This window comes from Triticum urartu, chromosome 4A (assembly GCF_056163025.1).
Source record: "Triticum urartu cultivar PI428250 chromosome 4A, HENAU_Tu73, whole genome shotgun sequence".
In the NCBI taxonomy this organism is placed as follows: domain Eukaryota; kingdom Viridiplantae; phylum Streptophyta; class Magnoliopsida; order Poales; family Poaceae; genus Triticum; species Triticum urartu.
In genome coordinates this window covers 172,698,732-172,770,143 of record NC_141876.1, presented here as the reverse complement: position 1 = coordinate 172,770,143, position 71,412 = coordinate 172,698,732, and the positions used below count along the sequence as shown (strand labels likewise).

At 46.7% G+C, this 71,412-nt stretch overlaps 3 protein-coding genes across 5 annotated transcripts; 2 read left to right on the top strand and 1 right to left on the bottom strand.

Annotated features, from left to right (window-relative positions):
* Window positions 1–6,538: 6,538 nt before the first annotated feature.
* RECQI1 (RECQ helicase l1) lies at window positions 6,539–13,017 on the bottom strand. The gene is made up of 10 exons (XM_048714982.2): window positions 12,774–13,017; window positions 9,150–9,535; window positions 8,653–8,913; window positions 8,398–8,561; window positions 8,178–8,274; window positions 8,041–8,084; window positions 7,839–7,953; window positions 7,403–7,756; window positions 7,093–7,317; window positions 6,539–7,000 (listed from the first exon to the last, which is right to left on the bottom strand). Exons 1-10 carry the CDS (start codon window positions 12,880–12,882, stop codon window positions 6,890–6,892), a joined length of 1,866 nt encoding a protein of 621 aa, XP_048570939.2. The 5' UTR covers window positions 12,883–13,017; the 3' UTR covers window positions 6,539–6,889.
* A 26,626-nt stretch (window positions 13,018–39,643) lies between these two features.
* Window positions 39,644–54,469, top strand: LOC147975284 (uncharacterized). Its single transcript, XM_087520344.1, has 5 exons — window positions 39,644–40,118; window positions 50,191–52,279; window positions 52,377–52,467; window positions 52,556–52,925; window positions 54,219–54,469. The coding sequence occupies exons 1-5, from the start codon at window positions 39,644–39,646 to the stop codon at window positions 54,467–54,469; spliced, it is 3,276 nt and encodes a 1,091-aa protein (XP_087376470.1).
* LOC125553855 (uncharacterized) lies at window positions 54,260–56,784 on the top strand. Of its 3 annotated transcripts, XM_087519635.1 has the most exons (5): window positions 54,260–54,398; window positions 54,487–54,565; window positions 55,663–55,734; window positions 55,824–56,106; window positions 56,199–56,784. In XM_087519635.1, the coding sequence occupies exons 3-5, from the start codon at window positions 55,672–55,674 to the stop codon at window positions 56,603–56,605; spliced, it is 753 nt and encodes a 250-aa protein (XP_087375761.1). In that variant the 5' UTR covers window positions 54,260–54,398; window positions 54,487–54,565; window positions 55,663–55,671; the 3' UTR covers window positions 56,606–56,784. The 3 variants fall into 3 exon arrangements, with proteins under 3 accessions (XP_087375761.1, XP_048573481.2, XP_087375760.1); XM_048717524.2 differs by having other exon boundaries at window positions 54,260–54,565; XM_087519634.1 differs by lacking the exons at window positions 54,260–54,398; window positions 54,487–54,565 and having other exon boundaries at window positions 55,597–55,734.
* The last annotated feature ends 14,628 nt before the right edge of the window (window positions 56,785–71,412 follow it).

Sequence of the window (71,412 nt, the reverse complement as noted above, 5' to 3'; positions counted from 1 at the left end):
CCTTTACATTGGTTTGTTTAACCTTTCCGGTGATCTATATGATCTAAGCAGCAATATTCTTCTGCTTATGTAAACACCTAGGTGCACAATCGTGTCGGTAAGACCCTATTACTATTGTTGATGGCATTCAGGTAACCACCGATGGATGAGAACTTTGCCTATTGGTCTGCCTCGAATTAACAAGCAGGAAAATGGTTCTCTTCGTCCCTCGCCCTTGGTACCAACATTGTTGCCAACATAACCGACAGTCTCTTCTCTGACATGCCTGGCTATCATGATGCCTTGCTATCATGACCATGCAAGATGTCAGTGCCCTCCTACTTTAACCACATGGTGGGCCCATAACCCACAGTTCCACAGGATCGAAACCTGACTCTCCTGTACATCCTTGTTTCGAAGTTATCCCTTGCGCTTCGTTTCGTATGTAATTTGCGAGCCTCCTTCCTGGTGATCAATTCTGGTATCAGACACAATACTTATTCCCGTTGCTCTGAACCCCTTTCACACTCTGTTTCAGGCAATGAACGATTGCCTATCCGCTTGAAACTTCTTATTGCACCGTCTTACTTTGCTCTCGATGTGTTTCATTTGTTCAACTCGAGAGATACTCAGATGTTCATTCTTGGGATACCCCTAGATGATTCTCCCTTATAACATCCTATCGTTGTAGGGCTGCCCCTTACCTATTCGTAAGTATGATGGAGTTCCCCGAAAAAAGGACGACAACTTCATCATGATGCATTGGAATAAAGAAATGAAGACATCAACGAAGGGAATTAACTTCTTCGAGAAGATCCGTTAGCATATCGTAACCAGAACTTTCCCCCTTACTCCCCTCTTAAATCTCGGGACGAGATTTCTTGTAGTGGAGGAGAATTGTGACGCCCGGATAATTAGGCTACAGTAAACCTCTGCTAATGATGCCACGTCACCTCAATTACTGTTGCTAATCTCGTGTTAGTTCGAAAAAGGTTTGAATTCAAATTCAAAATCAAGCAAACAATAAAAAATTTCAAATATTAAAACTAAAATGTTCGGGGTGAGCCAAATAATCCATATTAAATATTGGTGAAGAAACCACACTTTGTAAAGTATTTAAATGCACTGTAGTAAGTAAAACGGCAGCAAAACAATTATTTAAATGCTTGTAAATACTAAACAAACGTTAATCTAGTTTATATAATCATCAAAGCTTTTGGTGTAGGTGGCCTATGTTATTATGCTAATTTAGGAGTAGGGATTATATTTTTGGTAAAGCTGTTTTGCTAGCTAAAATAAATAAAACAGAAAAGAAAATAAAAGAAAAGAAAATACAAAAGTAGAAGACAAATAAAAAGGGACTCCATCGGCCCAATCGGCCAGCCCACCCCCACTCACCTTATCTCCACCACCTACCGAAACCCTAACCGCACACATCCCCCACTCCCCACGTCGATCTCCCCCTCCTCTCGATCCGATCTGGATTGAGGGAGTGTTCCCGCGCCCCGTCACCCTACGTAGTCGCCACCTCGACCCCGTCGCCTCGCCTCCTCCTCGTCCCGAGCCGAGGCCGCCGTTCCGGCGCCGCGCCCTCGACCCCGTCGCTCCGCCGCACTCGTCACTGGCGACCCGGACGCCGCCCCTTCCTCGCCCTCCTCTCCGAGCCCGCTGCCCCGTTCCCTGCGATCACGGTGAGGCTCCGGCCTCCCTTCTCCTCTGCTCCCATCGCCATGCACCACTCCGGCCGCCACCCTGCCTTTCCCCTACCGTGGCCGCGACCTGCGGCCCTCGCCGCACGCGCTCCGGCGCCCAATCGCGGCCGCCGTCGCCTGCACCGTCCCGTCGACGCGCACCGCTCCCCTGCTCCAGCGCGCGCCCCGCGCTCCTCCACCGCGCACGCGCTCGCGCTCACCGCCGCGCCTCGGCGCCCCTGTGGTTGCTCCCCTGCCGCCCTCTCGTCGGCTCCACGAGCTCCCGCGCCCGCGGCCCCCTCCTCGCGCTCTCTTGCGCCCATGGCCGCGCGCGCCCGCAACCGCCCGCACATGGACGTCCCTGCCCGATCGCGCTCCTTGCTGCACCGGCCTCGTCCGGCGCTCCCCTGCCCGCGGCCGTTTGCACCTCGCCGTGTCGAACCCGCTTCCCTCCCCCCACAGTGGCCTGGCCGCGCTCGCGCCATGGCGCTGCTTGGCCGCCCCACTGCCTGCCGCAGTGCTGCTGCCTCCGTCCGTTTCCGGTGGCCGCTACCTCCCTGTCCGCCCCTGCCTTGCTTCTCCCAGCGGGCGCGGCTCGCGCGCCCACCCATGGCCTCGTCGGGGTCTCGTGCCCCTGCCCCGCGCGTCCAGTCGTGGCGCTGGCGGACCTGTGCCACTGACCCAAGGGGCCCACGCCCCAGAACATTATAAAAAAAGGGTTTAAAAATGAATAATAAATAAAATATTAATTAAATAATTAAATAATTAATTAACTTAATTAATTTTGATTAATTAAAGTAAACAATTAATTAAACTAATTAATCATAGTTAAGATTAAACAGATAACTAACTAAACTAACTAAACGGTTAGAGTAGACTAAAATAGTCAAAGACAGGGGTTCCCACCCCTGTTGACCAGTCAAATGTTGACTGGTCAACTGGGTCCCTCTGGTCCATCTGTCAGCCACTGGGTACACTTTTGTGTACACTGTGCTGGGTGCGCCTAGCAATTTAGCATTTATTTTCAAATTAAAATAATTTCAGAATAATATTAAAACTTTGAAAAATCATAGAAAATTAACCGTAGCTCGGATCGAAAAACTTTGTACATGAAAGTTGCTCAGAACGACGTGACGAATCCGGTTACGCAGCCCGTTCGTCCGCCATGCATCCCTAGCATAGCAAACATGCAACTTTCCCCCTCCGGTTCATCTGTCCGAAAACGTGAAACACCGGGAATACTTTCCCGGATGTTTTCCCCCTTCACCGGTACCACCTCGTACCGCGTTAGGGCACACCTAGCATCACGCTTTGTCATGTCATGCAATGTCATGTATTTGTTTGCATTATATTTATTGTTTCTCCCCCCTCTTCTCTCGCTAGACACCGAGACCGACGACACTGCTACCCAGTACGACTACGGAGTTGACGACCCCTCTCTCTTGCCAGAGCAATCAGGCAAGCCCTCCCCCTTGATCACCATATATCGCCTACTCTTCTCTATACTGCTTGCATTAGAGTAGTGTAGCATGTTACTGCTTTCCGTTAATCCTATCCTGATGCATAGCCTGTCCTTGCTACTACTGTTGTTAGTTTTACCTGCAATCCTAATGCTTAGTACAGGATGCTAGTTTATCATCAGTGGCCCTACATTCTTGTCCGTCTGCCATGCTATATTATCGGGCCGTGATCACTCGGGAGGTGATCACGGGTATATACTATATACTTTATACATAATACATGTGGTGACTAAAGACGGGTCGGCTTGTGGAGCACCCGCGAGTGATTCACGGATTGGGGGCTGAAAGGACCTTTGTCCCTATGGCCCTCTGTGTGGATCTTTGTGGCGAAGCGACAAGGGCAGGTCGAGACCACCTAGGAGAGAGGTGGGCCTGGCCCTGGTCGGCGTTCGCGGTTATTTCAAGATAACACGTTTAACGAGATCTTGGTATTTGATCTGAGTCTGGCCACTGGCCTATACGCACTAACCATCTACGCGGGGACAATTATGGGCACTCGACGTCGTGGTATCAGCCGAAGCCTTTGTGACGTCAGCGACTGAGCGGCGCGCGCCGGGTTGGACCGCATAACGCAACTTCCTTTGTAATGGAGGTTGCTAGGTCTGCTCTCCGGCCGCCCACGCAACATGCAGGTGTGCAATGGGCGATGGGCCCAGACCCCTGCGCCATAGGATTTAGACCGGCGTGCTGACCTCTCTGTTGTGCCTAGGTAGGGCTGCGACGTGTTGATCTTCCGAGGCCGGGCATGACCCAGGAAAGTGTGTCCGGCCAAATGGGATCGAGCGTGTTGGGAAATGTGGTGCACCCCTGCAAGGAAGTTGATCTATTCGAATAGTCGTGTCCCTCGGTAAAAGGACGACCCGGAGTTGTACCTTGACCTTATGACAACTAGAACCGGATACTTAATAAAACACACCCTTCCAAGTGCCAGATACAACCGGTGATCGCTCTCTCATAGGGCGACGAGGGGGGGGGATCATCGGTTAGGATTATGCTATGCGATGATACTTGGTGAACTTACCATCTACTCTTTTCTCCCGCTGCAAGATGGAGGTTAGCAGAAGCGTAGCCTTCGATAGGACTAGCTATCCCCCTCTTATTCCGGCATTCTGCAGTTCAGTCCACATATGATATCCTTATTCCATTTGATACTAGTGCATACATATGTAGTGTAGCTCCTTGCTTGCGAGTACTTTGGATGAGTACTCACGGTTGCTTTGCTCCCCCTTTTCCCTTTCTATACTCGATTGCTGCGACCAGACGTTGGAGCCCAGGAGCCAGACGCCACCGTCGACGACGACTACTACTACTCGGGAGGTGCCTACTACTACGTGCAGCCCGCTGACGACGACCAGGAGTAGTTTAGGAGGATCTCAGGCAGGAGGCTTGCGCCTCTTTCGATCTGTATCCCAATTTGTGCTAGCCTTCTTAAGGCAAACTTGTTTAACTTATGTCTGTACTCAGATATTGTTGCTTCCGCTGACTCATCTATGATCGAGCTCTTGTATTCGAGCCCTCGAGGCCCCTGGCTTGTAATATGATGCTTGTATGACTTGTTTTATTTTTAGAGTTGTGTTGTGATATCTTTCCGTGAGTCCCTGATCTTGATCGTACACATTTGCGTGCATGATTAGTGTACGATTGAATCGGGAGCGTCACATCCACCATCAAGTGGGACATCACACGCTTGTAGCTGTTGCCCATCTTCCATGGAGCCTTTAGGAATAAAGATGAGGAAGATGAGATCAATGTGCCGAGGAAAATGACGCGCATCAGCTTTTTAGGACTCGTCAATTAGGAAGAGGAAACGATTGCTTACTAAAGATTAATTAACTCTTGGTGGTTGGAACATCACCGTAAAACCAAATGACTGAGACAAGAATGCCGAGCTCTAAAAAAGCGTTGATGTGGCATGTAACGCCTAAAACAATTCTGATGACCTAATGATTTGTTGATATTTTTTCTACTGAGGTGGAGGCTGCATGTTGAGAGAACGTTGACATGGCATCATGCTGATGTGGATAGTGTGCATGTAAAGAGAATAGGTAGAAGTGAGGAGCAACTTCTTAATAATGGCAGATTATTCACCAAGACCTTTTAAAGTAATACATCAATAAGTCTAAAGTCACCATTTTGACAACATCTGTCGCTACTCCTATCAACTTGATGAAGGGATGCGTATTATCGAGGTCGTCTGCCCACACCTTACATCAAAGCCCAACATCTAAAATCAGAGACCTCAACCAAGCCGCAATCGCCTGGTCTGGGGCACACACCTATCCAGCTCACTCCCAGTGGGCATCGCATGTGCACACTAAGAGGCTGCCGCCATCGTCTTCCATCGACCTTGCCAGGCCTAGATGCCACTACGACACTAGAAAATGCCACCTTCCTATGCGCGTCCATCATCACGCATCCGTCACCGAGATCATGCAGCGCCACGTCGCCGAGACTCCATGTCGTCGATGCGTCACATGAAACGCCGCTCTACCGCTGAAATAGTCCACTGGTCCCTTTAGCCAATGCACACCTCCAAGAATGACGCCCCCGGAGAGGGGGGGGGGGGTCACAAGAGCGTCGCCGTCATCCGATCAACTGGTCTAGAATTTCCCCTGGAGGTAGTAGATAGAGGTCTGGAGCTTCTCCACGGCGATGCCTTCAAGAAGGGGCACAAAAGAGTGCCGCCATCGCCGGCCTTTGCAACTAGCCAAGAGCAAGTTTTTTCGTCCAAATCTGCTTGACGAACCTCCATCTAACATCGTGTGCACGGGACCACCACTGATCTCTGTTGCTGCACAGCGAGTAGGCCGCACCGGCCAGATCAAATCTAAACGGAGGCCAGGCCACACATGCAGTCAACCCGTCCACCAGGCCTTCCACGCCGCCACCGCCGATCCGAGGTCACATGGCCGCCGCCGCCGCCCGAAGCAGGGCCGGCCGCCGCGCCGCCAAGACCCAAACGGTCGCGCCTCCTCACCATGTCGTGGGAGAGAGGAAGACCCCCGCCACCGCTGTCAGCCCCCAGGCTTAGCCCAGCAACGTCCCCTGGCGGTGACAAAGGGAGGGAAGGAGATAACGTCCCCGGCGACTAGGGTTGCGGCACCACCCGAGTTGCCTGAGCGGGGGTGACATGGGGGTCAGGATGGGATGGAGAGAGGATTACGGATCTGCTCTTCGTTGTGGAGGAGGTGGCCGAAGGAAGGAGATCGAGCGGTGGCAGCGGAGCTCCCTCCCGCTGCGGCGAACGATCGCCAGATATTGACCATCCAAAAAATCAGTCGTTTGTTTGCATGTTAGTGGAGATCACAGGATTCCTTTGTGTGGGCTTAAGAAAATACCCGATGTTGATACTTTGAAGCCACTAGAATAAGAGTAAAGAAAAGACACCTCTATTGTATGGTAAGAATGTAGGCTTAATCAGCTCTTAACGTCTTGTTTTATTATAACAAGACTTCGAGGAACCGAGAGGAGAAACATAAAAGGGTTACGTGCTTATATATGCAGTGAAGAGCTATAAGGTAAAATCCCACAATATGTGCAACATAGCCCCCTCCTGTCCTCTGCATCCATCGTAAAGCCTGAACATCAAGTACAGTGACGGTGTGCATCACCATCAGAAAGCTTGTACTGGTTCTGTAGGAACACAGCTTCTAAGTAGCAAGCCATCATGGAGTTAAGACCAACACTTTCTTAGTGCCCTCATGAAGCTTCCTTCAGACAGATGTCACAGGGGCAAGGGCCATCTTTACACCTTTGACTGTTGAACTGTTCGCCAAAGTGGCCCAGAAGAGTCTGCCTGCGACACTCAGTCTGGAAAAGAAAGGAGCATTGTTCATAAGTTGATTGCTGATGATTTTTCAACCACCTTGCTCTGCACTTTTAGTTAGCAAGATATTATTTACCTTCAGCTCGCAATACGCCTGCATTTTCTTTGCTTGGTCCATTGCAACCTTGAAGGTTTCACTCTTGAAGTTATCAGCACTCCTCAGCATGCACACGATGCGGCTGAAGTCTTTCTTCTGATATAACACCACACAATGCGCTGGAAGGCCGTCTCTTCCAGCCCGCCCAGACTCCTGATAGTAGCTTTCTATCGATTTCGACAGCGTGTTGTGGACAACAAAGCGCTGAGTGGTGTCAGATTGAAAGGTTGCAGTTAGCAAACAATGTGCACAAGTATTCAAAAAAAAAACATTGACTGAGAATACGTACCACATCAGGCTTGTCGATCCCCATGCCGAAGGCTATTGTAGCACAAATAACTTTGACCTCTCCTCTGTGCCACTTCTCTTGGATGCTGCTTCGCTGACGGGCCACCAAGCCGGCATGGTAATGCGCACATTTTATCTTGTACTTCTCCCTCAAGAACTTGGCAGTGTCCGCACATTCGTTCTTCGAGAGGCAGTACACAATGCCAGACATGTTCATGAAACGCTCTTTCAGGAGCTCACCCAGCTGCATCTGGGGAGTTCTCGTCTTGCCAATCACCATGTAGTCGAGGTTGTGTCTGTCAAAGCTCCTCTTAAGTACCAAAGCGTTTGGGATCCTCAAGGTACTGAGGACGTCCTGCAAATTCCATATAAAAATTATAGCTAATAATTAGTGTTCCAAGCTGTAGTGTGGGAACAGGAGGGGAATGCTTTAGTACCTTACGGACAACTTCAGTTGCTGTTGCAGTTAGAGCCATGATTGGGACTCTAGGGAAGTGCTGTTTGAGGCATCCTAGGCCTCGGTAATCTGGACGGAAGTCATGTCCCCATTGACTTGGATAGAAATAGAAATCAGCAATATGTCAGGAAAAAAAAAACTGCTTATGGAAGAATATGACAAAGGTTTGATTTAAGCATTACCTTACACAGTGTGCTTCATCAATCACAAACCTTGCTAGCAATCCCTATCAAAAAGTCCAGGTTAGCATATCCTCTCGGGCCAAATAATAGAAGTACTGATCTCGGAAGAACTAGCATTTCAACAACATAATATATACCCTCTGGTGTAAGCCTTTGAGGATCTCCATGAAGGAATAGTTTCCAGCCATTCTTTCAGGTGTGACATACAGAAGTTTGAAAGAAGGTGTGCCATTTCTGCAACGAGATGAGAACTTAAGTTACAAAACAAATGGCAGATCATTTCTTACACTGGAGGGGATATAGGAAAGAAAATCATGTGATAATGTAAAGTAGAGATCAAATGAACTACGGAATAACCTAAGCTCTTGGATAACTGCAGATGCCTGTGCAGCAGTTTGCTGAGAATTCAAGAATGCTGCTTGTATCCCAAACTTGAAGGTTAAAGCAACCACCTGATCCTGAATAAGTGACAGCAATGGACACACAACAACAGTAACACCTGGATGCAATGTTGCAGGGAGCTGCAAAGGTGATAATACAAATGAAGTTTTCAAATCTCGCAAAACAAACAAGATTAAAAGAAGAATGCTGAACAAGGCAGAATTTAATGACCTGATAACACAAGCTTTTGCCACCGCCTGTTGGCATAAGTATAAAACAGTCTTTATTGTCCAGTGCAGCACTACAAGCTTCATACTGCAGGGGCCTAAAACTTTTGTTGCCAAAGATGACAGCATTGGCCAAATTGATGTCATCTAGAGAAGAAAGCTGCTCATAACTCAAAATTTCTCTCTTCCGAAGACATGCATTTTGCTGTCCCTCTCTATTTGAAGTTGGAGTTGATGATTCATATCTCTTGGTTCCTTTGGTCACCTTTAAAACATAATTTCGAAACACAAAGAGCAATGCCTATAAGATTAGCAGCAGGATTGGAAAAGCAAAACTCTCTCTACTTTTGTGGAGATAGTAATAGCATGTTTACTGTGTCCATATGGGCGCAGCTCAGTCAACTTATGTCACAGTATTTTCACAAGTACATATCCATCATGTGCACAATAGAAATGGAGATGGAAGAGACCAGTAATGGGAGAAATCAGGAGTTGGCTTACAGTAGATTTTGTTGAGCTTCTTGTCTGAGCTTTAGAGTTTCTTGTTTGTGGCTTCTTCTGGGTACCCACGTTATTATCACGGTGGGTGTTTGTTTCATCAAATATGTCAAAATCTGAATCATCAGAGGAAAAGCTCGATGTTTTTAAACCTTTCGGATTATGTTGACTGGAGGAGTCTGCCCTTTTGAACAAAGGGGTATCCAGAACAACTCCTCCTTTTTCATCATTTACACCCTTCCTCATCATTTCATTCAAATTGCCACAAGCTTCAGTCTCTATTGCATTCAGGTCATCCCAGTCATCAGTAAGTTGTGTTGCATCAGCCAATGCAGCAATAAAATCATCGCCGCAGTTCTCCACAGTGATGAAATCTTGGCCACCCTCTCCTGTGCCAGAACAATAAATTATCGCCCATACATAGTATCAACCAGCAAGAAGTGAACCCAAAACTACACTGAAGCAAAAGCAAAGCATAATGTGTTAACTATGGGTGGTACAGTTTATCCAAAAGCATCAGAAACCTCAGCACTAGTCACTTGATAATTCAATATAAAATGCTGCCGAAAACTAAACGTCTAAGTCAGCATACTGAGCAGGTTTCACTGATTTATGTTGTGAAGATGGGCAGGAGTACCAAACATATGTTTATTCTGTCGAATGCACGGCAGGACCTTTGCTCATTCTATCTCTACTATTATAGTACATCAGTTTTTGAACTCGCGGCTTACCACCACGTATACAGTGTTCCCGCCAAACTTCATCTGAAAACAGTATGGGCCGTCCATTTCGCAGATCCAACAGACTAAGCAGGAGCGAATCCAAAGAAAGTTGGCCGTCAGATTTGGATACATCTAACGGTTCAGGCTGCTTGTTTCTCTGTCAGGTCCTTCTCGATTCTTCCGGACTGAACTCTTCCCGTACCGCTGTACGCCATACATTTCTCTGATCAGGCCGGCGTCCCCCTCCGCTCCCAGCATGCAGCAACTGACTCACCCCCGCCTCCCGTCTCTCTCCACACAGCAATCTTCTGTATTCTTGCTCCCAAAATCCACTTCTAAACTGGCCGCCTCGCACCCAGATGTCGGCCGCCGTCTCGCCGGCCACCGCAAAACCTGCGCGCGCCCTTCTGCATCCCAAGCTTCAACACACCTCCACCCTGCATTCCTATGCCAAGTCCCTCCTTTTGTATGTCCGGCATACGCGGCGTCGCGATGACTTCGGAGCTTCCTCTGTCATAGAGTAGCTTAGCTTGTCCAAGTGAGTCATTCCCTGTACTGGTTTTGCTTTTCTTTTTCTGCATCCGGATACTCCATGGGTGATTCTTTACTAATATCTATCACGTATCATCACATTAACCCTCAGTTTTGAAAATTTAGCGCTGGTTATGGTCATTGGTAATGTTTGGTATTCCTGCACGGCAGCTGTTTGTGTTTTTGTCAAACCAACATATGTTGCGGTTCTTTGAGGCAGACCAGAAAAATTATTGAATTTTCTGTGATTAATCTGGACCACCAGATGATAGTGCAAGTACCAACAATGATGCAAGGCACGAGTACAGACGCCAATGACAAAACATGCATGCCAGTAGAATTATCCTCAATGACAAGTTATTTATGATGTGCCATTAATAAAAGAAGAATCCAACTCTATATCTTGGTTGCACTTTGTATGATGGTAACAGTCCTATGCCAAGAAAGAAAAGCAGTGGGATTTTATCTCACAATCACCTACTTAAAATATTGTGTGTTTCAAAATATAGCATACATGATTCAATCGTTCAATTTATCTTTACTAAATATTGAAAAACTTGATGAGTAATAATCTATCCTTATCTAATATTTTTCTCTTTATCTCTGTTAAAAATACAGTGTTTCTATTGGTAATTTTAATATATACTCATCTGACCAATGAGGGCAATATGTTTCTAATTGTAAAATGAATGAAGACTTTGATTTAGATCAAGCAGAAAGAAAAAAAATTCATGCCACCCCTGATTACATGGAAGTAACTCTGTATGATGGCATTTATTTCTAATGGCTGTACTACTAGGTTCAGACATGGAAGATGACAGTTTTTGCCTCCAATCGTTCACCATTGGTTACAAGCATGGAAACCTACTGCGAGAAAGGCAGTAAAACATACTGAAGCCTTATCTCATGTGGTTTAATAGTTTCTAGAATTTTGTATTATTGGACGTCCGAGCATGAAGAATGTGAGATACTGAGATGTATAAGATATTACATATCTGTTCTGGAGAGTAGTATTTCTTTTTGCGGGAGAAGAGTAGTAAAAGATAATGGCTGCCCATTGTTATTTATCCAGAATGGCACTCTTCTATTTGGCCTCCAAAAGTGTGCAGCGATCATGTATATCTCCAAAAGTGGGTTCACAAGGCGGAGCCATTGCTTTGATCCGTATGTGGTTATTACTCACTCCGACGGAGGCCAGGGAGCGTTTGGTTACTAGATCTATCCGATGGGAGATGGTTGCACGGGATATCTTCAGCCGGTTTGGATGGCGGTCATGTAATAGGATAGGCAATTAGTTTTCCTATCTTTCTCTTGCCGGCCGGCGGTGGCTTTTGGTTTCCTTCTTTAGCGCTCTGTGAGCAGCTTTGTTTGAGAATTTTAGACTGGTGTCGAACCTCTTTGCTTGTTTAATAAAGGTGGCCGTATGCATCTTTTCGATGCAGAGGCCGGGGAAGTCCCCCTTTTCCAAAAAAAATGTAAAAAAAAATTGGGCAGCGATTCCTTGATCTTCTTATTGCAATTACCAATTGTGTAAAGTTTAGTCATAAGAACAAGGAATCATATGGGGCAAACAAAATAGACCAAGGAGTCTTTTTCATGTTAAATGATGATCAACACAAACACATGTTCTTAGGGTGTGAACTATTTACGAACTGGCAAATAGGTCTTTCTTGATAATTTTGTGAAAAGTTGGATGCATTGCCAATTTGCGTATCCCCATCGCCATAATGATGACGTTAATTCAAGTTTATTTTCTCGAAATTATTAGGGAGTAAGACAAATAATAATCCAATGCTTACTATTTCTTTTATTAGATTATACACGTACTTGGTACGTGCCTTTTACTAGTTAGGAGAAGTACACCAATTCCTTGTCATGGAGAAAAAACACCCAAACACTGGCCCACTAAAATGGTCAAAACAGAAAATATATGTACACTTAAGAAGAAATGATTTGATTCAACACCTTCCATATCGCAAACAACCTACCTACCCAAATACTCAAAACGACTGCTCATTGTGATCAAAATGCAGTATTGTCAACACATGCGAAACCAATAGAACAGCTAATACATTTTCCATAATTCGTGATAACTGGTCCTCTCTCTATCATGAACCAAGTTTTTCATGCGCAAATAACAAGCTGATGTGTTCATAATGCATAAGCGGCATTGATCCTAGTAGCGCAACCAAACCACCCCCAAAATGAAATGGTCTTAATTGGGCCGGGCGTCTCTCCCCTACAATTCCTACTACATTTTAACTCCTCGTTTCAATCAAATCAGGAGCTCGTCCCATGAAAACAAAACCAGCCGCAGCTAATCCGCCGTTAGAGCTCGCGGGGAGGGGGGGAGGGGGGCGTAAGGCGGCGGTACCGTAGAGGTGGACGAGGCGGGAGAGGGCGGCTACGGCGAAGTCGCGGTCGAAGCCGTAGTCGACGGCCAGGTCCAGGAGACGCTCCCTCTCCCAGTGAGGCTCCTCCATTCCGGCTGGCAAGCACGCCTCCGCCTCCCGCGGACGCCGGCACGGATCGAAACCCTAACGTCGGTGAGGGGGAGACGCGGGAAAGAGCTGCGGCCTGCGGGTGCGGGCGCGCGCGGTCTCCTTTGGCTCGGGAGCTCCTAACGGGCGCCTTATGCGCCCACTGAGGCAACGGGCGCCTACAGCAGCGCGCTAGCGGGCCGGCCCATGAACACGCTCACAGCGTAAAAAGTATTTACAGCGCGAAAACCACCAGCAAAAATTCGATCTCGTGTGATAGGTATCGAACTTGCGCCAATTTGCTTAAACGCATGGTTGGCTAACCAGTAAAGCTATTAAGCCCTCTGTGAAAGTTTTCAACGCGAAACGTATTAAACCAAAACTATAGCCGCACTAATTAGAAAAACGTGACTTCTTTGAAAGAAATGTGAACAAATTTTGAATATCCATAGATTTGAAAAACATCACGAATTAGAAAAAAGAAGTCATGTATTCTAAAAAAAATCATCTATTTTCAAAGAAGTTCACAAATTTAAAAAAAGTTCATCAATTTTGAACAAATGGTCATCAATTTTCAAAAAAGTTCATCGATATTGAAAATAGTTCATCGACTTTAAAAAAAGTTCATCAAATTTGAAACAAATTTCATCAATTTTTTTCGAAAAAGTCCACATATTTTAGAAAGAACCACGAATTAGAAAAACTTCACAAAAATCTGAAGAAGTTCGTCGATTTTTAGAAAAGTCCAGAAAATCTGAAAAAGGTTCATTGATTTTGAACAAAAAGTTCAGTGATTCAAAAAAATAGTTTATCAACTTTCAAAAAAGATCATTGATTTAAAAAAAGTTCACAAATTTGAAAGAAGTTCATCGATTTTGGGAAAAAGTTCATCAATATTGGAAAAAGAATTCATCGAATTTGAAAAAAGTTCGTCAATATTGGAAAAAAGTTCATCAATATTGAAAAAAAGTTCATCGATTTAGAAAAAAGTTCATCAAATTTGAAATAAGTTCAACAATTTTGTAAAAAAGTTCATCGATTTGAAAAAAGTCATCCAATTCAAAAAAAGTTCACCGAATTTGGAAAAAAGTTCATCAATTTTGAAAAATAGTACATTTAAGTGAACAAAAGAAAAAAAACACCAAACAAAACCAAACAAAACCGTTCCGAACAAAATGACTAATTTTAAAAAATAATCATGAACTGTAAAAAGTTCACGCATTTAGTAAAGGAAAAAAGAAACACGAAACGAGAAAAGAAAAGTAAAATACCGTTCCAAAAAAAGAACCCAGGATTCCGCGACCTTTACAAAAAATAAATAAAACAAAGGAAGTGTCTAGACACATTGATCGACTTGTTGTAGTGGATGGGGCGCTGTTCTTTGAACGTGGAGATCCTGGGCTCGAACCCCGCCTCAAACACACCATTTTTTGCGTTGATTCAGTTTGAAACAGAAAAAAAAAATAACAACAGGCCGTTGATTCAGTTTGAAACAGAAAAAAAAATAACAACAGGCCGGCCCAGCGCAGCAGGGGGGGGGGGGGGGGGTGCGCCCGATTGCGCATAGTACTGTAACGGGCGCAGCGAGCGCTGTTTAGGATATGCCTTAATTGGCAGAAATTGATTTGATATGTTCAGCTCCGTGATCTGGGCTCTGAGATTATAAGACGTTGGGCCCAAAAGGAGGGAACTGAATTCTCTAACATTAAGAATTGAGAAAAAAAGTTAGAGAAATGACAACGGGCCGGCCCAGCGCAGCAGGGGGGTGTGCGCCCGATTGCGCATAGTACTGTAATGGGCGCAGCGAGCGCTGTTTAGGATATGCCTTAATTGGCAGAAATTGGTTTGATATGTTCAGCTCCGTGATCTGGGCTCTGAGATTATAAGACGTTGGGCCCAAAAGGAGGGAACTGGATTCTCTAACATTAAGAATTGAGAAAAAAAGTTAGAGAAATGACAACGGGCCGGCCCAGCGCAGCAGGGGGGGTGTGCGCCCGATGCGCATAGTACTGTAACGGGCGCAGCGAGCGCTGTTTAGGATATGCCTTAATTGGCAGAAATTGGTTTGATATGTTCAGCTCCGTGATCTGGGCTCTGAGATTATAAGACGTTGGGCCCAAAAGGAGGGAACTGGATTCTCTAATATTAAGAATTGAGAAAAAAAGTTAGAGAAATGACAACGGGCCGGCCCAGCAGGGGGGGTGTGCGCCCGATGCGCATAGGAGGGAACTGGATTCTCTAACATTAAAAATTGAGAAAGAAAGTTAGAGAAACTACAATTTCCTAACTTTTTTTCCCTATCGATATCATTATAGCTAAAATAATTTAAATTATTTTGCAAATTAATGATCTACAATGTACATCTATGTAATTACATACAAACAAATTAATGATAAAATAAAATAATTTTACATTATTTACATCTACAGTAAATACCAACAGTAAACAATCACTAACTAACTACCTACGTACAGTTTCTATTTTTTTTATATTAGGCTAACGCTGTAGCATCATGACTTTCCTGCTCAATATTAAAGAATCCGGTTCCCAAAAGGAGGTGGCAAAACAAAAACCCGTTTGGTCTAGTTCACAAAGGTTGATGGTTTTTACTTTCTAGATAAGAAGGAATCAATTCTAAAAAAAATCTAGGAGGAATCGATCAGTTTCCCTAGTAAAGTCTGGTATTATAGCAATTTCAACACGCCGACCCAAATGGACGGTGCTTTTGTTCACTTTTTGTTTGTTTGGGTCGGCCGCCCGCCCGGCGTCTGTCCTATTAAGAATTGGATTGGCAGTACGCCCAACGTGCTGATCCATATATACCGGTGCGGCCGGCTGGCCGCCATTTTTCAACAAATAGCATATTTTTTACATTATTTCACATACAGCTTTTGCATTATTTCACAAGCAAACATATAGTCCACAACCAAATAAATAGCATAGTGTTAACCGAATAAATAGCATAATTTTACAAGCAGAATAAAAATAAAAATATCTCACATAGTTTTGCAAGCCGAATAAAAAAGATACATCTATTGGTTGCCAACATGAGCCCATATATGCTCAACCAAATCATTTTACAGTTGCATGCGAGTTTCCCAATCACGCATGTCATAATAAAATTGGGTGAACTGTTTAAATGTTGCCGCTCCTCCATGCTCAGGCACAACATTCTCACCCTGAAACTGAAACCCTTGATCGTAGAGATGTTCCGGGCGCTCATCTTCTACAATCATATTGTGCATGATCACACAAACAGTCATCATCTTCCCAGTTTTTGTGTGCTCCAAGTATTACCAGGATATCGAACGATGCCCCATCGAGATTGCAAAACATCAAAGGCACGCTCGACGTCCTTCCTAGCACTCTCTTGCTCTTGGGCAAATCTTTTCCTCTTCTCTCCGACGGGGTTGGGATTGTCTTCACAATAGTGGTGCACTGAGGATAGATATCATCACCCAGGTAGTATCCTTTGTCGTAATTGTGGTTGTTGATAGTAAAGTTCACCGGTGGGCTGTTGCCTTCGGCAAGCCTAGCAAACACCGGCGAGCGCTGAAGCACGTTGATATTATTGTGTGATTCGGCCATGCCAAAGAAAGAGTGCCAAATCTAAAAATCTTGAGACGCCACGGTCTCAAGTATGACAGTGCAAGCCCTGGCATGTCCCTTATATTGCCCTTGCCAAGCAGAAGGGCAGTTCTTCCACTCCCAGTGCATGCAGTCTATACTCCCAAGCATCCCTGGGAAGCCTCTGCTGGCATTCATCGCCAACAAATGGGCTGTATTTTCAGGAGTCGGCTCTCTTAAGTACTCAGGGCCAAACACAACAATAACAGCCTTGTAGAACTTATACAGGGAGTATAGGCATGTAGACTCGCTCATACAGACGTACTCGTCAATGAGATCACCGGGCACTCCGTATGCAAACATTCGGATGGCGGCAATGCATTCTTTTATAAGAGGAGAAATCAATCTTTCCAACGGCATCCTCTTTGCACTCGAAATAGTCTTCATAGCCAACCACGCCCTCTCTAATACGGGTGAAAAGATGCCTACTCATACGGAAACGGCGGCGGAATTTCTGATGTTTGAACAACGGGTTTGTTGTGTCAAAGTAGTCCTTCCAAAGAAGGAAATGTCCGCTCTCTCGGTTGCGATTCAACGCCGGAAGGTGCCCTGAAATGGAGCCACGGAACGACGGGCGCTGGCTATTGAGGTGGTGATGGACCAACACGGCAGCCAAGCAGGGGCGGAGCTAGGCTAATGCAAGGGTATGCAATGCATACCCAATGATTTTTGCAAAAGTTTTTCAGTATATAAGCTCCTATATGACTGTATATCATGTATGGCAGCCTATTTGTATGCAGAGAACATGGGAAACGAAGAAAATAACGATCCAACGTCATTTGGGCCTATATTGGCCTGCTACGTTGCTAGCACATGATGTCTCCTCCTCCTCTCTCCTACAGCCCCTCGGCACCTCCCAGCTCCACCCAGCCCACAACCCCGGCCGCCGCGGGCGCCGTCCACTCTCCGGCGCCCGCACCATCTGCCTTGGTCTCCTTCCACGACCCCATCCCATGGCACGACTCCCCCACCTCCCGCGCCTTGCACATGGCTCTTGGAGTTGGTGACGCCATGGGTGATGATTTCCAGGCACAGGTCTGGCGCTGCCTCTCTAAGCACATCAACCCGCGCCTCCATGAGCCACCATGCTTCCTCTCTGTGCAAGTTCACCACAACTTACTCGACTCGATGAGGAGCTCGTTGTCGTCCTTATGAAAGCTTGTCTGGGCGGCAACGCCCCTGCTTTCCAGGTGACTCGCCTCCAAGATGACCTCTTCCGAATCTCTATCTCCGATACGCGCATCATTAGTGCTCTCCTCGCCGAGCCCATGCTCATCGCTACCACCCATTCTATCCAGTTTTTGCCATTTCCTCTGCCTCAACAAGCTCAGGCCCCTCTCACCAACATCCAAACAACCTTGGACATCGGCGAACGCTTTGGCCATGCTGATGCCTTCCTGCGCTCGCAGCTCGGGTTCTTCCCCACGCCCGGCTTCGACTTTTCACGGAACATCTTCGATCTGTTCTCCTCTAATGTCTTCACCTCGCCACAAGACTCCCACTCGCCCACTAGGATAATTTTCTTCGTCCACAAAGCAAACTTCATGGTCAACGAACCGCTCGTCGCCGTGTTGCTCTCATTCCGTTTTGGTGGATCTCCACGATGCATTTCCATCACGCGCCTTTCCCACGCGGCGTTCGCGGCGTCGGTATCTTCTTACCACGTTGCGACGCTTATGGCCGCCTGCTCGCCGATCGCTGCTTCTCGCATGTTCGCCACCATCATAGTCGCGCCGCTTGCGACGCCGGCACCGCCTCCAACCTTGGTGGCCTCGCCGCTTCGGCCTACGAGCGCACCTCCTCAACCTCCCACTGCTCCACCACCAAGCTCTCCCCCGCGCATGGCTCCATGCATGTGGGACACACAACCGCCAATGGTCGTCCGCCACTTGGGACTCCTGCGACCTCCACTACGCTCGGCCTTTCGCGAACACATGCAAAGGTATGGCCGTTCTGTCCTGGGATCTCATTTAATAAGCTGATTTTTCTAAATACCACTGCCTTGTCACCACGCCCACTACATGCCTCACACATAAACCCACCACCCTGAAGGAAATGTGCCCTAGAGGCAATAATAAAGTTATTATTTATTTCCTTATTTCATGATAAATGTTTATTATTCATGCTAGAATTGTATTAACCGGAAACATAATACATGTGTGAATACATAGACAAACAGAGTGTCACTAGTATGCCTCTACTTGACTAGCTCGTTGATCAAAGATGGTTATGTTTCCTAACCATAAACATGAGTTGTCATTTGATTAACGAGGTCACATCATTAGGAGAATGATGTGATTGACTTGACCCATTCTGTTAGCTTAGCACTTGATCGTTTAGTTTGTTGCTATTGCTTTCTTCATGACTTATACATGTTCCTATGACTATGAGATTATGCAACTCCCGTTTACCGGAGGAATACTTTGTGTGTCACCAAACGTCACAACATAACTGGGTGATTATAAAGGTGCTCTACATGTGTCTCCAAAGGTACTTGTTGGGTTGGCGTATTTCGAGATTAGGATTTGTCACTCCGATTGTCGGAGAGGTATCTCTGGGCCCACTCGGTAATGCACATCACTATAAGTCTTGCAAGCATTGCAACTAATGAGTTAGTTGCGGGATGATGTATTACGGAACGAGTAAAGAGACTTGCCGGTAACGAGATTGAACTAGGTATTGAGATACCGATGATCGAATCTCGGGCAAGTAACATATCGATGACAAAGGGAACAATGTATGTTGTTATGCGGTCTGACCGATAAAGATCTTCATAGAATATGTAGGAGCCAATATGGGCATCCAGGTACCGCTATTGGTTATTGACCAGAGAGGTGTCTCGGTCATGTCTACATAGTTCTCGAACCCGTAGGGTCCACACGCTTAACGTTCGTTGACGATATAGTACTATATGAGTTATGTATGTTGATGACCGAATGTTGTTCGGAGTCCGGGATGAGATCACGGACATGACGAGGAACTCCGGAATGGTCCGCAGACAAAGTTTGATATATGGGATAGTAGTGTTTGATCTCCGGAAGGGTTCCGGAATTCACCGGAAGGGGTTTCGGATGTTTCCCGAAATGTTTGGGCACGAGAACACTTTATCTGGGCCAAAGGGGAAAGCCCACGAGGCTTTTGGAAAGTGCAAAAGGAAGTTTTGCGGAGACTAGAGGCTAGATGCCAGGAACCCTGGCGTCTAGGGGGTAGACACCGAGAACCCTGGCGTCTAGCCCTGGAGTCCGAGAAGGACTCTTGCCTTTCGGGTGAAACCGACTTTGAGGAGGCTTTTACTCCAAGTTTCGACCCCAGGGCTCAACATATAAATAGAGGGGTAGGGCTAGCACCAAAGACACATCAAGAAACACCAAGCCATGTGCTGGCAACCCCGTCCCCTCTAGTTTATCCTCTGTCATAGTTTTCGTAGTGCTTAGGCGAAGCCCTGCGGAGATTGTTCTTCACCAACACCGTCACCACGCCGTCGTGCTGCTGGAACTCATCTACTACTTCGCCCCTCTTGCTGGATCGAGAAGGCGATGACGTCACCGAGCCGAACGTGTGCAGAACTCGGAGGTGCGTGCTTTCGGTACTTGGATCGTTCAGATCGTGAAGACGTACGACTACATCAACCGCGTTGATATAACGCTTCCGCGAACGGTCTGCGAGGGTACGTAGACAACACTCTCCCCTCTCGTTGCTATGCATCACCATGATCTTGCGTGTGCGTAGGAAATTTTTAAAATTACTACGTTCCCCAACAGTGGTATCAGAGCCTAGGTTTTATGCGTTGATGTTGTGCACGAGTAGAACACAAGTGAGTTGTGGGTGATACAAGTCATACTGCTTACCAGCATGTCATACTTTGGTTCGGCGGTATTGTTGGATGAAGCGGCCCAGACCGACATTACGTGTACGCTTACGCGGGACTGGTTCTACCGACGTGCTTTGCACACAGGTAGCTGGCGGGTGTCAGTTTCTCCAACTTTAGTTGAACCAAGTGTGGCTATGACCGGTCCTTGCGAAGGTTAAAACAGCACCAACTTGACAAACTATCGTTGTGGTTTTGATGCGTAGGTAAGAACGGTTCTTGCTTAAGCCCGTAGCAGCCACGTAAAACTTGCAACAACAAAGTAGAGGACGTCTAACTTGTTTTTGCAGGGCATGTTGTGATGTGATATGGTCAAGACATGATGCTAAATTTTATTGTATGAGATGGTCATGTTTTGTAACCGAGTTATCGGCAACTGGCAGGAGCCATATGGTTGTCGCTTTATTATATGCAATGTAATTGCGCTGTAATGCTTTACTTTATCACTAAGCGGTAGCGATAGTCGTGGAAGCATAAGATTGGCGAGACGACAATGATGCTATGATGGAGATCAAGGTGTCGCACCGGTGACGATGGTGATCATGAGGGTGCTTCGGAGATGGAGATCACAAGCACAAGATGATGATGGCCATATCATATCACTTATATTAATTGCATGTGATGTTTATCTTTTATGCATCTTATCTTGCTTTGATTGACGGTAGCATTATTTAGGTGATCTCTCACTAAATTTCAAGATAAAAGTGTTCTCCCTGAGTATGCACCGTTGCCAAAGTTCGTCGTTCCCAGACACCACGTGATGATCGGGTGTGATAAGCTCTACGTTCATCTACAACGGGTGCAAGCCAGTTTTTGCACACGCAGAATACTCAGGTTAAACTTGACGGGCCTAGCATATGCAGATATGGCCTCAGAACACGAAGACCGAAAGGTCGAGCGTGAATCATATAGTAGATATGATCAACATAGTGATGTTCACCATTGAAACTACTCCATCTCACGTGATGATCGGACATGGTTTAGTTGATATGGATCACGTGATCACTTAGAAGATTAGAGGGATGTATGTCTAAGTGGGAGTTCATAAGTAATATGATTAATTGAACTTTAATTTATCATGAACTTAGTCCTGGTAGTATTAGCATATCTATATTGTAGATCAATAGCTCGCGTTTAGCTCCCCTGTTTTATTTTTGATATGTTCCTAGAGAAAACTAAGTTGAAAGATGTTAGTAGCAATGATGCGGATTGGATCCGTGATCTAAGGTTTATCCTCATTGCTGCACAGAAGAAATGTCTTTGATGCACCGCTAGGTGACAAACCTATTGCAGGAGCAGATGCAGATGTTATGAACATTTGGCTAGCTCAATATGATGACTACTTGATAGTTTAGTGCACCATGCTTAAACGGCTTAGAATCAGGACTTCAAAGACGTTTTGAACGTCATGGACCATATGAGATGTTCCAGGAGTTGAAGTTAATATTTCAAGCAAATACCCGAGTTGAGAGATATGAAGTCTCCAACAAGTTCTATAGCTAAAAGATGGAGGAGAATAGCTCAATCAGTGAGCATGTGCTCAGATTGTCTGGGTACTAAAATCGCTTGAATCAAGTGGGAGTTAATCTTCCAGATAAAATAGTGATTGACAAAATTCTCTAGTCACCATCACCAAGTTAGTAGAACTTCGTGATGAACTATGGTATGCAAGGGATAACGGAAACGATTCCCAAGCTCTTCATAATGCTGAAATCGACGAAGGTAGAAATCAAGAAAAATATCAAGTGTTGATGGTAGACAAGACCACTAGTTTCAAGAAAAGGGCAAAGGGAAGAAGGGGAACTTCAAGAAGAACGGCAAGCAAGTTGCTGCTCAAGTGAAGAAGCCCAAGTCTGGTCCTAAGCCTAATACTAAGTGCTTCTACTGCAAAGGGACTGGTCACTGGAAACGGAGCTGCCCCAAGTATTTGGCGGATAAGAAAGGATGGCAAAGTGAACAAAGGTATATTTGATATACGGATTATTGATGTGTATTTTACTATTGTTCGTAGCACCCCCCCCCCCCCGGTATTTGATACTGGTTCAGTTGCAGAATGAACAGAGACTAGTTAAGGGTGAAGTGACGATGTGTGTTGGAAGTGGTTCCAAGATTGACATGATCATCATCGCACACTCCCTATACTTTCGGGATTAGTGTTGAATCTAAATAAGTGTTATTTGGTGTCTGCATTGAGCATGAATATGATTTGATCATGTTTATTGCAATACGGTTATTCATTTAAGTAAGAGAATAAATTGTTGTTCTGTTTACATATATGGTTACACACTCAATGAAAATGGTTCGTTGGATCTCGATCGTAGTGATACACATATTCATAATATTGAAACCAAAAGATGCAAAGTTAATAATGATAGTGCAACTTATTTGTGGCACTGCCGTTTAGGTCATATTGGTGTAAAGCGCATGAAGAAACTCCATGCTGATGGACTTTTGGAATCACTTGATTATGAATCAGTTGATGCTTGCGAACCATGCCTCATGGGCAAGATGACTAAGACTCCGTTCTCCGGAACAATGCAGCAAGCAACAGATTTGTTGGAAATCATGCATACTGATGTATGTGGTCCGATGAATATTGAAGCTCGTGGCAGGTATCATTATTTTCTGATCTTCACAGATGATTTGAGCAGATATGAGTATATCTACTTGATGAAACACAAGTCTGAAACATTTGAGAAGTTCAAAGAATTTCAGAGTGAAGTGGAGAACCATCGTAACAAAATAAAAGTTTCTATGATATGATCGCAGAAGTTAAATATTTGAGTTACGAGTTTGGCCTTCAGTTAAAAACAATGTGAAATAGTTTCACTACTCACGCCACCTGGAACACCACAGTGTAATGGTGTGTCCGAACGTCATGACCGTACTTTATTAGATATGGTGCGATCTATGATGTCTCTTACCGATCTACCACTATCGTTTTGGGGTTATGCATTAGAGACGGCTGCATTCACGTTAAATAGGGCACCATCTAAATCCGTTGAGACGACACCGTATGAACTATGGTTTGGCAAGAAACCTAAGCTGTCGTTTCTTAAAGTTTGAGGTTGCAATGCTTATGTGAAAAAGTTTCAACCTAATAAGCTCTAACCCAAATCGAAGAAGTGCGTCTTCATAGGATACCCAAAATAAAATGTTGGGTACACCTTCTATCACAGATCCGAAGGCAATATATTCGTTGCTTTGAATGGATCCTTTCTAGAAAAGGAGTTTTTTCTCGAAAGAAGTGAGTGGGAGGAAACTAGAACTTGATGAGGTAACTATACCTGCTCCCTTATTGGAAAGTAGTTCATCACAGAAATCTGTTCCTGTGACTACTACACCGATTAGTGAGGAAGCTAATGATGATGATCATGTAACTTCAGATCAAGTTACTAGCGAACCTCGTAGGTAAACCAGAGTGAGATCCACACCAGAGTGGTACGATAATCCTGTTCTGGAGGTCATGTTACTTGACCATGATGAGCCTACGAACTATGAGGAAGCGATGATGAGCCCAGATTCCGCGAAATGGCTTGAGGCCATGAAATCTGAGATGAGATCCATGTATGAGAACAAAGTATGGACTTTGATTGACTTGCCCAATGATCGGCGAGCCATTGAGATTAAATGGATCTTCAAGAGGAAGACGGACGCTGATAGTAGTGTTACTATCTACAAAGCTAGGATTGTCGCAAAAAGGTTTTCGACAAGTTCAAGGTGTTGACTACGATGAGAGTTTCTCACTCGTATCTATGCTTAAGTCTGTCCGAATCATGTTAGCAATTGCTGCAATTTATGAAATCTGGCAAATGGATAAACAAAACTGCATTCCTTAATGGATTTATTAAAGAAGAGTTGTATATGATGCAACCAGAAGGTTTTGTCAATCCTAAAGGTACTAACAAAATATGCAAGCTCTAGCGATCCATCTATGGACTGGTGCAAGCATCTCGGAGTTGGAATATACGCTTTGATAAGTTGATCAAAGCATATAGTTTTATACAGACTTGCGGTGAAGCCTGTATTTACAAGAAAGTGAGTGGGAGCACTACAGCATTTCTGATAAGTATATGTGAAAGACATATTGTTGATCGGAGATAATGTAGAATTATTTTGCAAAGCATAAAGGAATGTTTGAAAGGAGTTTTTCAAAGAAAGACCTTAGTGAAGCTGCTTACATATTGAGCATCAAGATCTATAGAGATAGATCAAGACGCTTGATAAGTTTTTCAATGAGTACATACCTTGACAAGATTTTGAAGTAGTTCAAAAATGGAACAGTCAAAGAAGGAGTTCTTGCCTGTGTTACAAAGGTGTGAAGTTGAGTAAGACTCAAAACCCGACCACGGCAGAAGATAGAGAGAGAATGAAAGTCATTCCCTATGCCTCAGCCATAGGTTCTATAAAGTATGCCATGCTGTGTACCAGACCTATTGTATACCCTGCCCTGAGTTTGGCAAGGGAGTACAATAGTGATCTAGGAGTAGATCACTGGACATTGGTCAAAATTATCCTTAGTGGAATAAGGATATGTTTCTCGATTATGGAGGTGAAAAAAGGTTCGTCGTAAAGGGTTACGTCGATGCAAGTTTTAACACTGATCCAGATGACTCTAAGTCTCAATCTGGATACATATTGAAAGTGGGAGCAATTAGCTAGAGTAGCTCCGTGCAGAGCATTTTTGACATAGAAATATGCAAGATACATACGGATCTGAATGTTGCAGACCCGTTGACTAAACTTCTCTCACAAGCAAAACATGATCACACCTTAGTACTCTTTGGGTGTTAATCACATAGCGATGTGAACTAGATTATTGACTCTAGTAAACCCTTTGGGTGTTAGTCACATGACAATGTGAACTATGGGTGTTAATCACATGGTGATGTGAACTATTGATGTTAAATCACATGGCAATGTGATCTAGATTATTGACTCTAGTGCAAGTGGGAGACTGAAGGAAATATGCCCTAGAGGCAATAATAAAGTTATTATTTATTTCCTTATTTCATGATAAATGTTTATTATTCATGCTAGAATTGTATTAACTGGAAACATAATACATGTGTGAATACATAGACAAATAGAGTGTCACTAGTATGCCTCTACTTGACTAGCTCGTTGATCAAAGATGGTTATGTTTCCTAACCATAGACATGAGTTGTCATTTGATTAACGGGGTCACATCATTAGGAGAATGATGTGATTGACTTGACCCATTCCGTTAGCTTAGCACTTGATCGTTTAGTTTGTTGCTATTGCTTTCTTCATGGCTTATACATGTTCCTATGACTATGAGATTATGCAACTCCCGTTTACCGGAGGAACACTTTGTGTGCCACCAAACGTCACAACGTAACTGGGTGATTATAAAGGTGCTCTACAGGTGTCTCCAAAGGTACTTGTTGGGTTGGCATATTTTGAGATTAGGATTTGTCACTCCGATTGTCGGAGAGGTATCTCTGGGCCCACTCGGTAATGCACATCACTATAAGTGAGGGAGTCCTGGATTAGGGGGTGTTCGGGTAGCCGGACTATACCTTCAGCCGGACTCCTGGAGTATGAAGATACAAGATTGAAGACTTCATCCCGTGTCCGGATGGGACTTTCCTTGGCGTGGAAGGGAAGCTTGGCGATGCGGATACTCGAGATCTCCTACCATTGTAACCGACTCTATGTAACCCTAACCCTATCCGATGTCTATATAAACCAGAGGGTTGTAGTCCGTAGGCAACCAACTCCATATACAACAATCATACCATAGGCTAGCTTCGAGGGTTTAGCCTCCTTGATCTCGTGGTAGATCTACTCTTGTACTACCCATATCATCAATATTAATCAAGCAGGACGTAGGGTTTTACCTCCATCAAGAGGGCCCGAACCTGGGTAAAACATTGTGTTCCCTGCCTCCTGTTACCATCCGGCCTAGACGCACAGTTCGGGACCCACTACCCGAGATGCGCCGGTTTTGACACCGACATTGGTGCTTTCATTGAGAGTTCCTCTGTGTCGTCGCCTTTAGGCCCGATGGCTCCTGTGATCATCAACAACGATGCGGTCTAGGGTGAGACTTTGCTCCCCGGACAGATCTTCGCTCTGCGGGCCAATTCGCTCGGCCACCTGGAGCAGATCGAAAGCTACGCCCATGGCCATCAAGTCAGATTCGGAAGCTTAAACTACACGGCTGACATCCGCGGAGACTTGATCTTCGACGGGCTCGAGCCACGGCCAAGCGCGCCGCACTATCTCGAGGGGCATGATCTAGCTCTGCCCCCGGACAGTGTCCTGGAGGCCGCACACGCATCGGTTCCGACCCCTAACTCGGAGCCTATTGCGCCAATCGAGGATGAGCGGTTGGACGTCACCTCGGGGGCTGCGATCCCGAAAGTGATCGAGCCGAACGCTAGCCCCGCACTCTGCACGACCCGTGACTCCGAGGATCCGGACTCCTCCCCGGACTCCGAACCCCCCGCACCCCTGCCAATCGAATCCGATTGGGCGCCGATAATGGAGTTCACCGCCGCAGACATCTTTCAGCATTCGCCTTTTGGCAACATCCTGAATTCTCTTAAGTCTCTCTCTATATCAGGAGAGCCCTGGCCGGACTACGGTCAGCGAGGGTGGGATATGACGATGAGGAAATTCAAAGCCCACCCACCACCCACTTTGTAGCCACTGTCGACGATCTAACCGACATGCTTGACTTCAGCTCCGAAGACATCGACGGCATGGACGACGATGTAGGAGACGAACAGGAACCAGCACCTGTAGGGCGCTGGAAGGCCACCTCGTCATATGGCATATATATGGTGGATACTTCAAAAGATGGAGATGGCGATGGAACAGTGGGGGATGACGCCCCAAGAAACAGCCAAAGCGCCGGCGTCAGCGGCGCCGCTCTAAATCCCGCCAAAGCAAAAACGGTGATTCCGGCACGGGAGATAATACTACCCCGGATAGCGCCGAAGAACACCCACCTCAGCAAGATTCGACATAGGAAGATGGAGAAGCCAGCCCTCATGAGAGAGCGGCAGACCAAGAGGTCGAGGATGATAACTATACGCCTCCCTCCGAGGCAAGCCTCGATGACGATGAATTCGTCATACCATCAGACCCCGCCGAACAAGAGCGTTTTAAACGCAGGCTTTTAGCCACGGCAAGCAGCCTCAAGAAAAAGCAGCAACAGCTTAGAGTTGCCCAAGATTTGCTAGCTGACAGATGGACTGAAGTTCTTGCGGCCGAAGAGTATGAACTCGAATGCCCCTCCAAGAGTTACCCGAAGCGCAGGCCGCTACCCCGATCAGAGGAGGAAGCACCTACATCACCAGCGCATGACATGGCAGACCGGCCACCTCGCGGCCGCGATAGAGAGGCCTCTCGGCCCTCCACTCAAGCCATGCCCCGACGCCGCTCAACTAAGGCACGGGAAAATGCGCCCGACCTGCGAGACATACTAGAGGATAAGGCAAGACAAACAAGATCGATCTATGGATCGCGCAGGCGCCCTACGGCATGTGACAATGATCTTCACTCCGGATACAACAAATCCGGCCGGGCCAAACACAACAGACATAGCTCTTCCGAGCTGCGTCGTGATATAGCCCAGTACAGAGGCGCCGCACACCCGCTATGCTTCACGAATGAAGTAATGGATCATAAAATCCCAGAGGGTTTCAAACCCGTAAACATCGAATCATACGATGGCACAACAGATCCGGTGGTATGGATCGAGGATTATCTCCTTCACATCCACATGGCACGCGGCGATGATCTACACGCCATCAAATACCTCCCGCTCAAACTTAAAGGACCGGCCCAGCATTGGCTTAACAGCTTGCCAGCAGACTCAATCAGTTCTTGGGAGGACCTGGAAGCCGCATTCCTCGACAACTTCCAGGGCACTTACGTGCGACCGCCGGATGCCGACGACTTAAGCCACATAATTCAGCAGCCAGAGGAATCGGCCAGACAATTCTGGACATGGTTCCTAACAAAGAAAAACCAGATAGTCGACTGTCCGGACACAGAGGCCCTAGCAGCCTTCAAGCATAACATCCGCGACGAGTGGCTTGCCCGGCACCTGGGACAGGAAAAGCCGAAATCCATGGCAGCCCTCACGACACTCATGGCAGCCGGGAGAAGACAACTGGCGAGCTCGCAGTAACAACTTATCAAAGAACCCTGGTAATTCGGATACCAAGGACAAAAGTGGCAGGACACGTCGGAATAAGCAAAAACGCCGCGACAGCAATGAAGACACGGCAGTCAATGCCGGATTCAAAGGCTATAAATCCGGTCAGCGGAAAAAGCCATTCAAAAAGAATACTCAGGGCCCGTCCAGTTTGGACCGAATACTCGATCGCCTGTGCCAGATACATGGCACCCCCGAAAGGCCAGCCAATCACACTAACAGGGATTGTTGGGTGTTCAAGCAGGCAGGCAAGTTAAGGGCCGAAAACAGAGACAAGGGGCTGCACAGCGACGACGAGGAGCCCAAGCCGCCGAACAACAATGGACAGAAGGGCTTTCCCCCACAAGTGCGGACGGTGAACATGATATACGCAACCCACATTCCCAAGCGGGAGCGGAAGCGTGCGCTACGGGACGTATACGCGATAGAGCCAGTCGCCCCAAAGTTCAACCCATGGTCCTCCTGCCCGATCACTTTTGATCGAAGGGACCATCCCACTAGCATCCGTCATGGCGGCTTCGCCGCATTGGTTCTCGACCCAATCATCGACGGATTTCATCTCACAAGAGTCCTCATGGACGGCGGCAGTAGCCTGAACCTGCTTTATCAGGATACAGTGCGGAAAATGGGCATAGATCCCTCAAGGATTAAGCCCACAAGAACGACCTTTAAAGGCGTTATACCAGGTGTAGAAGCCAACTGTACAGGCTCAGTAACACTTGACGTGGTCTTCGGATCCCCGGACAATTTCCGAAGCGAAGAGTTAATCTTCGATATAGTCCCGTTTCACAGTGGCTATCACACCCTGCTCGGACGAACCGCATTCGCAAAGTTCAATGCGGTGCCGCACTACGCATATCTCAAGCTCAAGATGCCAGGCCCTCGAGGAGTAATTACGGTCAACAGAAACACCGAACGCTCCCTTCGTACGGAGGAGCATACGACGGCTCTCGCAGCGGAGGTACAAAGTAGCCTTCTCAGGCAATTCTCCAGTCCGGCCATTAAAAAGCCAGACACTGCCAAGCGCGCCTGGAGTAACCCACAGCAGGACCGCCTGGCACACTCTGAGCAAGCGTAGCAATGCGGCCCCAACCCCAGCTTTCGCGACATAGCGAAACCAGTACCTCGCGTACATAACTACGCCCTTGAAATACCACGGGCATAGGGGAAGGGGCACAATAACGGCACGCCCAGGATACGGCTTAAAACGTACTAGGGGCTGCCGGATTCTTTTTTAATTTTTTCTTACTTTCAGGACTCCATACTTCGGACGACCTGTTCGGCAATTCGACTGCCGCACAAACGATGCAAGATCCAGGGAGGCAGACAAGCCATGCCGCATTATGGAACTCCCAGGTGGTCTCTGTTACGAGTGGTATACCTATTTTAAATACAATTCCGCGGCCTGCCCCTGGTCAGGACATACTGAATAGTCCAATATCTTTTGCTTACCGCACTATTTGTATCGTTCGGCTTTGATAAATAGCCTCTCTATAAACAATGCTTAGCTTCTTGTCTATTTTTTGCATTATCTTATTTTCACATTTATGTTTATTAAATGACATGATTGCACCCGTACACCATGGTACGGCAAACACGCCAGGGGCTTCAGTACCCCTCATAATGGTGTGAGAAGTCCGTACACTTTCACAAGTGCGGCACCCCGAACTTATAACACTATATGCATCGGCTCCGAATCATGATTTGGGTCAATAGTTGGGTTTGCCCGGCTCCTATGTTTTGGTGCCTTACGTTCCGCTCTATCGGCTAAGGTAGCATTAGGAGAACCACTGCGATTGTGCCCCGGTTCAGCTGGGTTAAGCACCTCAGTGGAGAAAGCTAAAACTGACTGTCATGATGTGGCGAGAGACCGGTCGCTGTTCGAGAGGTTTTTCGAGTCCCTAAAGGCTTATGCCGCTTTGAGCGAGGAGCTGGCTTTGTCCGGCCAAGGCGTGGATAGCGCCCCGAACTCGGTCTTCCGAACTAGGGGCTTCGCCGAAATTTAAAATTATAGAGTTCTATGGCTAAGTGAGAGTGTTCAAGCATTATAGTCCGATTGCCTGGTTCGTTGTGCTGAGCGCCTCCCTCGAAGGACCCAACTATGGGAAAAAGAGCGCTCAGGTTTATCCCGAACACCCCAGCACTAGTGGCACGGGGGCAGAAGCCGACGACTGGCCATCTCTCAATTTTTGATAAACGGCCGCACAGAAAGTAATATTTTAAATTCAATAAGCATTGCTTAGCGCATATGAACAAGTTTTCAGCGCACAGGATAAACATGAGCGAGTTCATTCAAATATCACATCCTTGGTACATTCATCCGCCACAAGGCGGGCACCTGCAAGAACATCCTTGTAGTAGTTCTCGGGCTTGCGATGCTCCTTCCCCGGCGGCGGCCCATCCTTCACAAGCTTCTCACCGTCCAGCTTACCCCAATGCACCTTTGCATGGGTAAGGGCCCGATGGGCACCTTCGATGCAGACGGAGCGCTTGATGACCTCGAGCCTCGGACAGGCCTCCACCAGCCGCCGCACCAGCCTGAAATAGCTCCCAGGCAGGGCCTCTCTGGGCCACAGCCGAACTATGGAGTCCTTCATGGCCTGTTCGGCCGCCTTGTGGAGCTCGACCAACTGTTTCAGCTGGTCGCTCAAGGGCACAGGGTGTCCGGCCTCAGAATACTGAGACCAGAACACCTTCTCCGTCGAGCTGCCCTCTTCAGCTCGGTAGAAGCCGGCGGTGTCGGATACGCTACGGGGAAGATCTGCGAATGCCCCTAGAGAGCTCCGGATTCGGGTAAGTAACAAGTAGTTTACTTTTTTCTGCTTTGCATAAAGAATGCCTTACCCACTGCTATCTTCCTCATCTCCTCCAACTCTCGGAGGGCCTTTTGGGCTTCGGCCTTAGCAGACTTGGCAGTCTCAAGGGCCATCACGAGCTCGGATGCTTGCGCCTTTGACTCAAGCTCCAAACTCTCATGTTTTTTCATGAGAGCCTGAAGCTCTTGCTGCACCTCGCCGACCTGAGCCCCAAGTCTGTCTCGCTCGGCGTGCTCCGCGGCCGTTTTCTTTTCGGCCTCAGACAGCGCCTGCTTAAGGGTCGCCATTTCAGTCGTGGCCCCTACAATAAGCAGTACAATCCTGTTATCTTTTTTGCAATCACGCCTTTCTATAGGCACCTTTTCTGTAAGGTATTTCTTACCTTCTTTCTCCTCGAGCCACCGCTTGGCAAGGCCGAGCTCTTGCTTGGTCTGCTCGAAGTCCTGCTTCAGGACACCCACCTCCGCAGTCAGTGCGGCGGTGGATAGCAGCGAAGCCTGCATACGCATATTGACTCTTTTTTTGTTAGACTCCTGCGAAATTTAATAGATCCTCTATTCGGCTTTTCTTTCCGAACGCCAAACAGAGCATCAGGGGCTACTGTCTATGCGGTAATATTTTTACATATTTTCACTTACCTCGAAGCCTGTTAGAAGGCTAGCGCAAGCTTCAGTCAGTCCGCTCTTGGCGGACTGAACCTTCTGGATCACCGTACTCATAATAGTATGGTGCCCCTCGTCGATGGAGGCGCCGTCAAGCACCTCCAGCAGATTGTCTGGCACCTCCGGTTGGACGGAGGCCGCCGGCTCAGAAGGCTTGCTCCTCTTGGAAGGAGTTCGCCTACCGCGGTCCGAAACTGTGGAAGATGCCGGCGCGGTGTCCGGCACAAAGCCAGACTTGGAGCCCTGGGGGGCCTTATCCCCTTCACTCTTGGAGTCCGGGAGGTTGCCTTGAGGCTCCTCCGGGACCACCTCCTCCTGCCCCAGAGCTTGTCACGACGCCACTTCGGCGTCGTCTGCAGTGCGGGGGGAGACAGCGGGCGGAACTGAGTTCACGTCCGATGAGTCCAGGGAGCCGCCCGACGATTCGTTGAATTCGGGCCGGGGCGGGCTGCATAATTACGTTTGACATTAGGGAAAGCTGTGCGACAAAGGAACATCATGAGTTACTCTGATATCCGAACTTACGATTTTGCCGGACGCTTGGCCCTGTTTGGACACTCCTCTTCGCCCTCTTCGGCGTCGGGGGAGTAGTCCGGCGGAGGGGTCTTCCTTTTCCTAGACCCCTCGGCCTCCCCCGTTGGGGCGGCCTTCCTCTTCTCTCCTCCCTCCGCTGGGGGGGGGGGAGAGTTTTCTTCCTCCTCCTCGTTTTCACAGGAAGAGGGCGTCTCGGACTCTTCGGATGACGAGTCCGACACCACCATGTTACGGGCACTCTTTCGAGTCCCCATGGTCTTCTTCTTCTTGGCCTTCTTTTCCGGCACCACATAAGGCGCCGGAGCCAGCAGCTTCACTAGTAGAGCTGGGGCTGGGTCTTTGGGCAGTGGAGCCGGACAGTTAATCGGTCCGAATATCGCCCGCCAAGCCTGTCAAAGGTAAGGGAGTTTAGATCCCGCATAGAGTCAAACTATGAAAAAAGCTTAACATCCTGTAAAAGGTGAAGATAGCTTACCTCGCTAGCGTGATGCTGCGAGCTGTATCCGCGGTCCTCAGAAGCGGATGCGGGAGCCTCGACGCCCTTGAATAGCACCTTCCAGGCTCTTCGTACATCGTGTCGAAGAGCCTGCTAAGGGTTTGGTGTTGCGCTGGGTCGAACTCCCACAGATTAAAATCCCGTTGTTGGCACGGGAGGATCCGGCGGACGAGCATAACCTGGATTACATTAACAAGCCGGATTGGCTTGTTCACCAGGGACTGGATGCATGTTTGCAATCCGGTCACCTCTTTTTCGTCACCCCACGACAGGCCCGTCTCTTTCTAGGACATAAGCCGCATGGGGAGTCCAGATCGGAACTCGGGGGCTGCGGTCCATTTCGGATCGCGTGGCTCGGTGATGTAAAACCACCCGGATTGCCACCCCTTTAGGGTCTCCACAAAAGAGCCCTCGAACCATAGGACGTTGGCCATCTTGCCCGCCATGGCACCTCCGCACTCCGCCTGGCTGCCGCGCAACACCTTGGGCTTGACGTTGAAGGTCTTGAGCCAGAGGCCGAAATGAGGGCGGACGCGGAGGAAAGCCTCGCACACGACGATAAACGCCGAGATGTTGAGGATGAAGTTCGGGGCCAGATCGTGGAAATCCAGGCCGTAGTAGAACATGAGCCCCCGGACAAATGGGTGGAGTGGAAAACCCAGTCCGCGGAGGAAGTGGGGAAGAAATACTACCCTCTCATGGGGCCTTGGGGTGGGGAGAAGCTGCCCCTTTTCGGGAAGCCGGTGCGCGATGTCCTTAGACAGGTATCCGGCCTTCCTTAGCTTCTTGACTTGGCCCTCCGTAGCGGAGGAGACCATCCACTTGCCTCCCGCTCCGGACATTGCTGGAGAAGGTTGAGGTGGGAAGTGCGGGCTTGGGTGCTGGAGCTCGAGTGCGCAGGAGATAGATAGGCAAAGGAGGAAGAAGGCGTAGGTAAAAAGGTGGATCCTTATCCCCTTATATGGGCAGATGCGGTTGTGCGTCCCCACCAGCCTAGTAAAACTCGCTTGCCTCCCAAGCGCCGTGATAAGTGGCGCGGTTGGGCTACCCACGTCCGTATTGATGAGAATCCCGTAAAAGGGGGTACACGATCTCTTCTTTGACAAGACGTGCCAAGGAAACCGCCTTGCAAAACATGCTGAGGTGGAAAAGTAAAAACGATTCGAGTAAAGGACTTGGCCGTAGTGTGATGACGCACTGCGGAATACGTCAGCAGATTTGATTTGTGTTTATATCATTCTCTCTATGGCAATATGTGGAAGCTTATTTTGCAGAGCCGGACACTACTCTTGGTGTTTACAATCTTCTATGAAGGACTTGGAGGAGGAACCCGCCTTGCAATGCCGAAGACAATTTGCACGCCGGACTCATCGTCATTGAAGCCTAGTTCAGGGGCTACTGAGGGAGTCCTGGATTAGGGGGTGTTCGGGTAGCCGAACTATACCTTCAGCCGGACTCCTGGACTATGAAGATACAAGATTGAAGACTTCGTCCCGTGTCCGGATGGGACTTTCCTTGGCGTGGAAGGCAAGCTTGGCGATGCGGATATTCAAGATCTCCTACCATTCTAACCGACTCTATGTAACCCTAACCCTATCCGGTGTCTATATGAACCGGAGGGTTGTAGTCCGTAGGCAATCAACTCCATATACAACAATCATACCATAGGCTAGCTTCGAGGGTTTAGCCTCCTTGATCTCGTGGTAGATCTACTCTTGTACTACCCATATCATCAATATTAATCAAGCAGGACGTAGGGTTTTACCTCCATCAAGAGGGCCCGAACTTGGGTAAAACATCATGTTCCCTGCCTCCTGTTACCATCCGGCCCAGACGCACAGTTCGGGACCCACTACCCGAGATCCGCCGGTTTTGACACCGACAATAAGCCTTGCAAGCATTGCAACTAATGAGTTAGTTGCGGGATGATGTATTACGGAACGAGTAAAGAGACTTGCCGGTAACGAGATTGAACTAGGTATTGAGATACCGACGATTGAATCTCGGGAAAGTAACATACCGATGACAAAGGGAACAACGTATGTTGTTATGCGGTCTGACCGATAAAGATCTTCGTAGAATATGTAGGAGCCAATATGGGCATCCAGGTCCCGCTATTGGTTATTGACCAGAGAGGTGTCTCGGTCATGTGTACATAGTTCTCGAACCCGTAGGGTCCACACGCTTAACGTTCATTGACGATATAGTACTATATGAGTTATGTATGTTGATGACCGAATGTTGTTCGGAGTCCGGGATGAGATCACGGACATGACGAGGAACTCCGGAATGGTCCGGAGACAAAGTTTGATATATGGGATAGTAGTGTTTGATCTCCGGAAGGGTTCCGGAATTCACCGGAAGGGGTTCCGGATGTTTCCCGAAATGTTTGGGCATGAGAACACTTTATCTGGGCCAAAGGGGAAAGCCCACGAGGCTTTTGGAAAGTGCAAAAGGAAGTTTTGCAGAGACCAGAGGCTAGACGCCAGGAACCCTGGCGTCTAGGGGGTAGACGCCGGGAACCCTGGCTTCTAGCCCTGGAGTCCGAGAAGGACTCTTGCTTTCGGGTGAAACCGACTTTGAGGAGGCTTTTACTCCAAGTTTCGACCCCAGGGCTCAACATATAAATAGAGGGGTAGGGCTAGCACCAAAGACACATCAAGAAACACCAAGCCGTGTGCCGGCAACCCCGTCCCCTCTAGTTTATCCTCCGTCATAGTTTTCGTAGTGCTTAGGTGAAGTCCTGCGGAGATTGTTCTTCACCAACACCGTCACCACGCCGTCGTGCTGCCAGAACTCATCTACTACTTCGCCCCTCTTGCTGGATCGAGAAGGCGAGGACGTCACCGAGCCGAACGTGTGCAGAACTCAGAGGTGTCGTGCTTTCGGTACTTGGATCTGTCGGATCGTGAAGACATACGACTACATCAACCGCGTTGATATAACGCTTCCGCGAACGGTCTACGAGGGTACATAGACAACACTCTCCCCTCTCGTTGCTATGCATCACCATGATCTTGCGTGTGCGTAGGAAATTTTTAAAATTACTATGTTCCCCAACACACCCCTATATGGGTGGTCTTCCACTCTGGCTCGGTTTGCGCTAATGAAACGCTGATTAATAATGCCTTAGACCACCAGTTCTCCTTTAAACGTGTTTTCCACACTACCACACTTGCTCCGAACCTGTTCTTAGTGCATGTGTTCTCGGTCTTGGTCAGAGAGGAAATTCTCCGTTGCGCGCCACTAGAATTTTCAAATTTCAAACTACTGCTCTTTGACTCGTTTGACTATGCATCACAAACAGTGCGATTAGTACCATTGCCAATTGTATTCGAACCGGACTCAATTGACCCGTCCTCCACCGTCCTGCCTACCACTCCACGTCCTTGCTTGGACTGCACCCGTCTACTAGAATAAACACACGAAATCTATCCCACCTGACCCCGGGGATTCATCACACTGCTCTAGGAGATGATCCTCCTGCATCGCCTCCGATTGACCAAAATCCACTCGATGGCCTGGGACACGTGGACCTCTCGGCCAGCCTGGCCTCTCCCGTCACGTCTTCCCGAAACCTTTCAAAGGAAAGAAAACAAGAACTGGGTGTGGTCTGCGCCGTCCCCTCTCCCTCCCCTCTCAGCCTACCCAGTTCTTTAAACCCTAAACTGCTAGACCATCCGCCCCCACGCCCTCTATCCACCTCTGACTGCCCGGACCCGCTGCCACCGCCGCAGCCGCCCCCCGGTCGGCACCCGGGACTGCTCAATCTTGCCTCTGCCGGCGCTGACCCAAAATCATACCCTACTGTCGCTGATTTGTGGGACCCGTCTACCCCCACACGCTCGCCCTCACCGTTCGCACCATCCAATGCTTGCATGCACACGCATGCGCCCATCATCACCTCTACTCCACGACCTGCCTCCCCTACCTCCGTCAGCCTACACACCGCCCCGTCCCCTCTGCTTCGTCCTGAGACTGCCATGGACTAGTACCACACTCCTGTCTCCACTGCCACCCCTGCGTGCTCTTCGGTCTCCACGCCGCTGCAGACCCCGCGCTCCTACCAGGAGGTTTTGCTGAGCTCTCCAGCTCGCGCGCCCTCCCATCCATTGCCCTCTCCTACCTATAAATCAGCCCCTCCCCAGATGGCTAGCCTCAAACACATCCACCACAGATATAGTTGCAAGCAAAAACCCAGATGCTGCCGGTGTCTCGCCAGTGACCACACCATCTCCGACTGCCGTGATCCCGTCCGTTGCTCTTGCTGCTGGTGCTCTGGCCACCAGAGTTTCAGGTGCAAAGATCTCTGTTTCCTTCCTTTCTTCCCCCATGCCTCCCTCTCCGCATATTAACCCTACGTTTGTGCGTCCGTCCTGTAGCTCCATGGCGCGCACGACGGGCACCCACACCGCCTCCGGCTCGTCGGCCGGATCCAGGCATTCGAATGGCGCTCCCATATGGTTCGGCTCCCACTGCGTCCTCACCAACGACCTCCCTTCTTTCCGCCTCCCCCTCATCTTCGGTCCTCACGTCTCCACCGCCTCTCCTCCGGTGTCGTCTTTCGCCCCACCATCCCCCTCCCCAGTCACCGCAGCTCCGTCTGCTGCTAGCCGCTCTCCTCCGGAGCCTCACATCCCTTTACTAGTACCACCAAGCTGTCTCGTTCGCCAGGTCGGCAACCTCTCCTACGTCCACCTCGCCACCCCCATGCATAACCCCTTTCGCTTCATCCGCCAGGCTATCGCGCTCCACCGCAACAACCCTACTTTCGGGCTCACCTCCTCTGGCCGTGGCGCTGCGCGTCTCTCTTTTGAAACGCTGAGGAGCGTTTCGCCGTCACTGGCCATGGCCCTATCACTACAAGAAATATGTCAACTTATGACCTTCTGTCAGTGACCCTCGAAGAATTGGTCATAAATTTATGACCATTTTAGACCAATTGGTCAAAAGCTGTCTGGGGGCTCTAAACCCTAAACCATAATGACCATTTTGGTCAAAAAGGTCATAATTTCATTAGAGGAAATGGTCGTAAAGCTAGTAGCACTGTCCACTGCCTCATGCCTAGCTGATAACGACCAATATAAAATGGTCACTACACTTGAGTTTGAATGAATTAGGATGATTAGGCAGCCACCTCAGCAACCTCGCTTATGTGTCACTGTCTAGGTGTCATTTTTGCTTGAGTTTTAATATTCAACAGACAGACGGGGCACACACTGACAGGCGGGACCCATTTGACAGGTGGGGCCGAGCGCTTAATTTGCCCAAAAAAGATGCACGAGGCGGGACTCGAACCCACGACCCCGCGCTTGGTTTGCTCGCATGCTACCGTTGGGCTAGAGAGGGACAGTTGCTCACATCTGGGAGTTTATCTATACATTATATAGAACTATGGCTCTCTCGTATCATTGACAAGTGGGACCTTCCGACCAGGTGGCATCGAACAGAGCAACGATTTGCAACACTGACAGGCGGGACCCATTTGACAGGTGGGTGAGCGAGCGTTTAATTCCCTAAAAAATATGCGCTAGCGGGGACTCGAACCCACGACCTCGCGCTGGGTTCGCTCGTTCGTTACCGCTGGGCTAGAGAGAGATTGTTGCTAATGTGTGGGTAGTTTTCCATATACTCCCTCCATTCCACAATGTAGTGCTTCCTCTATCCCCGTGCTTCAACTTTGATCGTAAATTTAACTACCAAGACTGATTGCGGCGGGAGCAAAAATTATATCAGTGAATTCGTATTTGAATGAAGTTTTCAATTATATAATTTTTTCTCCCGCCGCAGTTGGTCTTGTTGGTTAAATTTATGGTCAAAGTTGGACCTCAGAAAGCGCGGTCGCACTATATTTTGGAATGGAGGGAGTAGTATATAAAACCACGGCTCTCACGTATCAGTGACAAGTGGGACCTTCCGACCAGGTGGCGGCGGGTGGCATCGAACAGAGCAACACTTAGCGTTTTTCTAGGTCTTCCGACCAGGTGGCGGCGGGCGGCGGCGGAAGCAACCAGGTGACCTCGCCCACGGCCTCGCGGCGGAAGCAACCAGCAGGGGGCGGAGGCGGGGACGGGGCCGGCAGCGGAGGCGGGGGCGGGGCCGGCAGGGGGCGGAGGCGAGGCAGGGCGTGGAGGCGGGGGCCAGCAGGGGCGTAGGCGACCGACGGTGGTGGGGGCTCGCCGAGCATGGGGGACTCGCCGCCGCCGCAAGCACACCTCCCGGTATGCACGCCTCACCTCTTCCCCCCTCTCCTCTCTCGTCACTCAAGCAGTGGGAGATGGATTTCAGTCAGATGTTCTTCAGCATAGATGAATTTTGTTGATGCACTGTTAGTAGTTAGGAGATAGCTTGCTTGTTTGGTAGGTATTGCATAGATGAATTTTCTTGATGTACTGTTAGGAATTGTTCAGCTTGTTTGTTAAGAATTCTTCAGGCCTTGTGGTTAGGCAATTAGCATATAAAATTTTCTAGAATTTTAGCTTCCATTACTTCCATCCATTTTCATTAATTAATGTTGATGCACTTAGATTGATTTGCTAAGTTGCAATAATTTGTTGTCTTTGGCAGATGGACAGAAGCTGGATTAGAGAAGGAGTTAGAAAGTTTTTGAAAGAACATATGAAAGGAGTTGATGATTTCATGGCATTTGTTCGGGCAAATTTTGCCAACGATGCTCACATTCTTTGCCCATGTTGTGAATGCCTCAGCCGTCCAAGAATGGCTCAAGGAAGAGTGAAAGATCATCTGCTTCTTAATGGGATGTCCAACACATATGATAGATGGATATATCATGGAGAACCTTTAGACAGACAACCTCAACATTTTGAAGCTGATACAGAGGCCCCTCATATGATAGGTGGTGGTGATGCTGGCATTGATTTCATGGAAAAGGTTTTGCGAGATAATGCTATTTTGGAGGAAGAGGATGGGCATGAAGATGATAGGATTCCTGACCTATTGAAGGATTTGTACGATGCTGAAGATCGTGCTGATGGACAGAAATCGTTGTTTGCTGAGGTGTTAGAGGAGGCGAAGCGCACATGTAGGATCAAAAGTATGTCTAGAGGGGGGGTGATTAGACTACTTGACCAAATAAAAACTTAACCTTTTCCCAATTTTAGTTCTTGGCAGATTTTAGCTATTGTAGGACAAGTCAAGCAATCATCACACAATTCAAGCAAGCATGCAAAGAGTATATTGGAAGCGGAAAGTAAAGCATGCAACTTGCAAGAATGTAAAGGGAAGGGTTTGGAGAATTCAAACGCAATTGGAAACACGGATGTTTTTCCCGTGGTTCGGATAGGTGGTGCTATCCTACATCCACGTTGATGGAGACTTCAACCCACGAAGGGTAACGGTTGCGCGAGTCCACGGAGGGCTCCACCCACGAAGGGTAATGGTTGCGTGAGTCCACGGAGGGCTCCACCCACGAAGGGTCCACGAAGAAGCAACCACCCATGAAGGGTCCACGAAGTAGCAACCTTGTCTATCCCACCATGGCCATCGCCCACGAAGGACTTGCCTCACTAGCGGTAGATCTTCATGAAGTAGGCGATCTCCTTGCCCTTACAAACTCCTTGGTTCAACTCCACAATCTTGTCGGAGGCTCCCAAGTAACACCTAGCCAATCTAGGAGACACCACTCTCCAAGAAGTAACAAATGGTGTGTAGGTAATGAACTCCTTGCTCTTGTGCTTCAAATGATAGTCTCCCCAACACTCAACTCTCTCTCATAGGATTTGGATTTTGTGGAAAGAAGATTTGAGTGGAAAGCAACTTGGGAAGGCTAGAGATCAAGATTCATATGGTAGGAATGGAATATCTTGGTCTCAACACATGAGTAGGTGGTTCTCTCTCAGAACATATGAGTTGGAATTGTGTATGTGTTCTGATGGCTCTCTCCATGAATGAAGAGGAGGTGGAGGGGTATATATAGCCTCCACACAAAATCCAACCGTTACACACAGTTTTCCAATCTCGGTGGGACCGAATCAACAAACTCGGTCGGACCGAAAAGGTAAACCTAGTGACCGTTAGAGATTTTCGGTGGGACTGACATGCAACTCGGTAGGACCGATATGGTTAGGGTTTGGGCATAACGTAATCTCGGTGAGACCGATTACACAAACTCGGTGAGACCGATTTTGGTAATTGGCTAACCAGAGAGTTGGTCAGGCAAACTCGGTGGGACCGATTTGCTCTTTCGGTGAGACCGAAAAGTTACAAAAAGGAAACACTGAATTTACATTGCAATCTCGGTGGGACCGATTCGCTCTTTCAGTGAGACCGAAAAGTTATGAAAGGGAAACAGAGAGTTTGCAATCCCATCTCGGTGAGACCGAGATCCCTATCGGTAGAACCGAATTGCTAGGGTTTGGCAGTGGCTATGACAAGTGAAACTCGGTGGCGCCGGATAGAAAGAATCGGTAGGACCGAGTTTGGCTTAGGGTTTAGGTCATATGTGGATATGGGAAAGTAGTTGAGGATTTTGGAGCATATCACTAAGCACATGAAGCAAGAGGCTCATTAAGCAACACCTTATCCCTCCTTGATAGTATTGGCTTTTCCTAAAGACTCAATGTGATCTTGGACCACTAAAATATAAAATGAAGAGTCTTGAGCTTTTGAGCTTGAGCCAATCCTTTGTCCTTAGCATTTTGAGGGTTCCACTTTCACATCCATGCCATGCCAATCATTGAGATTTCCTGAAATAGTCATCTTGGAATAGGATTAGCTCAATGAGCTATATGTTGTTATGAATTACCAAAACCACCTAGGGATATTTGCACTTTCAATCTCCCCCTTTTTGGTAATTGATGACAACATATAGATCAAAGCTTCGACAAATGATAATAAGCATGAAATATATCGTCGCTTTGAGAAGTATGTGACAAGTAAGAGCTCCCCCTAAATTTGTGCATATTTAAAATTTGCTTTGGACTGCAAATGCACAAAGAGTTAGAGTCATGGGTTACTCTTCCATGTCACATACATGCACTCATCACCAAGAATAGTGAATGATCACATAAGATAGATAAGATGATAATATTAAGCAAACATTAAGTGTAGCTTATGATCAAACACATGATCATCAATGTCTCACGAGCAATGACATAGTATCTCACACAAAAGCAAACAAAGTTCGAAAAACCACCAAATAAAACAAGAGAGAATAAAAGCAACACTCTCTCTCTCTCGAAGCCTATGATCTATACATTTTCTCCCCCTTTGGCAACAAGTTACCAAAAAGTTCCTAGAAAATGCATAGTGCTAAGTCGACACTCAGGCTTGATCTTCAGGTGGTGGTGGAGTCCGGATCACTCCAAGAACGAAGCCTTCTGTAGACGTGGTTGGAGTTGAGGCTGAAGTAGATGCTGGAGCTGGTGGAACTGAAGCTGTAGCTGGTGCAGAAGTGGTGGCTCTGGTGTCAGCAACTGGCACTGCATGTGATCTTTGAGCTCTTGGCACTCTGGCAAATGCATCAGTTGTAGTCTTGCCTCTCCTCTCCTGCATGTCATCCTGAAGTTGTTCCACTGCAGACTGAATCTCTGTTACTTTGACATCCAAGTCATAGAACTTTTGTTCCATGATCCTCTCTAAGCTCTGCTGATTTTGAGTGAGGGTGGACAGTCCTTGCTCAATCCTCAGTGTGGATGCAATCAAGTAACCAAGCTGCTCTTGTTTGGTCTTCAAGAAATATTCAGATGCCTCCTCTTGAGTTGGCATCTTGGCAGCTTTCTCCTTCCTTGCCTTCTCCTTCTTGGCTTGTGCTTGTGCAGACGATGGTTCATTCTCAGTCATAACAACTTGATTATCTTCAAAATCTGGACGGATGGGCAGGTGTTCCTTGTCCAACAAGTATATGCCTGTGCCCATCTTGGAGTTAATGAGCTCCTGAATCTGTGGGGCATATCCACAACTCCTCTTCTGGTCTGCTGCAGTCCTCTTGATTGTTTCTATCATAAGGCTCATCACCTTGAACTTATGTGGCACATCAAAGATATGTAGCAAATTGATCGCGTGGCCTCTGATCATCTTGTGATCTCCAAACTTGGGCAACAAGGTGTGCCTCAATATCCAATTGATGGTTGGCAGCCCTGATAGAAGATAGTGTACTAAGCCAAACTTGAACGTATCAAGTGCTTCATTTGGAATCTCCCTGTACATGGTTGACATTGAGTTGTGGTCCATCTTCTTCTTGGCATAAATGTCCAAGTCATCCTCATGCTCTTCTGGGGCATTGATCAGCTGAGCCCACTCAGCAACAGTAGATTGGTACCTCGTACCTTCAGACATCCATGTGATCTTTCCATCTGGGTAGAAATGTGTTGTGGAGTAGAATTGCATAATGAGTTCCTCGTTCCACTTTGTGAGCTTTTTCCCAACAAAGTCTTCTACTCCACAAGCATTGAAGCTGTCATACACTCCAGGGTAGTGTTCTTCATTGTCCTTGATGTACTCCCAATTGACCCATCTCATGTCACAAACTATGGGCTTCTTGTCCAACAAAACTGTCTCATAGAAGTCCTGTTGTTCCTTAGTGTGGAACCTATAATCAATAGCAGTTCTTCTCCTTGAAGCATATGGATCTACTTCTCTCCACTTCCTCAGCCCTGAGTCTCTTCTGAGCTTCATGTCCTCAGCCACAGGATGAGCATCATTGTGGTCTGGGATCTTGGGCTTGAGCTTTCTCATAACATGCTCTTCATCATCTTCTTCAGCAGCTTCAGGCACTGGGGCCTTGTTCTTTTCAGTTGCAGGTATGCTCCTCGTATTTCTCTTTGGAGCTGTCTTGACCTTTGATGCAGCCTTGGGTGCTTCCTTGGGCTTAGATGCAGTAGCCCCTGATTTGATAGCATCACCCATTAGCTTGGGTGCCTTAGGTGCTGGTGCAGCAACCTCTTCTTCTTTCTCTTCTTCCATGATGGAAGCCTTTCCAAGCACTCTGGCTACGGTCTTCTTGACCCTTTCCTTCCTTTTCTTTCCTTCAGCAGCAACTGGCTCTATGGTTGCAGGATTTTCAGGAATCTGAGTTGAAGCTCTGGCCTTTGGCATAGGCTGCCTACCTGCTGGCCTTTTGATTTTCAATCCTGGCTTTGTGCCTTGAGCTGAGCCATGTTCCTTCTCGAGCACTACTCTCTTTGAAGTTGCTTCCTCTTCTTCCACATAGTCCTCATCCTTTGATTCTGAGGTTCTCTTCTTCCTTTGTCTTGTGGCAGCTTTTGGCAGATTGCTAGGGGTGCTCCTGCTATCTTCATCTAAAGAACTTGAGGGACTAGTGCCCTCACTCATCTGCACTGGCTGTTCTGACATGTTCTGGCTATCACTTTGGTCTGACATGATGAACAAGCTGACTGCTGACCCTGTGAATAGTTTATAGATGAGGTAGAGTGGATGAGCATCACAAAATGCAGAGATTTTTGCAAAAGAATGATTCAAAATCTTAGTTTTAGTTTCCCACTGAAAGCATCTCGGATCTACCGATTTTTAAACTCGGTGATACCGAAGCAGTTTTGGCACCTAAACTAGTGAACTCGGTCAGACCGAGTCACAGTTCGGTGGCACCGAGACTGCTAGGGTTTCACAGAGTTCCAAAATCAGTCACACCGATAAGTAATTCTCGGTCAGACCGAGTCTCACTTGTGCAATGGCATAAGCCAAATCGGTGGGACCGAGTTTTTCAACTCGGTGGGTCCGAGATGGTTTCGGCGGAAACCTAACCCTAAATTTTTCGAATTAAACCTAATCTACGAGTTCATTGACTGGATAGAAGTTTAACAAACGTGGCAAGAATCATGATGATCACAATGTGCTAAGAATCGGATTGGGGAATAGCACAAAGATTGAGTCCATACCCTAGTTCAGCGGAGACTCACTACGGCGGCAACGGCGGGGTTGAATTTCCGTTGACAGCGACAGAGACCAGCGACTGGAGGCGGCTGGCGGCGAGGAGACGATCCGGAGACCAAGTTGGCAGAGCAGGCTATCACGCGGGCGAAGGGGTTCGGAGAAATTTCCAATTTTTTGCCCGTGACTATATATAACCCGACCCTGTCGGTGTGACCGAGTGGAACAACTCGGTGGCACCGAGATGCAAAACTGTATACAGTTGTTGCAACTCGGTGTGACCGAATGGTTCAAATCGGTTGCACCGAGATCGAAAACCTAGATCAACTTAATGATCTCGGTAGGACCGAAAGTGGGGTATCGGTCAGACCGAGAATCATAAAGAGGTTTTGGAAGTTTAAGTCTATGACGAATCGGGGACTCCGAGCGCTCCTCACACAGAGTGGTTCGAATCTGACTTGATCAAATTTTGTGATGTAGCATGAATAGAGTTTGAGACGAGAAAAGCATAGATAGCTAGAGGAGGTTCTTAGGCATTCTTGTCCATCCACTTGGCAAAAGGAAATAAAACCAAACAATCAAAACAACAAGTGGATGTCCTCGAATGAGTAAAATATGCAACCAGCATGCTCACACAATAAGATGGCAAATGAAATATGTGACAAGTCATGCACAACCAATTCTAGCATCTATCAAGCAATTTGCGATGACAAGGTCATCTATATATGAGTATATTGACTTAGGAGTCAAGTGAGAACACTTGATCATAGGTCATACTCATCGTTTAAGCTCAAGTGGGGTTACCACTTTTACATAAATCATTGTTGTGTTCACATCTTTAGAGTTGCTTTAGCTCAAGTCTTAGAGTAAAGCTCCCCCTAGATGTGATATCCCCCCTTAGAGGGATGAACTAACCTCGGGTTTTGTCGATGATGACTTCATGTAGATGTTGAAGATGTGGATGCTCAATGTTGATGTAGATCACTTGGAGCTATCCATTTGAGTGAATTGCACTTTCAATATCTACATGGGTTAGTCCCACAAGGAACAAACAAGGATCCATAGACATAGAGTGATGCACACACAAGATGATGTCCATGAAAACTTTTAGGTTACCTTGTCCCTTGTCTTACCAACAAGAGGGTTTGTGACTCCTTGAACTAGTGCAAGATGTGGAAGTTGATTGCACTTGTTCTTGCCAAAATGATAAGAGTGAAGTATGTTGGCGGAGTCACCCTCAAGAACTCTCTAGTTCTTCTTCTTTTGGATCCACACCATCTTGATGGGAATCCTTGGAGTTGTAGTCGTACTTGATGAAGTGGAACTTGAAGTAGTCTTGGGAATCCACTTGACTAAGGTCTTAGGAGCTTCTTCAAATGCATCAATTTCCTCTTGAAGCTTGTCCTTGCCTTTTTGCTTGTAGTCTTGTGGTGGAAGATCATATTGAGCTTGTGTCCCCTTGAAAGAAGTATCATACTTCTCTTGTTGAGGAACAAACTTTGTCTTGGGGTATTGATCTTCTTCCCACTCAACTCCATTGGCATTGAACTTTTGTTCAAAACCAACACCTTGATTCTTCCGGTGCATTCCTTGCTTGCGCACAATTTCCTCGAATTGCTTACTCCCGGCAAGGCTTTTGTACACTCCTTTCTCTATAATTCCCTTCAATAAGCTATTTTCTTGCTCAAGTGTAACTTGGCTAAGAGAATCATTAGTGGAATCAAGAGAACTACTAGAAGCAACAATATTGGATTTAGCATGATCATTGTTACTGCTAGAGGAAGAATCTTTCTTGTTCTTGTTACTAGACTTGACTTGAGGCATGTAAGTGGATAAGAGTAAACGCTTGGCAATGTAAGAAGAACTTTTCTTGCGGAGATCATCATTGATTGCTTTTAAGAACTCATGCTCTTGCTCAAGATTGAGCTTTTCAAAGCGTAATTTCTCATGAGCTCTTAAAAGTTCTCGATAATCTTCGAGGATAGTTTCATGAGCTAACTTAAGAGTGTTTAGTTCTTTAGTTAGAGCCTCAATCTTCTCCTAATCATTGTCATTCGTTTTATCTTGATTAGCATGATTAATTGACGTTTCATCATAGTATTCATCACTAGATTTGTCAACAAGCAAATCATCACCTAACAAGTCATCTTCATCACTATTGAAATCAACATACTCGGGGTGTGTTACCTTAGGACCTTTGGCCATGAAGCACCTTCCAATTCCTTCATTTGGTGAGTCAAATATGTCATAGGAGTTAGTTGACACAAGTGCTAGACCGGCAACACCTTCATCTTGAGTATCTTCGGAGTCGGAGTGATAACTTCTCTCGGAGTGGCTGTCGGAGTCGGAGCCGGATACCCATTCACCAACATGAGCTTGATGTCTTCGTTTTGTGTAGCTCCTTGATGATTTTTCCTTCCTTTCCAAATCCTTGCTTCTCCGTGAGTATCTTTGTTCATAACGATCATCTCTACTCCTTCTCTCTCTTGGTGGTGATTCTTTGCTTCTTCTTTTTGGAGAATCTTCTCTTCTCTTGTAGGGAGCCGTACACTCATTGGAATAGTTTTCGAGTCTTCCACAACTGTAGCAGTTTCGCTCTCGACTAGAAGATCTTTTGTCATTGTAGGACCTTGACTTGAAGCTTCTATCTTTGCTTCTACTCTTGTAGAACTTGTTGAAGTTCTTCACCATTAAGCTCAATTCTTCATTGAAGTTTTGTTTCTCACTTGATGATGTAGGGGCTTCACATGAGGCTTTGTAGGCACCACTTGATTTGTTGTGAAGTTCCTCTTTATCCTTAAGTGACATCTCATGAGCAACAATTCTTCCAATCACCTCCGTTGGCTTGAGATCTTTGTAATTGGGCATCATTTGGATCAATGTGCACACGGTATCATATTTTCCATACAAGGCTCTTAGAATCTTCTTGATGATGAATCTATCGGTCATCTCTTCACTTCCTAAGCCGGCAATCTCATTTGTGATGAGAGCAAGCCTAGAGTACATTTCAGCGACACCTTCACCATCCTTCATTTTGAACTTGTCAAGTTGACTTTGAAGCACATCCAACTTGGATTCCTTGACGGAGTCGGTACCTTCGTGCATATCAATCAAAGTGTCCCAAATTTCCTTTGCATTCTCAAGACGGCTGATTTTGTTGAATTCTTCGGGGCACGATCCGTTGAAGAGAATATCACAAGCATGAGCATTGTATTGCAACATCTTCAACTCATCCGCGGTAGCTTCACGGTTTGGTTCTTTCCCATCAAAGAAGTCACCTTGCAAACCAACACACACAATAGCCCAAACGACGGGGTTATGTCCAAGAATATGCATTTTCATTTTATGCTTCCAACTAGCAAAATTAGTACCATCAAAGTAAGGACCTCTACGGTGATAATTTCCCTTGCTAGACGCCATACTCTCCTAGGTTGTGAAACCAAGGCTATGACCACCAAAAGCTATGGAGATCAAAGCAAATGGAAACCTGGCTCTGATACCACTTGTAGGATCGAAAGTATGTCTAGAGGGGGGGGGGTGATTAGACTACTTGACCAAATAAAAACTTAACCTTTTCCCAATTTTAGTTCTTGGCAGATTTTAGCTATTGTAGGACAAGTCAAGCAATCATCACACAATTCAAGCAAGCATGCAAAGAGTATATTGGCAGCGGAAAGTAAAGCATGCAACTTGCAAGAATGTAAAGGGAAGGGTTTGGAGAATTCAAACGCAATTGGAAACACGGATGTTTTTCCCGTGGTTCGGATAGGTGGTGCTATCCTACATCCACGTTGATGGAGACTTCAACCCACGAAGGGTAACGGTTGCGCGAGTCCACGGAGGGCTCCACCCACGAAGGGTAATGGTTGCGTGAGTCCACGGAGGGCTCCACCCACGAAGGGTCCACGAAGAAGCAACCACCCATGAAGGGTCCACGAAGTAGCAACCTTGTCTATCCCACCATGGCCATCGCCCACGAAGGACTTGCCTCACTAGCGGTAGATCTTCATGAAGTAGGCGATCTCCTTGCCCTTACAAACTCCTTGGTTCAACTCCACAATCTTGTCGGAGGCTCCCAAGTAACACCTAGCCAATCTAGGAGACACCACTCTCCAAGAAGTAACAAATGGTGTGTAGGTAATGAACTCCTTGCTCTTGTGCTTCAAATGATAGTCTCCCCAACACTCAACTCTCTCTCATAGGATTTGGATTTTGTGGAAAGAAGATTTGAGTGGAAAGCAACTTGGGAAGGCTAGAGATCAAGATTCATATGGTAGGAATGGAATATCTTGGTCTCAACACATGAGTAGGTGGTTCTCTCTCAGAACATATGAGTTGGAATTGTGTATGTGTTCTGATGGCTCTCTCCATGAATGAAGAGGAGGTGGAGGGGTATATATAGCCTCCACACAAAATCCAACCGTTACACACAGTTTTCCAATCTCGGTGGGACCGAATCAACAAACTCGGTCGGACCGAAAAGGTAAACCTAGTGACCGTTAGAGATTTTCGGTGGGACTGACATGTAACTCGGTAGGACCGATATGGTTAGGGTTTGGGCATAACGTAATCTCGGTGAGACCGATTACACAAACTCGGTGAGACCGATTTTGGTAATTGGCTAACCAGAGAGTTGGTCAGGCAAACTCGGTGGGACCGATTTGCTCTTTCGGTGAGACCGAAAAGTTACAAAAAGGAAACACTGAATTTACATTGCAATCTCGGTGGGACCGATTCGCTCTTTCAGTGAGACCGAAAAGTTATGAAAGGGAAACAGAGAGTTTGCAATCCCATCTCGGTGAGACCGAGATCCCTATCGGTAGAACCGAATTGCTAGGGTTTGGCAGTGGCTATGACAAGTGAAACTCGGTGGCGCCGGATAGAAAGAATCGGTAGGACCGAGTTTGGCTTAGGGTTTAGGTCATATGTGGATATGGGAAAGTAGTTGAGGATTTTGGAGCATATCACTAAGCACATGAAGCAAGAGGCTCATTAAGCAACACCTCATCCCTCCTTGATAGTATTGGCTTTTCCTAAAGACTCAATGTGATCTTGGACCACTAAAATATAAAATGAAGAGTCTTGAGCTTTTGAGCTTGAGCCAATCCTTTGTCCTTAGCATTTTGAGGGTTCCACTTTCACATCCATGCCAATGCCAATCATTGAGCTTTCCTGAAATAGTCATCTTGGAATAGCATTAGCTCAATGAGCTATATGTTGTTATGAATTACCAAAACCACCTAGGGATAGTTGCACTTTTAGCGCAGCTCATGAAGGGGGTAAATTTTCAAGATTTACCTTCACCATGAAGTTACTCCACATCAAGTCTTTCTACCGGATTAGCAATGCCGCATTCAACGCAATACTCCGTCTTTTGAGCTTGCAATTCCCAGATAGTTGTGTTCCCAGATCTTATGATGAAGCATTGAGCATAATCCGCAGGCTGGGGTTAGGTTATGTGTCAATACATGTGTGCCCAAATAACTGTGTCTTGTTTCGGAAGGATTTAGCAAAGCATGACAACTGTCCAAAATGCAATGCATCTAGGTGGAAAGATGCTGATGGGAAGAAGTCAATACCGGAGAAGGTACTGAGGCACTTTCCCTTGATACCAAGGCTACAGCGAATGTTCATCTCGAAGAAATCATCGCGTGAGGTACAGTGGCACAAGCTGAAGCGGCAACCTGTGGACAATGAGCTGAGCCATCCAGCGGATGGAGAGGCATGGAAAGAGTTTGACAGTATACATTTAGATTTTGCTGCAGATCCAAGGAACATAAAACTTGGCATTGCCACAGATGGGTTTAATCCGTTTGGGAACATGAGCACGTCTTATAGCATGTGGCCAATTTTTGTGGTGCCGTACAACCTGCCACCATGGGCATGCATGGATCAGTCCAACTTCATGATGTCATTGCTTATCCCGGGTCCAGATTCTCCAGGAAAGGATTTTGATGTCTTTATGGAGCCCCTCGTAGAAGAACTGCTCCAGCTCTGGACCGGTGTACCTACATACGATGCCTTGAGTCCGGAAGAAAAGTTCAATCTACGTGCTGCGATCATATGGTCCATCCATGATTTCCCGGCTCTGCACACTCTGTCTGGGAGGATCACAGCGGGTTATCAGGCTTGTGTCCATTGTGACAAAGACCCTTGCTCAAAGAGAATAAGGAACAAGATCTGCTATATTGGGCACCGCCGCTTTCTTCACCGAAACCATCGCTGGCGAAGAAGCAAAGATTTTAATGGTGAGAATGAAACCCGTGACAAGCCAGCTGAATTCACTAAAGAAGAGCTGGTGCAGCAACTTGAAAAGGTGAAAGATGTGAGACCAGGAAAGCTGGCAAAGAAAAGAAAGCGTGAGGAAGGTCAATGTTGGGACCGGAGGTCTTGTTTGTGGGACCTGCCATACTGGGCTGATCTGAAATTAAGGCATAATCTCGATGTAATGCACATTGAGAAAAACATATGCGAGAATCTGCTAGGGACGTTTCTGAACATTGAAGGGAAGACAAAGGACACGGTTAGTTCTAGGCTTGATTTGGAGGACATGGGCATAAGAGAAGATTTGCATCTACAGCACAATGAAGATGAAGATTCATTTGAAATTCCACGAGCATGGTATACAATGAATAAAGAACAAAAGCTTGCATTCTGTGAATTCCTAAGAGCGGTGAAATTTTCAGATGGTTATGCTGCTAACCTAGCAAAGTGTGTTACTTCTGATGGATTCAAGCTTTCAGTACTGAAAACCCATGATTGTCACATCCTCCTCCAAAGGATTTTACCGGCGGGCCTCCGAGGAATCATGCACAAGGATATATATGAAGCGGTTGCTGAGCTGGGAAATTTCTTTAGAGAACTGTGCTGCAAAACCCTCAAGTTAACTGTCCTGGAAAGACTTGAAAAAGAAATCCCAATTATTCTTTGCAAGCTCGAGAAGATTTTCCCTCCAGCTTTCTTCACCGTGATGGTCCATTTGGCGGTGCACTTACCCAAAGAGGCAATGCTTAGAGGCCCTGTGCAATACAGTTGGATGTACCCAATCGAAAGAAGGCTACTTACTTGTAAGCGTTATGTGCGAAACACGGCAAGACCTAAAGGTTCTATTGCTGAAGCATATGTCGTTGACGAGTGCTTGACATTTTGCTCTAGATACTTTGGTGATGTGGAAACAAGATCGAACCAGCCGGGCAGAAATAGAGAGCGGTCTGATTCGCAAAGTGGTGATGTCTCTGTTTTCAACCATGGTGTGAACTTTCTTGGAGCCTCACAATACTTGGAGGCTGGTGATGAGTATGACAAGATGGTTTTGTTTGTGCTCAGCAATTGCACCGAGGTTCTACCATATATCGAGTACGTTATATCTTGTGCACTCATTATATATATATATATTTTGCTTGGGTTGGCACTAGCCTAATGTTTTAATTCACATGTTTTGTTGGCATTGCAGGAAATGCAAGGAAGAGTTAAATCAGGAAGAAAGCAATATCAATGTTGATAAAAGGGTTGCCAAGGGGTTTGCTAAGTGGTTTAAGAATCATGTGAGATCTTTAGCCACATGTTTTATGTTTTCTATGTTATTCACCCATTGTTAAATACCATTGTTTGCTAAATGGTTTATTTGTGCAGATTGGAAAGTTGCATGAGGAGAAGAAGGTCAGTGATGATCTATTTGCTTTGGCATGCTTACCGGATAAGCGAGTGAGAGTGTATTCAGCATGCATTGCTGATGGTGTCCGGTACCACACCGTTGACTGCGAGGAAAAAAGGAAGACACAGAATAGTGGAATCGTCACTGAGGGGTCACATGATGGTGAGATCATTGACTTCTATGGTCAGTTGAGAAGCATCGTAGAGTTGCAGTACAACTCTAGTGGAGGCATCCATCACTCGGTTGTCTTATTTCGCTGTGACTGGTTTGAGCTTGGTAGCAAGAAGAGGAGAGACTCTTTTGTCAAATATGATGGCCACTTCAAAGCATCAACACTACAAGGTGCTGGTATAAGAGTGATCCCTTTATTCTAACAACACAAGCAACAATGGTGTTTTATCTGCCAGACACTCTTTTGCATGGAAAATGGCGAGTTGTGCAAAACTTTCAGCACAGACACTTGTGGAGTGTGACTGAAACTGAAGTGGAAAAGGGCCCCGGTGATGGTGGACTAACATACCAAGATGATGACTCTATGGAAGTTCCGTTGCAAGCTGATGATGACTCTATGGAAGTTCCGGTGCAAAGCAGAGTGCGAAGGGATCGGGAACGTGTGATCGTTGGTGCTGCAACAGTTGAAGGCATCAAGAAAAGAAGAAAGGTGGTAGAGGATGGACATGAAAGCGAGGATGAGGAAAACCGGACTGATCATACTATGCTGCAATATTGTAGTGATGATGAGGAAAATAGGAGTGGGCATAGAGTTCCTTGTTTTCGTATCGACGATGATGAGTAGCGAAGGTAAATTTGGTCTCCTTGGTGATCTAATGCTATTTTGTCTCCTTGGTAGTTGTTGTTGATGTGATCCTGATGTAGTTTTTGTACTACAAATCTCTCCAGGTACCAAAATGCATGAGACTGTGTAGTGATGGAGAGGCAGATGATGGTTGAAGATACAATGCAAAATGATGTAGTTTTGGTGACGGAAGATACAATGCAAACTGAAGATGTTGTTTTGAATGAAGAAGCAAAATGATGAACTGAAGATGTTGTTTTTAGAGCTGTTTTTCTTAGTTTTGGTGATCATGTAGTTTTGGTTGTGATGTAAAAGGTTGCAAAATGATGTTGTTTTTGGATTGAAGATGTTTTTTTGTACTGAAGATGTTGTTTTTGGTGAACTGAAGATGTTTTTAGAGCTGTTTTAACTGAATTTTTGGGCGCGCTCCATCAGACAGCCATCTGATCCCACGCGCGGCCCCATTTCATTGTGAGCAAAAAAATATGCGCGAGCGGGGACTCGAACCCACGACCGTGCGCTCGTTTCACTGTGTTTCTACCACTAGGCTAGGAAGAGGCTACTGGTCGTCCACTCTATGCCATCTCTTTTCAAATCATCAAACCAGTCAAGTATCAAAAACAGACCTCGCTGACAAGTGGGCCACTCGACCAACTCACTGACAAGTGGGCCATTTTGCTACTCTACGCACTCGACCCTTTTCCCCTGAGCTACCAAAAAATATTGGGCGAGCGGGGGCTCGAACCCACGACCTGCCGCTTACTCCACTGTTTTTCTACCACTGGGCTAGTTAGAGGCTGTTGGTTTTGTACTCTATGCCAACCCTTTTCAATATATCAAAACAGAACTCGTCGACAAGTGGACCCACTCTTTTCCCCACTCCTCCTATCCACTTGACCCGCTCCTCCTCTCCATTATCCACTCGACCCACTCCTCCTCTCCGCCGCCGGCATCCCCTTCTCCTCCATCGACGGTGACGACCTCCCTGGCGAACCACTCCTCCATCGACAGCGACGGCCTCCTAAGTTATGAATCCGCCGAGTCCTTCCTGTTCCTCTTCCTATTGATTAGATTAGGGTTCCCCGGCGCATGCTGATTAGGGTTCCATTGTAGATAGAGTAGTAGATCAAGAGGAGGCACCGTCCACGACACCGACAAGGCCAACAAGCTCAAGCAGTCGCCGTCCCCCCAGGTCAGTTCTGTTCCCCCCGTGTTCTTTGATTTGCTTTGTTTCCCCCATGTTCTTTGTCGACAAGGCCAACAAGGCCAACAAGCATGCTGATTTAGGAGTTACTCGTATTGTGCCTGCGCGTGCGTCCCTACTGGAATTGTGGTATACTACATGGCTAATGGTCGTATTGTGCCTGCGCGTGCGTTCTGTTGATTCCAGCCCAATTGTCGAGCGATTGGACCACATTCAGAGGGATTTTGCAGACTAAATTAGGCATTTAGGTTTAGGTCCCTTTTGGCCATGTTCAGTTGATGTGGTGCTACCTTGATAGGTATGCTAGTTTCCCTGTGGTTCTCTTCACAGTGACGTAGAATTCATCAGAAATAGAAAAGGCAGACCGAAAGGGGAAAAAATGATGCCAACACTTATAATGTTGCAAGTGTATTAGTATTTTCCAATTTTGTTTGTTTTTAAAATAAACATGTTTATATTTGTCTAAAAAGATGCAGCGGCACACTGGAGCAGTTAAACTTGTAGGGGATCTAGCCTCCAGTGGCCTTTGGCTATATAAACCCTAGCAAAGCAAATTAAGCCAATAGCTCTGAATCTCTGAAATTCTAGTGTTAAATTCAGTTTTGTACATGACTATATCGGTGTCAAGCCAATAGCCTTCATGCGCATATCGACGACTATAAAGCTGTTCAGTTTTGTACATGACTGTATTGGGTAGGTGTGTTTAAATTGAGAATCTAGGGTTCAGTTCTTAAGTGCTGGGTTCTAACAAAATGTAGCACATGGGAAGATATGGTCCATTTATAGTAGATATGGTTCATTGTAGATATGGTCCATTTATAGTAGATATGATCCTGATGCTGTGTTTGCCATTTATAGTAGACATGGGCACATGGGCAGATATGGTCCATTGTAGATAGAGTAGTAGTATTCCAAATGTTCACAAGTGCATTGCTTTTTTTTTTCTCACTTTTGCTATCATAAATATCCACATGTGCAATGCTCTTCTCATTTTTATCACTTTTGCCATCATAAACTTGGTTCTGTTCCTATTTATGTCCAGTCCTGTTTATGGTAACTTGTTTAATTACAATGCTGCTTTTCAGAGAAGTGAGATGGCTGGCTTGGAAGGTTTCGAGTTCTTCGAGATCGTAATTGAGAAATCTTGCAGTAGGCAGGTATATTTATCATCACTCATTTCTTTATCATCACTCTGCTGTCCAGTGCTTGATTGCCACAATTAACCACTGCTTGACCCTCGCTGCAGAGGCTGCCTGACAAGTTTGCGAAGATGCTCGCCGGCCGTGAGCCCCACAAAGTGAAGCTGCGGGAGGCCGGCAGCGGGCTTCACAGGCTGTGGGAAGTGTTGGTGGTGTTTGATGGTGAAGGCCACATGTACCTAGGGCCCGGCTGGGAGCATTTCGCCCGCGCCCATGAGCTACAGCTCGGGTACTTCCTTGTCTTCCACTACGACGGCGACGCCATGTTCACCGTGAAGATGTTCGACAACACCATGTGCCACATGTACTACCAACACGACGACGATGCCAGTAAGCTCTCTGCCTCTCTTCTTCCTGTCCTTTTGGCTTCCTCTACCTACACGATGACAACACCATGTTCACACTTTGTTGCATTTGACCAGGTAATGGGAGCAGCAGCAGGGATGACGAGGAGCAGAGCGGGGATGACGACGAGGAGCAGAGCGGGGATGACGAGGAGCAGCCTATTCTAGCTGACGACGAACATGCTATGGTGGTGGCTGACGACAACCCTGCTATGGTGGTGGCAGATGACGACCTTGCTATGGTGGTGGCGGACGACGACCTTGCTATGGTTGTGGCGGACGACGACCTCGCGATGGTGGTGGCGGACGACGACCTTGCTATGGTGGTGGCAGACGACGACCTCGCGACGGTGGCGGCGCCTGCAATCCCACAGCTTGGCGACAGGACCATGCCAATTGTGGTAGAGGAGTACATCCGCGTTGGGATTCGCCACTCTGAGCGCATCAGGTTGATGAAGGAGAAGAAGGAGGAGCGAAGATGTTAAGAAGGTGTTTAGCATGTTAGGTTTAAGCTTGTTAGTGTAATATGAATATGTCAATGTTAAGTATGGCAGGTTTAATTTTGTGCATGCTCATGGATGTTGTATGATAGTGTCATCTAAACAAGTCATGTTTTTAACAATGAATATTCAGTTTGGTAATTGATGGGAATTGAAATTTTTTATGCATGCTCATGGATGAAAGATAAAATTATGGGTTTTTGTGCATGCTCATGTATAAAACAATATAAGTTTCATTTTTTGAATGCTAAAAACATGACTCAAACCCTAGCCACGGACGACCGCCGTGACTAAATCCGCCGGTTTTTGAAAACACCGTAAAAAATTCAAAAACCGTTTTCCATTTTTTGAATGCAAAAGACATGCGTTTTTCGTGAAGCGGCTACAAGGAGGGGCACCCCAAACGGCGCCATTCCATGTCTATCTCAAAGTAGACCCTATTTTACGGACGGTCGCCAAAAAGCATGCATTTCCGACCCTCGTAGCTACTCCCAGCAATTCGGACCACCTTCGGCCGATTCAGCTGGAACCGGCTGGAATTTGAACTGCGGGTCCTCCATAGCTTGCCTGTTATTTTCACTAAAAATGCTTTTTAGCTTCACAGGTAGGCATTTCATCACAGAATCAACAACAGATTTGCACAGCTCAAACCCTAGCCACGGACGGTCGCCGCGACGAAATCTGTCGGTTTATGAAAACACCGTAAAAAATTCAAAAAAAAACAAAAAAATGGGAGACCTCCGCGTCACATCATCAAATGTGGCCTACCAACTAGCAAAAATACTAAATTTGCAATACCGGCGTTTTCTTGAAAAAGTGTTTTCAAAAACGACCTACCATGAACGAAGATTCATGGCTTTCAAGCCAAACTAGCAATGATATGGCCGCATCCGTTGAGTAGTTTCTGATAATATGCCCAAATTGGGCGCATACCTCCGTATTGTGATGGCAAACAATGTTGCCAAAGCGAGGTTCCAACTTGTTTAACAAAAAAAACGTTTTTCATTTTTTGAATGCAAAAGACATGCATTTTTCGTGAAGCGGCTACAAGGAGGGGCACCCCAAACGGCGCCATTCCATGTCTATCTCAAAGTAGACCCTATTTTACGGACGGTCGCCAAAAAGCATGCATTTCCGACCCTCGTAGCTACTCCCGGCAATTCAGACCACCTTCGGCCGATTCAGCTGGAACCGGCTGGAATTTGAACTGCGGGTCCTCCATAGCTTGCCCGTTATTTTCACTAAAAATTCTTTTTAGCTTCACAGGTAGGCATTTCATCACAGAATCGACAACAGATTTGCACGGCTCAGACCCTAGCCACGGACGGTCGCCGCGACAAAATCGGCCGGTTTTTGAAACACCGTAAAAAATTCAAAAAAAATCAAAAAAATGGGAGACCTCCGCGTCACATCATCAAATGTGGCCTACCAACTAGCAAAAATACTAAACTTGCAATACCGGCGTTTTCTTGAAAAAATGTTCTCAAAAACGACCTACCATGAACGAAGATTCATGGCTTTCAAGCCAAACTAGCAATGATATGGCCGCATCCGTTGAATAGTTTCTGATAATATGCCCAAATTGGGTGCATGCCTCCGTCTTGTGATGGCAAACAATGTTGCCAAAGCGAGGTTCCAACTTGTTTAACAAAAAAAAAACCGTTTTTCATTTTTTGACTGCAAAAGACATGCGTTTTTCGTGAAGCGGCTACAAGGAGGGGCACCCCAAACGGCGCCATTCCATGTCTATCTCAAAGTACACCCTATTTTATGGACGGTCGCCAAAAAGCATGCATTTCCGGCCCTCGTAGCTACTCCCGGCAATTCGGACCACCTTCGGCCGATTCAGCTGGAACCGGCTGGAATTTGAACTGCGGGTCCTCCATAGCTTGCCCGTTATTTTCACTAAAAATGCTTTTTAGCTTCATAGGTAGGCATTTGATCACAGAATCGACAACAGATTTGCACGGCTCAAACCCTAGCCACGGACGGCCGCCGCGACGAAATCGGCCGGTTTTTGAAAACACCGTAAAAAATTCAAAAAAAAATAAAAAAATGGGAGACCTCCGCGTCACATCATCAAATGTGGCCTAACAACTAGCAAAAATACTAAACTTGCAATACCGGCATTTTCTTCAGCTACTCGGTATGATTTTAACCTTGATTTCTACAAAATTTACAAAAAAACCCTATTTTTTCTACACCAAAACCCAAAAGGATTTCCCTCCCACACCAAAATTTTCCGTCCACCAAAATTTCCTTCTCCCAAAATTTCCCTCCTCTCCCTCTCCCACTACTAGGCGGGACCCACCACTCCCTCTCCCACTACCAGGCGGGATCCACCACTCCCTCTCCCACTAACACGCGGGATCCCCTCCCTCCCCTCCCAAAATTTCCCCATTCCCCTCCCCTCTCCACGACGAACCCTCCCCTCCCCACCTCCGCCCCGCCCTGCTCCCACTCCCTCCCTCCCCTCCCCTCCCCTCCTCCGTGCCGCCCCGCTGCTGCTGCGCTGCCCCGCCGCGCCGCGGTGCGCCGCCCACATCGACGACGACGACGACGCGATCGACTACATCGACGAGGACGGCAGCTACATCGACGACGACACGATCGACGACGACCACCGCTGCATCGTCAACATCATCTCCCCCTAGGTACTTCTCCCCTCCTCTGGTGGATCCATCTCCCCTCCTCTGGTGGATCCACCTCCCCTCTGGTCGATCCATCTCCCCTCTGGTAGATCCCCTCATGGGTTAGGATTTTCTAGGGTTAGGATCTCCTACTGGTTTGGTAGGTCCTTGTTCTTGGTGTTAGGGTTCATTTTAATTGTTGCGTGGGGATGATCTCCCTCTAGTTCATGGGGTTAGGGTTAGGGTTCATGGGGCCAGGGTTAGGGTTCATGGGGTTCAACATCATCCACCCCTAGGCACTTCTCCCCTCTAGCCATCTCCCCTCGATATTCATGGGTAGATCTTCTAGGGTTCGGTAGACCCCCCTCATGGGTTCATCTAGGGTTCATGGGGATGGATCGATGGGGATGGGGATGGCTAGGGTTAGGGTTCATGGGGTACACGTTTCTCTAGTTCATGGAGATGGTTAGGGTTAGGATTGATGGATCTCCTGCTTTTCTTGTTCATGGAGAAGGATCAATGTGGATTCATGGGGATGATCTCCCTCTGGTTAGGGTTTCGTGGGTTTCATGGGGTTAGAGTTTCATGGGGTTCCTGGGGTTAGGCTTTCATGGGGTTCATGGGGTCCTTCCTATGCATGATTTCATTGTTGTTAAGAGCGTGTGCTTCTCTATGTATTGACTACTGTTGCTAAGAGTGCATGTTGGTCCTGTAAATCTTGTACTAATTCACTTGACAGACTTCATATGTAAATCTTGTACTAATTGGTAAAGTAGTCTAAATTCTGATGAGGGTGAGTTACAACAGGAATCATGTTGCTAGTACATGCTACTCTTGTTTATGACGGTCTGCCTATGCATGGGTTAGCCTGCATTTGTGATGGGGGTACACAAAGCCACTTGCTTGCAATTGTTGTGGGTCTTAGCAGAATTCTATTTTTCTGTTCCATTATTATGAGAATGTGATACCGCACATTGATTAGGATGAGTGTATCATGCATGCTTTACTTACTCAACATGATATGTGTCTATATGGGTTGATATACCAAATCAAACCGGGTTTGGCTGCCAACTTGAAGCTTCTGAAAAATTGTTGTATAGGTTGTAGAGGAATATGCATGGGGAATTTTTCTTTGCTTGTTTTGAGTTTGATTCCCATTTACGATTATCATCATCAAAGCTTGTTGAAGTGAAACTGTGGACGCTGAAAGCACCTTATGCATATCCTGTTCATAGAGGATGCCCATAAGGTGCCTGTTGGTGGATTGCGATTTAGACTTTCACTTCCTGATATAGGAACCATACTACATAATCTATTTTTTCTATGTATAGTGATTGATGCTGATTTCATATTTATTAAAGTTATCTTTGTTCATCACATGCTAATTTCTATTTATCTTAGTTTAGTTTAGTTTTTCTTGGCATACACAGAGTAATACAATCAGTAGAATGTCAGTCCAAGCGTTGTTAGTCTCTTCAATACATCATGGGGATGCTTGCTTGCTTGCTTGCTGCCACTCTTCAATTCAGTTGCTTGCTAGCGTACATAGGGTTAGGGTTTGCATCAGCAGTATTACTAGCACTTTGCTTGCTTGTTGTGTACTTTATATGAGGCACTAGGAAGATTTCTTGATGTTCATTACTACCTCCTGCTTGATGTACATTACTACCTCCTGCTTGATGTAGTGAAGTTATTAAGAGATGCTTCATATCTTTCCAGTGTACATGCATGCTTGTTTAGTGCACTTACATGTTTTCTTAATTAATAACACTAGATCATTGTATTGTTTATACATCAAGTTTGTTTCACATGTATTACATGTATGTGCATGATGGTCCAAATGCTCTCCTTTATTGATACAAGTGCATCATTTTACTTTATCCCTGTTCTATCTGATTGTTGTTTATTCTATTTTGCAAGCACCACCTCAAGATCATCCATGGCAAGGAGGACAAGGTCAAGCATGAGGCCAACCATTGGTATGCAACTTTCTCCTTGTGGTTATACTGTCAGTTTCATAAAATCTGTGTCTTAATATGCTAAGTGAAATGTATTGCTGCAATCTGAATAAGCTGGCTTAATTGTGCCTATGTGCTGTTAGTCTTCCTTACCTGAATAACTAGGATTAAATGATAATAAAATTTCATAAGATATGTTTGGCTGCCTGTCCATGCATTCCAAACATTCACCTAATAGTTACGTTTCCTTTATCATGCAAAGAAGAGCCTCTCACCGAGTACGAGAAGGTTAGGGCTAGAAATATCATGAGGAACAAACGGATGTTCCAGTCCCTTGGCATCGGTGCAATAGCGTCGATGATTAGGAAAACAAATGGTGTACAAGAAGGTAGAAGTGATGAGGTTCAAGAGGGTAGTGGAGTTATCAATGATGACCCAGAGTACAATCCTAAGGAGGATGAAGTTATTAATGGAGAGGAAGTGGATGATGTTGTAGTCAACAAGATTGTTAAGGTGCAAACTCTGTCTTGCTTGGAGGGTTGGGGTTATGTTATTCTATGTTATTCCTTCTGCTCACATATTTCTCTTGTGATCTAATGCTTTTTTCCGTGCTGTTTATACAAGGCACTGAAGGAATCTAGGACGAAGAGGCCTGGTGTTAAGAAGACAGTCAGCAAGAAGAACAAGAGCTCAGAAACATCTGCTGCAATGCCTCCAGGAAGGGTGATGGCCCCAGCTTCAGGACAAAAAAGAGGATCCTGGAACCTGATGAACCTGCCCTTGATAGAGTCACAAGGCAGAAAGCAAGGATGGCGACTGCGACGGACCATCAGGAAAGTATGCTGTGCATGGACTCTCAGACCTCGGTGCAAACGGGTGATGAGTTGCCGCCCATGGATGAAGGAACCACTCTCAGCATGGATGGAAGTGGCACTGTCTGCCTAGATGAAGCAGGAACCATCTGCATTGATGAAGCAGGCACTGTCCACACAGACCTCAGCCCTGTTGCACCTTCTATTGACAGGAACGCTGTCATCAATGAAGAAGAACAGCAACTTGTGCTTCAATCAGGCAAGTTGACCTTTGCAATGCTATCTTTTACTAGTGCATTTTCCAAATGGAATGATCATGTATGCTTTTGTTGATTCCTGCATTTGTCGATTTCTATTCTAATTTATGAGTTCAGTTTCATTTTCAGATGCAATGACTCCCAATACTAGACTTAGAAAGGGCAAAGGGCTAGAGAGGATCACCAAGTCGCTTGGTAGCAAGGTGCCTATCCAAATTGCCGAAGGGATGATTCGTCCAGAGAAGCCTCTGCAGGCAGCAAAGCTTGCTTCTGAGTGTGGACTCGTTGCAAAAAGCCATCTTCCGGTTCTTCCTCACTTCAAGCTATACAAAAAATGCTAGTCTATTGGAGAACTACATTGGGAAAGTTGTTGTAAGCTACTTATTTCATAGTTAATGTGCTATCTATTTTCTGTTACACCTATGCATGATCACTAATATTGTTCCTACCTTGTTTGCTATCTTGGTAGGCAAATTTTGAGATGAACACGGACTCGGAGACCATCAAGACCTCGTGCAAAGATATTCTGCAGAAATATTCAAAGAACAGACGCCATCAGATCAAGAAGAAGTATTTTGATACCGTAGCCACAAATAAAGTCAGCATTAAGTCTCCGGTGCCTGATCTAACGGATGGTGAATGGCAAGCTCTGGTGGAGATGTGGTCTACCCCAAGACACAAGGGTTGTCTCTGCTTTGTTTGATGCTTTATGTTCTGCACATGATATGCTAGTGCTAGATCATGCTGACAGTATGCTTTTTTGTAGAAAACCTGTGTGTCGAACAAGATGAATCGAGAAAAAGTCGTGTACAATCACAGAACTGGTTCCAGGCACTACACAGCACACATTTTTGCCACTGTGAGAACTCTTCTCTAGAGACCTTACCGTTTGATCCTCATTGAATAACATTTCTGATTCTTGCTGAATAACATTTTGATTTTTGTTGAAAAACATTTCAGAAAGAAGAGCATAAGGGTGAGGAGCTGTCTGCGATTGACTTGTTTAAGGCCACCCACAACAGCAAGAAGCACGGGTTTTCGGAGCCAGTCAAGACTACTATAGTAAGTCACTCCATGCTTTGCCCTGTTTGATTCACAGCCAGCTTTGATGCTTTGATGATTTGATGTTGTTTGATTCGGAGCCAGTCAAGAACACACGCTATGTTCCATGCTTTGATGTTGTTTGATAGTTCAACAAAGATATCAGAACTTGCTGTAGCTATTTGATGCATTTTTTATGATATGATGAAATTTGATCTAAATGTTAGTTTGATGATCGGCTCACTCGGGAAGCCATATTATATAGAACCACCATTCTAGGCTTAATGAAGTGATCATATTGTTCCAATTGCATGTCTCCAGGTCACTAGTCATCATCTTCTTGTATAGATTTTGTGTGCTAGTTTGGTTACTTCAAATAATCCATTTGTGTGCTGGTTTGGTTTCTCTTGCTTGGTTTGGTTTGAAAAATGTGAAATAGATCTCCCACTAATGCCTATCATTTTCCTCCATATGCTAGCTTGAGATGGAAAAAATGAAGGACGCGTCGGTACCAGAAGGAGAAGAGCCAAAGTCTGGTATTGAAATTGTCGAACAAGTCCTCAAGACCGAAATCAAGAAAAGCACATTCCTCAGGAATGTTGGGCTCCAGTCATCTAGGAACAACTCCGGCAAAGCAACAACTGAAGTTGCTGCTCATGTTCGTGACCTTGAGCAGAAGCTGGAGAGGTCTGAGCTTCAAGCTGAAGTGATGCAAGAAGAATTGGCGGCAATCAAGATGAAGGCGGAAGAATCTGAAGCTGCACGCGACAAGGAACTTGAGCTGCTCCGCAAGAAGTCTCAAGAGTAGGAAGAGCAGTTAGCCCACTTGATGGCTCTCTTTGGAGCTAAGGCAGTTTGATGGTCTTTGAACTTGCTGTGCAGTTTGTCTTTGAACTTGATGTGAAGTTATGTCATAGTAGGTTGTGAACTTATGTGGATCTGGTAGTGTTTTGCATCTGGTAGTGTTTGTTGCATTTTGCACTTGGTAGTGTTTTGCATCTGGTAGTGTTTTGCACCTGGCTGTTTTATGCCTTGTGGATCACTTATGGATCTTGTGAACCTGGGCCTATTTATAGTTATGTGGATCTTGTGAACCTGGGCTTGTGGATCATTTTCTGAAGTCATGCAAAATATGAACCTGGGCTCTAAAAAGGCCGAGGCCCAAACAAGAATTAGACTAAAAAGGCTTGGGCCTAAAAAAAGAAATGACTGTAAGAAATTTTTTTACAAAAGGCTGCATAACACAAAATAAAAAGGCCAAGGCCCAAATTCGAACTAGACTAAAAAGGCTGTGGCCCAAAACAATAGTGGAATATAAAACAAATTCATCAGAAAAAGGCTCCATTCCCAGAAAATAAAAGGCCAAATTATTGGGCCAGACCCATGCAGATAAGCAAAATAAAGAGAAAAAAATTAAATGGGCTGAATTATTGGGCTTGGCCCATCAAGACGGCTGAAATGGACCGGGCTGATTCTATTTTACGACCTTTTCATTTGGTCGTAAGTCTGCCACGTCAGCTTGCCACGGTGGATCTGATGTGGTGTGGTCGGATTGCTAGTGACCAAAACAGTTGGTTGTTAAATCTACGAACTTTTTTTTGGTCATAAACGTTTGCGACCATTCCAGAAGAAAGGTCGCTAATGTCAGTTTATGACGGCCAGCTTTTGACCTTATGTTTTTGGTCACAAAAAGGTCACAAATGGAAATTTGTGACCATTCAGTGACCAATAGTGGTGGTCACAAGTTGACATATTTCTTGTAGTGTATCCACCACGAGGGCAACACCCTCTTCTTCGAGCGTCCAGAGCACGCTGACAACAGATCTCTGGCTATCTTCATTCACATGGCGGAGATCGAAGCTTTTGACTACCCCGACGAGCTCTGGCACCCTGAAGGGGCAGACTACTTCTTCTCACACCTGGGAGACTTCGTGTCTGCGGACCAGCACTGCTTCCAGGGTGATCACTCCAGTGTCCGGGCTCTTGTCATGGTGGCCCGTGACTTCGTCCTTCCTCCTTGTCTCATGGTGCGCCTTCCTGATAATGACGTGGTTGTCGTGAAGCTTGAGAGTCGTGCTCTCTTCCGCCATGGCTCGGGCGCCTCCCCCTTCTCTTCCGATGGCGAGGACAACTCTTCCCTTTCCTCCCAGATATCCAACCCACTCCCGTCTCCCGTCACCACGTGCCAAATATGATCCATCGCGGCAGCCATGTCTCCTTTCGCATGCACGCCTGAATCTCCCCCGTGCCCTCCACCAACACCTGCAACTTCGACTCCCCTAGACGACATCCCTATCCTTGCTGTCATGGCCGATGGCATGCCTGTTGCTATGTTGGTGCATGCTCCATGGTCTCCTCCTACATCCACTCCCACTCCCGCTCGTAAGCTTGTCCGATCGACCGCTCCCCGTCCTATGCTCGCATTACCACCTCCCCCTCTCCAGCTCCCCTACCACCGCCACTGTCCCCTACCCCCTCTCCTCCTTCTCACCATGAGCCGCCACTGCCTGTGGTTGTACCCGACCCGGTTCCCGATCTGCCTCCTGAGATCACGCATGAGTGCTTGGCCAGGCGCATCAGCAGGCGCGCCAAAATGGCTGCTGACTCTGGTGTCAAGGCCAGACGCAGTGATCGTTTGGCCGAAATCAAGCCCCCAAACTACTCCTCCATGACTGCCAAGGCCATGCGCTCCAAGGCGAAAAAGCTCGACCTCTCTGCTGCTTCTAAGGACCTCTCGGACGCCCTTGTCCACGCTCGTCTCTACGATATGGATGGATTCATTGAAGACTCGGCCCGCGGTCCTGCCTCACCTGAGGATCTCGCGGCCATTGCTGCTGCTTGCGGTGCTCCGCCGGAGATGGCGGCTGATATTGCTTCGGGCTCCGGTGACTTGGGCTCGCCATGATTAGATCTCCCTTATGACACTGCCACTCCGCTGGCGACCCTTGTTGGGCATGTATCCGGTGCATCGCACCCTATCGTAGTTGCTCTGTTAGGTTTAAGTTAGCTGTTCTAGTGCTCACGCTTGCTTCTGTCAACTTGTCTTGCTTATCCTATGTATGGTGCTTGCTAAAGTTTCAACTATGAAAAATGAATCCTACTCTATCATGTCTTGGAACGTTCGCGGTCTTGGTGACAATGATAAATGTGCTAATGTGTTCTCTGAAATCAATCAACTGCGCCCATCGATCGCTCTTTTTCAAGAAACAAAACTTCTCAAACCAGACACCATTAAAATACGCTCGATCCTACCACGCTTCCTAGACTCAAACAACCATCTAGACGCTATCGGCTCTATGGGTGGCATTCTCTCTGCCACTAATTCACGCTGTTTTACGCTTCTAAGCTGTGACCACAGGCGTTTTACCTCCACACTCACTCTCTCCTGCCTTGCCTCGCAACACGTCGTCTATATCACCAACGTCTATGCGCCCTTGCAAAGGGATCTAAAGAGAGATTTCCTGGATGAGCTCAAACAAACTGAACCACCACCACAATCACCCTGGCTCCTCATCGGAGACTTTAATCTGATTCTCTTCCCCAATGAAAAGAACAATAATAACTTTCGCCGATCTGAAGCGGATGCCTTCAATGATACCATCGATCAACTTGCTCTCATTGAGCTCCCTCTTCTTGATCGCCAATTCACGTGGTCAAACAAGAGGGAATCCCCTATGCTTGTAAGGCTTGATAGAGTTCTGATTAACCTCGCCTGGGATGCGCTCTTCCCCAACACACACCTGACCTCTCTCACTCATTTCGCCTCTGATCACGTTCCGCTATTGGTTTCTATGTCTACATCTATCCCTTCCTCCCGCCTTTTTCGCTTTGAACATTACTGGACCTCCCTCCAGGCCTGCAAAACCATAGTGCAAACCACTTGGCAACCCATTGAACAAAACAACAATAGGCTGGTACTGGACCCTGCGACTTCTCTCGCTCAAAATATGAAAAAAAACACGTTCAACCCTCAAATCTTGGGCCAAGACGCTTAGGCCCATCTACCAACGGGAGGCAAATTGCAAACTTGCAATTCTGGCCCTTGACCTTAACGAGGAACTTGCTCCCCTCTCCATACTGGAACTAAAGCTTAGGCTCACAATTTCAAACCTGTTACATGCTGCTATTAAACAAAAAAATTCCTTCTGGAAACAGAGGGGTAAGATCAGGGGGGCCGTCGACGGCGATGAAAACACCAGATTCTTCCACGCCTCTGCCACACAACGATCTCGCTCAAATAAAATCCCGTTGCTCATCCACAATGATTCTGAAATTTTCTTGCATGAACACAAAGCAACAATCCTAAAATATTATTTCCGAAAACTCATCGGTACTACAAAAACTGCAACCTGGAACTTCAACTTACTACAGCTCTATCCGGCAACTCTACCCCAGCTACGTGATCTTGCTACTCCGTTCTCACATGAGGAAATTCATCAAGCCTTTCTCTCCATGAACACAAACGCTAGCCCTGGCCCAGACGGATTTGGGCCTATTTTCTTTAGAAAATTTTGGCACGGAATCAAACACTCCATCCTCCCGTTCTTCTCTGCTTTCCATGAGCAAACAGCTTCTCTCGATCGCTTTAACCAAGCATTCATGGTCCTCCTTCCAAAAACCCTAGCCCCAACCTCCCCTGATGCATTTAGACCAATCTCTTTACAAAACTGTACCCCAAAAGCAGTGGCCAAAGTTCTTACCAACAGGGTCAAACCCCTCATCCCACTGCTCATTCACTACGACCAAACAGGATTTCTCCATGGGCGCAACATTGCTGAAAATTTTATTTATGCTGGTGATATTCTCAGTGCTTGCCACACAAGAAAGGCCCCCACCATGGTCATCAAGCTCGACTTCAGAAAAGCTTTTGACTCCATTTCTTGGTCCTCTCTAATATCGATCTTACAAGCGCGAGGTTTCCCTCCCATCTTCTATGCATGGGTCCAAAACATTCTACATACTGGCAAAACAACTATTCTCCTTAATGGCACTCCGGGGTCCTGGATCCAATGCAGAGATGGCCTTCGACAAGGTGATCCCTTCTCGTCGTATCTTTTCATCATCGTCGCAGATGTACTCCTTCAAAGACTGATCGCCCAGGCTTTCCGACAAAACGAACTATGTCACCCCCTCCGCCCGGATGAACCACCAGTAACCCTCCAATACGCCGATGACACACTAATTATTGCTGCTGCCAGTGTCGCCGCAACCACTACCCTCAAAAAGACCCTTCATGATTTCGCCCTAGCAACTGGCCTAGTCATCAACTTCCAGAAAACCTCGCTTCTCACCATTGCCATAGATGACCTCATCCAAAATAATATCGCTGCAACTATTGGATGTGATCTCTCCTCTTTCCCGTTAATCTACCTAGGCCTCCCTCTCTCCCCTACCAAACTACCACTCTCAGCTTTCGACCCTATCTTAGATAGCTTTCGAAAGCTACTTTTCGATTGGGTTGCGCGTCTACTCTCACGTGGAGCAAGACTAACCTTGCTCACTGTTGTCCTCGATTCCTTAACTATTTACTTCATGTCCGTTTTTCGCCTTCCAAAGTCTATCCTAGTTAAGCTCGACGTCATTCAGAGAGCTTTCTTCTGGTCAAACATGGAAACTTGCATGGGTGCGAAGTGTCTGGTCGCATGGAAAAACGTTTGCAAGCCTAAAGAACTTGGTGGTCTAGGCATTAAGAATCTTGCAATTCAGAACCGCTGCCTGCTTATGAAATTTTCTTTTGAAATTTTGCAACACCCAAATATCCCCTGGACACAGTGGTATCACCACCAATTCCCACTTGGGATTGCAACAAAAACTCCTAGGCCCTCTCTCCTTTGGAAGATTATAAACAAAAACCTACCTCTCCTAATTGAGCACTCTTTCGTGATCACATACAACGGCCTCTCCACCTTCTTTTGGCTAGATAAATGGCTTCTTGAATCACCTCTTCAAAAAGTTTTCCCTCACCTATATTCCCACTCCATAGATGACAAGGTCCTAGTGGCCACCGTTTGGCAAACCAGCTTATTATCGAACCTGCGGAACCGTCTTACTAATGCTGCTGCTCGCGAGTTGGACTGTGTGTTGTTGTTGTTGCAGGATTTCCAGCAGGTGGACCGACCAGAAGAGCGGTCCCTCACACATGGGCTTGCTTTCTCTGCCAAGAATGCTTACTCTTCCATTGTTGCTGATGACTCCTACGAACCACACCATGATTTTGTTTGGGCCTCTAAGGTTCCGATCAAAGTCAAGATCTTCGCTTGGCTTCTCCTCCGCGATTGGCTAAATACGAAGGCCAACATGTTCCACAAAAATGTGGCTCAATCCGCAGCTTACCCTTGATGCCAAGACACGTATGAGGATGCTCTTCATCTCATCTCCACCTGCTCCGTTGCTACACAAGTTTGGTCCATCTTGGGCCTGTCTGCTCCGACCTCCCTCACTGCTCTTCACCAACACCCACCGATTCTGGGTCTCAACCCCAACATATGGCCATCGGTGGCCTTGACCATAACTTGGAAGTTATGGGACTCAAGAAATGCTCTCGTCTTCAGGAACGAAGATCACTCTCACAGAATAACGCTAAGAAATATTGTAGATGACTTCTCGCTCTGGGTCTTCCGGTTCAAAAAAACTGATGACAGCAACTCGGCTAGACAGTGGCTAAATTTTCTCTCATCCGCAGTCCCTTCTAGGTGAACTTGTAACAATAACTTGCCTGTATTCCCCTGAACTCTTTGAGTGGTAATATATTCAGGTGGGGAAGCTCTCCGCCCGGTGACCGTTCAAAAAAACGTTGCTACCACATAGCTACTGGGCCTTATTTTGAGACTTATCACTAGCCAGATTGATCGAAGTCGAGGAGATAACTCGACCAGGAGCCACCAGCGCATGACGCATGCATCTGCCATCTAGAAGACAGATCGCCAACGACGGCATGCGCAATTAGCCCATCGTCTAATTGACTGATTGTTCTTTGTGAGCATTTAATCTTGATTTCTTCGAATTGTTATTCAGGAATAGAGGATTATCTTCGTTCCTTATTTTTTCCATTCATCTATTGCAGCATCCAGTCAATTTTATGGACGGTTTGTATTGGCTCTGTACTATAAAACTTGTGAAGAACTGCAAGAAAAATAAGGCGAAGTTTATGCACCTAAATTTCTAAAATATGAAAATTCAAATTTACACCATGCCATCATCACTATCCAACATGTTTTTCATGTGTATAGGTGTGAACAATGAAGAACAAATATGGTGATTTGAAGCATTTGTGGGGGAGAGCTTCAAAGGCGCCGAACATAAGTTCGACATCAACACCAACACCGGTATCTATCGACTTTGAAAACCAAGTGAATCAAAATAAGAGCAACCACCATCCGATGAGCTACAGTTGGCACTAGTATAGCCAGGTAATAATTTATAGTTTCGTTGTTATTATTATGAACATTTTTATGTATTACATTGTTGTGCAAAAAAACATTTTTTACTCCGCATACCCATGTCGGAAATCCTGTCTCCGCCACTACAGCCAAGGTCTCCTCCTCATCACCGGACGAGGAATCGTCGGAGTCGCAAAGAAAATTGTGAAAAAAGAACTCGTCGACGGAGTCCATTTTGTACCTTGGCAAACTATCGAACAACTTGCGGGCGTCGACGAATGAGACGGCGGGCGAGCGTGCCGTCGTCCGACGAGCATGCCAGTGAGGAGCTGCCCTGGCGGCGTCCGATGAGCCTGCCGGTGAGGATCTGGCCGGGACGGCGAGGCGACTTCTTGGTTGCAGTCGCGGCTGTGTCGCAATTGGAGACACCTTCTCAGGATTCACCGCTATGCCCTTGGCAGAGATGATATGCCCAAGATAGAGAACCTCATCGAGCCAAAACTCGCACTTTGAGAACTTGGCGTAGAACTGATGTTCCCTGAGCTTATCGAGCACCAAATGCAAGTGCTTGGCATGATCTTCCTTGTTCTTCGTAAAGACCAGAATGTCATCGAGATAGACCAAAACGAAGTCATTTGTGTAACGCCCTCGATGCGGCTATATCTCCTACGTGTTGAAGCACGACTTAGAGGCATAACCGCATTGAAAGCAATGT

Bases quoted from the DNA above. Each gene is read 5' to 3' on its own strand.
- RECQI1 (XM_048714982.2), bottom strand. From the start codon at position 12,882: ATGGAGGAGCCTCACTGGGAGAGGGAGCGTCTCCTGGACCTGGCCGTC. The intron at 9,536-12,773 runs GTACCGCCGCCT...GTTCTGGCACAG, and splicing joins CCGCCTCGTCCACCTCTACG to GAGAGGGTGGCCAAGATTTC. The intron at 8,085-8,177 runs GTATATATTATG...ACTTTTTGATAG, and splicing joins TCAAAGGCTTACACCAGAGG to GGATTGCTAGCAAGGTTTGT.
- LOC147975284 (XM_087520344.1), top strand. From the start codon at position 39,644: ATGGACAGAAGCTGGATTAGAGAAGGAGTTAGAAAGTTTTTGAAAGAA. The intron at 52,280-52,376 runs GTACGTTATATC...TTGGCATTGCAG, and splicing joins GAGGTTCTACCATATATCGA to GAAATGCAAGGAAGAGTTAA. The intron at 52,468-52,555 runs GTGAGATCTTTA...TTATTTGTGCAG, and splicing joins CTAAGTGGTTTAAGAATCAT to ATTGGAAAGTTGCATGAGGA.
- LOC125553855 (XM_087519634.1), top strand. From the start codon at position 55,612: ATGTCCAGTCCTGTTTATGGTAACTTGTTTAATTACAATGCTGCTTTT. The intron at 55,735-55,823 runs GTATATTTATCA...CCCTCGCTGCAG, and splicing joins AGAAATCTTGCAGTAGGCAG to AGGCTGCCTGACAAGTTTGC. The intron at 56,107-56,198 runs GTAAGCTCTCTG...GCATTTGACCAG, and splicing joins CCAACACGACGACGATGCCA to GTAATGGGAGCAGCAGCAGG.